The 71,821-nt window shown below is 46.1% G+C and overlaps 1 protein-coding gene and 4 pseudogenes across 1 annotated transcript; 2 read left to right on the forward strand and 3 right to left on the reverse strand.

Annotated features, from left to right (window-relative positions):
* Nucleotides 1-6,586: 6,586 nt before the first annotated feature.
* LOC136656146 (5S ribosomal RNA) lies at nucleotides 6,587-6,710 on the reverse strand (annotated as a pseudogene).
* A 12,496-nt stretch (nucleotides 6,711-19,206) lies between these two features.
* Nucleotides 19,207-19,325, forward strand: LOC136656701 (5S ribosomal RNA; annotated as a pseudogene).
* A 3,335-nt stretch (nucleotides 19,326-22,660) lies between these two features.
* On the reverse strand, nucleotides 22,661-22,780 carry LOC136656557 (5S ribosomal RNA; annotated as a pseudogene).
* A 10,416-nt stretch (nucleotides 22,781-33,196) lies between these two features.
* Nucleotides 33,197-36,938, forward strand: LOC136656007 (ferritin heavy chain A-like). The gene is made up of 4 exons (XM_066632816.1): nucleotides 33,197-33,298; nucleotides 34,655-34,801; nucleotides 35,817-35,942; nucleotides 36,783-36,938. The coding sequence occupies exons 1-4, from the start codon at nucleotides 33,197-33,199 to the stop codon at nucleotides 36,936-36,938; spliced, it is 531 nt and encodes a 176-aa protein (XP_066488913.1).
* A 17,352-nt stretch (nucleotides 36,939-54,290) lies between these two features.
* Nucleotides 54,291-54,410, reverse strand: LOC136656383 (5S ribosomal RNA; annotated as a pseudogene).
* Between the last annotated feature and the right edge of the window lie 17,411 nt (nucleotides 54,411-71,821).

The following is a 71,821-nucleotide window of genomic DNA, read 5'->3' on the forward strand; positions in this document are numbered from 1 at the left end:
GCTTCAGAGAAAGAGGATCAAGGTCTGCAAGGGAGGAAAGGGAAAGAATCAAAGCCGGTGCAAGCCAGGAACTGAAGGAAAGGACAAAACTGTCTTGTTAGATCAAAATCCTGATCCAGTTTGTTTTTCCACTTGTGTAGCAATATGGAAAAGAGCCCATAAAGGGAACTGGTTTATTCCAGATTCCCTGGAAGCTTCTAGGATCTAGGACCATAACCATTGGGACCATCATTCAGTTGTTGCAGAACTACATGGCTGAATGGAAGTGCTCTGAAAAGTTGATCTTGATTCCATTCAAGATTCCATTCCAAAGATTCCATTTGTTCTAAAACCTTTAGAGCTCGGTGACCAAAAGCATCATCATTGACAACCTTCAGTCTCGCAAGACTATGGTATTGCGCTCTGAAAGGTGGTTCTGGAACAGCGTCTAGTGTGGCTGAAAAGGCCAATCCGGGAGTGACAATCCCTTCCACACCGGGAGCAAGTGCAGTCTGTCCCTGGTCTGGCTATGGGCCTTCCTCTTTACCTCAGACTGTTGGCAAAGTGTCACTTCAAACTGGGAAAGGCCATGCTGCACAGCCTGCCTCCAAGCAGGCCGCTCAGAGGCCAGGGTTTCCCACTTGTTGATGTCCATTCCTAAGGCCTTCAGATCCCTCTTGCAGATGTCCTTGTATTGCAGCTGTGGTCTACCTGTAGGGCGCTCTCCTTGCACGAGTTCTCCATAGAGGAGATCCTTTGGGATCCGCCCATCATCCATTCTCACAACATGACCGAGCCAACGCAGACATCTCTGTTTCAGCAGTGCATACATGCTAGGGATTCCAGCACGTTCCAGGACTGTGTTGTTAGGAACTTTGTCCTGCCAGGTGATGCCGAGAATGCGTCGGAGGCAGCGCATGTGGAAAGCGTTCAGTTTCCTCTCCTGTTGTGAGCGAAGAGTCCATGACTCACTGCAGTACAGAAGTGTACTTAGGACGCAAGCTCTGTAGACCTGGATCTTGGTCAAAAGCAAGACCTGGATCTTGACCTTTTCAAGGACGCAAGCTCTGTAGACCTGGATCTTGGTCAAAAGCAAGACCTGGATCTTGACCAAAAGCAAGTATTGCTGAATGCAACTGAAATGCCCTTCATTTGTTTCGTGATTCATTCACTAATCACGTTTTGGGCAATTCTGTCATTCAGTTTTGTTCCCATCTCTGTTTGTTTCCCATTTTTTCAGTCCTGGGACCCAGGTGTCTTTCTGATGGCTGTACCTCCTGGGTTTACCATCTAATTAGTGTGAAATTTATTGGCACTTTATTACCCTTCAAAGGGAGTAGAGCTGGCACATTTCAGACAGACAAGAAAGCGCAGTTCCCATTTTATGGGCAATTTTAGAAGGCAATTTTTAAAAAACACAAATACTCTCTAACATACTTGTTTTTACTAGTAATAGTAGACTTCCATTTGGTTCAATCTTTCATTCATTATGCCTGGAAGGTCTCAAGCAGGGAATGACTTTCATTTACTTCCCTTGTGGTTTGTCTCCTATTGTTGATGCGGAGATAAAAGGGAGTAAAGCTTGGACTTTTCCTAAAGCAAGAATGGTGACCATCATCCAGAGCTCTCAGGTGCTGCCTTTCAAACTTCCTTCAAAAGGACTTTAGCCAAACTTTTTAGCTAACATATCAGGATCCATCTAGGTCTATGAGACTTTAAAAAAAAAAAAAAGGAGATCTAGCAAGAAATAATATTTTTTTATTATTTTTAAGTAATAATAACCAGAAAAAGACCCTCAGACATTTAGCTCCCTGTATTGACACATGCTTGTAAACCATAAAAACTGAGCTCTTTGCATTGTAGCTAGCAGCTACAGTATCTGATTTTTTAGTAGCTTCAGGGCTTGAGACAATTAGTTACCTGATCTTTCCTTCACCCTTTGGAGATCCACCAAAAAGCAGGTTGTGACCCACCAGAGGGTCCTGACAGTTTCGGAACCACTGACCTGGGGCATATATTAATATATGGGCATATATGCTCCCATTTTTCCCCAAAGGCTGGCTAAGAAACAATATGTAGCTCATGTGCATTAAGACTAAATTCTTACCCAAATTTACCTTGGAGTATTTGGTAAATTGAACACAGTGGGAGTTACTTCTGAGTAAACATGCGTCCATTAACACTATAATGCACCTTTTATCTTGGGTATTTTTAAATCCAGTTTTTATCCATGTGTTTTTAAAACTAACGCAACCCACTTCAAATGGTTGAGATAAAATGAACTAGATCTTTAGATGAAGTAGAAAATGTGTCAAAGCAGGAATGAGTAGCAGGCAGAAAAATGCTCTAATGGAGAAACTTAACGTTCATGGTGCCTGCTGAAGGTCAGAAGTGATGTCATGAAGCAGGTCATGACCAGAAATAAGCCCTTTTCCCCCTGCTTAGGAACTCATTCGCTGCTTAGGAACTCATTAGGAAGATTCGCTATAACTTCTAGATATAGGAGAGACCAAATATCATGGGGGCTGCCCTTTCAGCAGTGACACCTCAGCACAGCTCAACAGATGAGAGCAGCTGATGGTGGTGCGGGGAGAGCCTGAGAGCTGGATAAAGAGTTTTCACAAGTTGCATTGGGCCTTATCTTTGACACCCCTGGCCTAATGCTACTGGCCTCTGCGCTGGCAGAGCACATGCTCCGTCCACACAGACTGTCGCAATTGTGCCGAAGAGCACATTGTAACATCGTCCCACCCAAGCTTGCCTGTGGGAAGGCTGAAGCCTTCCTGCACATGCTGGGAGAAGGAGCAGCACCTGCCAGAGAAGGTAAGATTTGCACTGAGCAGTGTGGGGACAGGGGAAGGGATGGGTACAACTGGGTGGAGGAAGAGTGGCGATGGTGGGTAGATATGGCCCGGGAGGGGGGCTGGATTGTTCATGCCACAGTGTGCCGTATCCTGTCCCCCTCCCCGGGCCTGATCTGCTTTCCCTGGTGCAAGGACCCTTACCCTAAGGTGACTTTCTGCCTGCTAAAGTCGCCCATGAGATACAGCACAGGTTGTGACAGTACCATTGCGTCAGCATGGGGGAACAGGTAGGATCAGGCTGTGAGTGTAAGCAGGATTCCTACTTTCACCCCTGCCAGCCCCAGGGCTGCTTCAGTGTTCAGTGGGCAGAAGGTCTGGTCTAGAGGACTGAGCCTCCGCTTGCCTGAAGATAACATCCGAAGGTCGCCAGTTCGAGGCCACCGGCACCGTGAATGGCGAGACCTTGAAGCAGCTGACAAGCCGAGCTGAGTTGTTCCACCCGCTCTTGGAGAGATGAAGGAGCTGCTTGTCAGCCTGCGTGGGAGGAATCTGGAGGCCAGAAAGTGATAACAGACCATAAAAGATCCATCTGAAATGTTGTGGTTCTTGAAAGAAAGAACCTTCCTCAACTGTAAAAATCCCTACAGGGATTTAGAACAGCCTGCCTATGTAAACCGCCTTGAATTAAAGTCTGCGGAGAAATCTGAAGACCAAGAAAGGCGGTATATAAATGCCTGTATCATCATCATCATCATCATCATCATCATGCCGGTCAGCAGAAACCCAGAAAAGTATTTTGTGTCTCTTCTATGCCCCCCTTCTAGTGCTGATCTATATTCTTCCCCTTTGCAACATCTCTGTCTCTCTTTCTCAGTCATTGCTCATATTTTTCTGTCTTTCTGCATCTCCATGGCAAGACTCCCACCTCTCTATGATTCCTCCCTACTTGGACAGAGAAACTCCAAACCCTCTTCTACCAAAAGCCCCCCTGCCTCCTTGGTAAACAAGCTCACCTCGATAAAAAGATTAATTTTTTCTCCCTCTCCCAAATCTTCTCTGATGCCTTGGCAGCTTAATTCCTCTCTCCCCAGATGAAGAATCACCAGCCAATATCTGCACACAGTGATTCACCTCCCCTTCTTTCCTTCCCTCTCTCCCCACTGTCCCTGATCACAGCTTGCTGTCTTTCTAGCTTGCTTTTTTCTCTCAGTTACCAACCTCAGGATTCCAGCTTCTGGCCTTTCAGCTGCAAATACATTTAGTTCTATTGCCTCTGCTCATTTTTGTTCCTTGCATGGATTTTCCACCCCTCCTCTTATATTGTAACCGGTTCTCCGATAAACCAGGTGGGAGGCCAGAAGCAACATGACAAACACCAGTTAGAGACTCAGAGCAGATGGAAGGGCTTTTTTGAGCATGCGGAAAGTGCCCACTGGAGCTCTGCCTGCTGCTTGTCGCATTGCATTGCTGGTCTTGCTGCCACGTGGTATGGGTCTGGGGATCCCACAAGTATCACTGGACACCACCTCAAGTACCACCGGGGGTACAAATACCGCTGGTTGAACAACACTGGTTTACTGCTACTGTGCAAGGGGAGAAGGACCCCAGTCTTTTTCTCCTGCAGCAAACCCCCCCCCCATTCAAATCCTCCCCGAAGCTGTCATTAATCAGAGAGGGGAAAACATCCAAGCATGAAGCTTGCTTGCTTTTTCCATCCTCCCCTGCTAATTGCCACTGGGGGGAAATTTAAATAAAGTAGGGAACTGGCACAGAGATAAGAGGTTTGACGCCTTCCCTCTAGTCTTTGTCCAAGCTGGGAACCCCATTCTTGCTTTTCAAAGCGAACATCAATCACAGAGCTCCAATATCACATAGCTTGGTCCTTATGCCTCTTAATTTTACCAGTGCGCAAGGAGAGGAAGGGAGAACCTTACTTGGGGTGCAAGAACAAAAGGGGGCTATATAAGTTCAATCAAACCGAATAAAAGCAAGCTCGGCTTGGTACCTCTGTTCAGAATAAGCAGCCGCATCTTGAGCTGCAGGCCTAGAATAGAGAACTGGGTGCGCAAACAAGAGCTTTTGCCATTCTTCAACTTGGCAGCTCTAAGAGGGACAAAAGCTTTACAGTGCACAAGCTCTGCCAAGCACATCCCAAAACTTTTAATCATTGTATATGCAAGATTCAGAAACTCCTGACTTCAGCAGGAGTTTCACATGAATAGGGACAGAAAGTTGTTACTTGTGAGGTTCTTTGTGTTTCCCCAAAAAAGTAAGCAATTGCACCTACAGCTCAAGCATGATGAAACAAGCCTCTACAGCTGCAGCTCCAAACATACTTACAAGGAAGCAAGTGCCACTGAACTCAGTGGGACTGAGTTTTGAACAGTTCAGTCCTATGATTGATTACTTCAAAGTAAATCCCAGTGTTCAGTGGAAATTACTGCCAGGCGGACATTGAATTGCATCCCAAGTTTATCCACAGCACAACTGTATACCTGTCTAGGAGTAACTCCTATTGCATTCAGTGAGACCTCTTTCCAGCAATGCATGGATATAGAACTGGCAACAAATACTACTACACCCACATCCTCTCTGTATGTTGTGTTGTTTTTGCAGACTTCTTGCAGAAAGCAAAGTCTAGCAGGTAACAAAATGAAAGCATTTCAGTTATGTCAGGGAGCGGGCCATGATTTGAGGAGGCTGACGTAATATAGAACTATTTCAGGGCATACTGGAGGGCAAATGGAAGTTGCCGGCCAACAGGGACCAAGAGGGGTTAGCCTCCTGACTCAAAATGTGGCTTGTGTGTGTCTGTTTTGCCCTTGGACAGACCACTCCATTTCAGCAGCAGACCTGCCACTGAACAAAAGGGGCAAGTGTCCCGGGTGCGGAGCCCCACATGGTTCTAGGACCACGTGGGAAGCTTCTTGAGGCTCCCGACGTGGTCAGAAACTGTGCTTCCAGTCTTCCAGAAGCACAATTTAAGATCACGGGGAAGCCTCAGAACGCTTCCCCAGTTGGTACAGGAGTCGCACAAGGTTCCATCGCAGGTAAGGGGGGGTGCCATCATGGACCTTTACTTTGGGGCACTGCAGGGGCAGGTCCACCACTGCTCCATTTGGCTGAAAGTTCTCAGTAGGCATTTTTTCGCCCACTCCTAAAAATGCTGAATTAAAAACTCATCTAAACACCATTACTCCAATTACCCGTTGCAGGGAAATTGACTGCTAATAACATAAATGGACCTAAATTGCTGTACTAGTAATTGATTTGACCAACAGATACCTGTTGTGTGTTTTTTTTTTGTTTTTTTTTGGTCACCAGCTACTCCCCCCTGCAGCTAATATCAGTTGTTTGAGAACAAGTTGATATATTGAACAAAATACGTTAAAGGCTTTTATTTTCAGGACTGCATGGTTGGTTGGCAACCTTCAGTCTCAAAAGACTATTGTATAAGCCTACAGCAGCCGGTATTCCCAGGCAGTCTCCCATCCAAGTACTAACCAGGCCTGACCCTGCTTAGCTTCCAAGATCATGGTATAAGCCTACAGCACCTGGTATTCCCAGGCGGTCTCCCATCCAAGTACTAACCAGGCCTGACCCTGCTTAGCTTCTGAGATCATGGTATAAGCCTACAGCACCCGGTATTCCCAGGCAGTCTCCCATCCAAGTACTAACCAGGCCTGACCCTGCTTAGCTTCCAAGATCATGGTATAAGCCTACAGCACCCAGTATTCCCTGGTGGTCTCCCATCCAAGTACTAACCAGGCCTGACCCTGCTTAGCTTCTGAGATCATGGTATAAGCCTACAGCACCTGGTATTCCCAGGCGGTCTCCCATCCAAGTACTAACCAGGCCTGACCCTGCTTAGCTTCCAAGATCAGACAAGATTGGGCATGTGCAGGGTAACCAATCCAAGATGTAGGTATAGGGGCTCTGAACACTCCACCCACAATGAAAACCTATGTGCACGTAAAAAGAGCTGAGAAGCAGAGCTGCAGTCTTACTGGGACATGCTTATTATGTACATGCAGACTATTATTTTATTATTTATTTTTTTAAAGGGGACAACTTCCCAACATGCAATCCCTTATCTGCAGGAAAGATTTGAACATTTAAATTTTGTCAATGTATAAGAATGCTCAAAGGCAGCAAGGTTGACTGAATGAACATAAGAACATAAGAACAGCCCCACTGGATCAGGCCATAGGCCCATCTAGTCCAGCTTCCTGTATTTCACAGCGGCCCACCAAATGCCCCAAGGAGCACACCAGATAACAAGAGACCTGCATCCTGGTGCCCTCCCTTGCATCTGACAGAGCCCATTTCTAAAATCAGGAGGTTGCGCATACACATCATGGCTTGTACCCCTTAATGGATTTTTCCTCCAGAAACTTGTCCAATCCCCTTTTAAAGGCGTCCAGGCCAGATGCCGTTCACCACATCCTGTGGCAAGGAGTTCCACAGACCAACCACATGCTGAGTAAAGAAATATTTTCTCTTGTCTGTCCTAACTCTCCCAACACTCAATTTTAATGGCTGTTGCTATATTTTAAGCGTCATGACAAGTACTAACATTTTGATTTAGTATCTCACGTGCCAGAATACCTGGGACCATCCCTGTAAGACAGACAATAACATAACACTGTTATATTTGATATGGGAGGTAAGCCCCTTTTGGGAAGAGAAAGAGGAGTGCTTGCCCAGAAGGCCCATTGGAATGATATGACATCATTGTAGGGAGGGGCTCCAGCTGTTTCATTGCCACCTTCTTCAGATTTAAGGTGATAGTTTTCAGGTGAAAACTTCTGCCCTTGTTTTAATTGACTGATTAATTATTGCCCATGCACTGAGTACATCAAAATTAGACTCCTATAACACACTGGCTGTGAGGCTGCCCTTGAAGACCATTTGGAAATTCCAGTTGGGGCAGAGAGTTGTCACATCATTCTTGACTGGCCACAAGTGGTATGAACATGGCACTCTGCTACTACATCAATGGACTCACTGTCAGTTCTTTTCTACTAGCAATTCAGGGCGCTAACCCTACCCATTCAGGGCTTTAATGGAACCTAAAGGACTGCCTCCCCCTATATGAAGCAGACCATCCATTGAGGTCTACAGGATGGGTGGTTCTCCATGTTTCGCCTCCACCAGGGCGACCAAATACAATGGAGGGCAGAGTGCCTGTATCTTTAACCACTGGACAGAAGAGGGAATTTTAGCAGGTGCAGCTCAATATGGAAGGGTTTAAATAGCTGCACCTGCCTAAATCCCCCCTTCTATACAGTGCTTAAAGGTATATCCATTATATCTGGTCACCCTGACCACCACCAGCAGAAATCTGGTTGGCAATGAGAAGGAAAGCACCTTATCTTTTGTAGCTCTTAGCAGGTGGAACTCCCTACTAGTGGAGATCAGGAGAGCTTCCTCTCTTCCATTATTTCACCTCAAAACCTACCTTTTTAGGGGTGTATTTGAGGTTTTTTTTTGTTTTTTTTACTTTGCTTAATTTTAACCCACTTCTGCCCAGCCCACAGGTGTACACATTTGATCCCTGTTGCAAATATGCAACAAGGATGTTGTTTTTTTGTCATATTCATTATTCAGCCACTACATCTTTGTAAAACAGGAAGGGGCACTGTTCTGTATTCTTTCCTGGATGTTACACTATTATGTTGACTCTTGTTTATTTAAATTGACTGTAAACTGCCTTGGGTGCTCCTACTGGAAAGGAAGGACTGGCTAGAGAAGCTTCTGATAAGACAGCAACATCTTAACAGTAAAATATATAAATCTGTATACATTTGCATATTATAAACAACAAGCTTGAAGAAAAATCATGCAAATTCATCGTTAGGTAGTGCAAGTGTCCCCCAGAAGGTGCCATTTTGGAAAAGCAAAAGGGGGAGAATCTCTCTTCCCAGATGCCATGTGGCTAAGGTAGTTTTTATAAGTGCTTACATTTAAAATAATTAGAACATTATAATGACTGGTGTTGCCTGTTAATCAAGGATGTCCGATGGGTTGATTACAGACATTTTTGATTAATCAGTTCAAGACCTTTTTAATCAATTCTAAAAGCATCTCTGATTAATTGGGGCAACACTTTTCTATCTAAAATGTTAATTGTTCATTGCAGCCCTAATTGTGCCCTGTCATCTGTCTCATCGGAAACAGCACCTGTCCCAGCAGCAGAGAGCGCAATGTTCCTGCCTGCCTGAGATATTACAGCTCACCCTCCACCACAGCACAGCTCCTTAGTAATGCAGCCAATTGTTTAATCCTCCACTTTTCATTTTCCCAGAATCTGCTTAGATTGCCTTTGATCTCTTTGCTGCCTTCATTTTCATTTACAGCTCCATTGCAAAGATATTAAAGGCCCTTAACCCCATCAGGGAGAGAAAGAACCATTTAAGGAATGGAAAAAGATGACAACGTGCTATTGCACTACCTTTCTCTGTTGTTGTTGCTGCTGGCTTAATGAAAAGGAGAGTAAGTAGGATGTTCACTTAAAGCCTTCAAATTACTTTTGCTAGTTTGCACAAAAGGGAGGCATTGGTCAGCATCCTTCCGCAATCGTGACAGCTACCAGGCAATCTCCCTGGCCACATGACATGAATGATGTTGTCTCCTCCACTCCTAGATTGGCCCATAGGAGTCTGTTTATCTGACTGTGGCCCAAATCCTAACCAACTTTCCAGCACTGGCATAGTGGTGCCAATAGGACAAGTGCTACATCTTGCAGTTGGGTGGCACTCAACTTGCAGTTGGGTGCAGTTGGGAGGCTTCCTCAAAGTAAGGGAATGCTTGTTCCCTTAACTCGGATCTGCATTGCCCTTATGTCGGAGCTGTAAAGTGGGTAAGGATTGTGCCCTAAGAAGGGGATGTTCTTTACCCAACCACCAAGACAGGACACTCAGAACTGCCACTGACATTAGCAAGGGAGGAGGAGAAGATAGTTGAGCTGGTTGTCTGCAGCAAGGACTACTTACCTGACACTGACCCAAGCACTGCTGGCTACTCTGTACTAGATTGGTCAGTGGGTGGTTGCTTTCAGCCCATATGGTTTGGCTGGCTAGCCTGCATTGGCCCAGTGTCTTTCATTGTGTCTTGGCCCAGTGTCTTTCATTTCATTGGGAAGCAGGAGTACTGATCCTGAGTGCCAACCTGGCACAGAGGTCCTTGAATTGCAGTTTAGCGGGCACTGCTTCACACAGCACCAATGGGCAAAAAAAGCACAACAGATCACCAGCAAGGCAAGATGAAAGCAAGTGGGGGAAAAATACACAAGGGTTCAACAATCCAGGTTTTTCACCCATAAGATCCTATTGAATCTTTTGTGGGGTGAGCTAACCAAGGAGCCCTTGTTGATAGAGGACCTTGAGGGGTGTTGCCTTTGTCTTTGGTTGAGGGTGTGGTAATTAGCTCAAGAGGTCCATTGACCAATTAGCTTGCCTCCTTGATTGAGTTTAGCCATGGAGTTGGGGAGGTCAACCACAGTTGAAGAGCCTCCTTTAGTTAACAACTTGCTTTTTTCCAAGTCAGGGAGATTCTCAGAAGTGGTCTAGTCCCAAAGTCAAACTTACCTGGCCAGCAAAATATGGTTGCTTCATCAGAATTGTGGATCAAGCAAAGTTCCATGTCCGAGCCAGCCTGATAGAAGGGAGGTGTGCGATTTCAAAGGTGGGGCAAACCCCTTGGCCTGTGGATCCAAAGCCACTTGCCATCAGTCCTAGAACTGGCATCACTTAAGGGCCTGGGCTCTGCTCCTCTGGGAGGCACCCAGCAAGTTCTGCTTCCTGGAACAAGCGCTCAGACAACACTGCTTCTCCATGTCCATTTCAGAAGCTACTGACTTCCTATGCTATTCTCTTTTGAACTCCAGCAGCCATAGCTGTATATACCCAAAGGAAAGCAGAGAGCCTCAACACAACCCCAAACACAATGCAACTCTTTTCTCTAATATTTGCCTTAAATTACTGTGTGGTTGCTCAGAAATTGAAAGCAACACCATGGTTTTAAAAGCTGGGCACACTCCTCCAGTCATTTAGTGTGCTTTGAAGAGCTGACTTCATAATGGCTTCTGTGGTCACACAGTCCAAACTAATGTCTCCCAAGTATTGTCAGGGGCTTGCTGTGCTTTTCTCTTAGAAATCAGGCAGCTTGATCTGAACACCTTAAGAACATAAGAACAACCCCACTGGATCAGGCCATAGGCCCATCTAGTCCAGCTTCCTGTATCTCACAGCGGCCCACCAAATGCCCCAGGGAGCACATCTGATAACAAGACACCTGCATCCTGGTGCCCTCCCTTGCATTGGCATTCTGACATAGCCCATTTCTAAAATCAGGAGGTTGCACATACACATCATGGCTTGTAACTTGTAATGGATTTTTCCTCCAGAAACCTGTTCTTCCTTAGTAGATAACAGTTCTCACCTGCACCAGATTCTTCTGATTTCTTCAGCTCACAGCTGTTAAAGGCAGAAGGGGCGGTTTTCATGGTCCCATGATTCTGAAATAAGGGGACTGATAAAGAAGAGGACATTCCTGAGCAAGCAAATCTTCCTAATTCCAAGAGATACTATGAAACTGAAGCACCTGCCACTAAGGTTGATGTGCATTTAACAACTCCATGAGAAACAGAAGTTCAGCAGGGCAAGTTTTTTCTGTACTGGCTGCATATTCATACTGAGAAAAGGTTGACCTGCTGAAGTCTCTTGTACGTCCACCTTTGCTGGAGGGCCACTGCCAAGCAAAATGGAAAATGCTGGACTAGAAGGTGCAGTCATTGGCCTGGTATGACATGCTCAACTCTTGGCAAGCAAAATGGAATATGCTGGACTAGAAGGTGCAGTCATTGGACTAGTAAGACATGCTCAACTCTTAGCAGCAGAGATTTATAATCTAGATCATGCCCCGAAGCATTTCATTTTTCAAGTCTCTGTTCCTTGGAGACATCGGGCCTTGTGCTAACAACCTTGCTGTTAGCTTGGAGAAAAACACCTAGGCTTGCTCTGTCCCCCTTGGATGCAATATTTTTAGAATTCTGGAAGGCATGGTGGGACTGTCTTTCCCTCATCTCTGCCATGCTGCAACCTGACAGCCCCTCCTACGTGGCTATTACAGCTGCAAGCAGAACGGCTTTGCCTTGAGCTGATTACCTTGGCACCATTCACTCTTAAGAGCCACAGCTTGTCAGGTCTGCCACTGTTTCTCTTCTAAGTGGCCATAAAATTTGGTGTGCTTGGCTGTGCTCAGAAAGCATTCCATTAGTCCCCTCACCCCTGCTGTTGATGGATAGTTGTGCTTCCTCAGTAATGGCACCCAGGTTTGAACAGCCCTCCAAGAAAGTATGTCTAACCATTGTTATATAACGGGGGGAGGGGGGAGTGCAATCTTATTCTATTGGGCTTTTTCACTGTGCCTTAAACTGAATCAAACTGCTGCTGCTGTTTTCTGGGTTTGTCTTGTGCTATTATTCAGGCCGTGACCGTCTGATTATGTCCGAATTTGACGTGGTCCTTAATTCTGCTGTCGCAAGTTGAACTAATAAATTGCCATTAACACCCACTTCTTAAAATGACACTCAGTCAGGACTCACCTAGTTTGACGAGACTTAGAAAAAATGATTTAAAAAGAAATATTATTTTTATTTATTTTCAAGTAATATTTAATTTATTTGCAAAATAAAAAAAAGATCATTTCTCATAATGAGGCAGCCCTGATGAATAGCCTCAAGGCTTGAGGGGCTTAGTTATGTGACCCAACCTTTACCTGCCCCCACTACCTGTTATTTATGGATTGGGGAGGGGGACTACACCAGAAAAACATCTCAAACATCTCAAACGCTCAAACATCTCTGTTTACAGAAGCTTGCAAACTGCAGGAGCTCAGCTCTTTGCAGGGCAATTAACAGCTATCTGATTTTTGAATTGCTTGAGACAATTAGTTATCTGATCTTTCCATTGCCCATGTTTTCATTGGAGGCTCTGCAGGACCCACCAGAAATTGGGTCAGGGCCCAGCAACTGGGTCCCAATCTACAGTTTGAGAAATGCTGACCTATTTGTTGGAGTATGGCTTAAGTTTTGTTCTTGTCCCTAGTCCTTTGACTGTGATGGCGTTACCTTGAGCCACATGGCCAATTCCCTGAAGGAGCAGTCCCAGGAGAAGAGGAAGCAGGCAGAAAAGTTCCTGAAATACCAGAACAAGTGAGGGGATTGTGCTGAAGACCATCAAGTTGATGGATGTGGAAGGTCTCTTGGTTGGGCTTCATAAAATGTGAGTTGAGAGGAACTGACTTTGTTGAGGCAACATGCGCTTTGGGTCTAGCAACTTACATGCTCAAGGATCTTGTCTTTTAACCTGACACTCTGCACAGAAACCAGAGAAGGAGGAGTAGACCTGGATGCTCTGGAGCTGGAGAAGGTGAGTCAGGTCCTACTGGATCTGCACAAGCTGGCAAGTTAGAAGGGGATCCCCATGTGAGTCTTCAGGAAGGAGAGTTGCAATAAAGGCTGCTTTATATATACAAGGCCAGAAACTTGAATGCACTTTCAGTTGTACAAAATAAGATGTGAAGTCTCTCCCATCACTTTCGCAACTAAGGGCCCAACTAAACATTTCCCTTGTTCCATTCTGATCCCGAATGAACACACACACGGTTCTTTGGATTTTTGGAGCGGCAAGCAACAGATGCAGGAGAATTCAAAGGACTTCTAACGTTTACTCGTTTGCAAACGGGACCCCCCCCCCACACACACGTGGAGGACCCCGAGGGATTACAATGATGCAGATTTTATAGGGTCTTTTAGATAAGGGAGGGGGGACAAGAGCACACAAAGAGAGAAAAAAAATCCATGGGAAGGATAATAGACCAACAGGCACACAAACAACATTTGGCATTGTTATCAGATCAACATCTTGATCCTCAGGATGTTGATCAGGAGGGCAATTCGATACGCATCGGCAATTTGTTTTCAGAGATATCCATTACAGGGGGTCTGGTACTCTAACTCATCCCTTTTACCCTAACTCTTTCATCTTCATTTGTTGATTGCCCTTTATTTAAGACTTTCTGTTCACCCTTGTGAACCAATCCATGCCACAGCCAGCTTGTTATCTGAGAGGGATAGCTTTTGGTCACAGAGGAGCCTTGTGGGTGAACTGGGCATCTTGGGATATTTCCATATTGTGAGCTGGGCATATTGATATCAATTCTTTAAACTGGCCTCTCTAAACTTTGCAATGACCGTTGAATGTATCCTTGCCTCTCTCTCTCTCTCTCTCTCTCTCTCTCTCTCTCCACAGCTGTGTGACTTCCTGGAGTCTAAACACCTGGAGGAGCAAGTAAGGCCATCAAGCAGGTGGGAGACCACCTTGCCAACCTGAAGCATCTGGGGCTGCCTCAGAGTGATATGAGGGAATACTGATTGTCTGTACATTGCCAGAAAGCCATGTGGCAGGTCATCCAGGCAGATACGACTGCCCAGCGTGTCCTTTTCCACTGATCGAGGCGGACTTTGCACGGCACCCAAGCAGAACCAAAATCCGCTTGCTGGGCAGATTCAGGATTCAGTTCCTGGGCCGTGGTTTGAGTGGCTCTGTCTTAGTCCATAATGTGGATTATCCCCCATTAAAATAATGAAAGAAATCACAGAATCTATAAGGAAGTTTGTGGCTGGGTTTCTCTGGCAGGAAAAGCACAAAGAAACAAATATTTCTGCCCCTAGAAGCAACAGATAAGGAGGGAGGCTGTTGCCTTCAAGCTCTGTGAGGGCCAGGGCCAGTGGGTGACTCACAGCTAGTGGCAGTGGTTAGATGGTCCACTAAGATCCTCTACAGTAAAGAAACACATTCAGTGGATTAATGTGTGTGGGAAGAATAGGTCCCAGTTGTTGTAAGAATGCTTGGCTGCAGTGAGTTGTAAAACAATCAGGAATCTTGTCCAATATCAACCATATTTTTGCGCTCTCTAGTACCGACTGATACTTGGTTTGGAGACCTGCCAAAATAATTGAGCAATGGGATCTTAATATAAAATTCTCTGGGCTGTCACACGCCCTACTTGTATTTCAAGCGATGCAAAAATGAGTTTAAATCCTTATTCATGAGCATATGCACAATTCTTGAGATTGACAGTAGGAAGGGTTGCTGTTAAACACCGTCCTCCGTCTTGCACACAACTTCACAATGAACTTGTGCCCCTCAAAAGGAATCTGAACAAAAGCCCCTGAATGCCACTTGAATGTGTGCTTGTCTTAATCTTCAGTTGTTGACCTCTCTTCAGCACAGGGTCATGTTCGAGAGCACAAGGTCGCCACCTTCTTGAGAATCTAATCTGGAGCTCTGAAGGTCTGCTAAAATCATGTTGACCTCCATCTGTTACGCTGGAGCCCCAGCTACACTACAGCAGCTTACGCTAGCTAGCTACAGCTTTGCCTCTTTGTCTACTTGCTAAATCAGTGGTTCCCAAACTGGGTCAGAACCCACTGGTGAGTTGCCACCTGATTTTTGGTGGGTCCCCATAGCAGCTGAGCAGAACCTCCAATGAAAGCACAGGTGTTGGAAGGATCAGGTAACTAATTGCCTCAAGCCCTGAGGCTTTTCAAATAGCATAATTGCCCTGCAGAGAGCTCCTGCAGTTTGCAAGCATGTGTCAATATGGGGATATAAATGTTGGAGCATCTTTTTTTTCTGGTTATTATCACATGTAAATAAGTAAAAATATTTTTTTTCTAGATTTTTTTTTTTAGTCTCATAAACCTAGGTGAGTCCCGATAGAGCTGCTGTTCCCAAACTTTTTCAGTGGGTGGCTTCCTCCTCCTACTGGGTCATTGTCCGTGGATCTCCATTAGGGCTACAATCCTATACATTGTATAGGCTGGTGGACTTTTTTGCAAGGGTTCCATGGCTCCCCTGGCTGGTTTCCACAGCTCTCTGGGGAGTCACAGCTTCACATTTTGAGAACCACTGCAAAGAGCATTATTTTAAAAGTGCGTCCCAGTGCTTAAAAATTTGGGAACCACAGTGCTAAAGAATGGGTAGCGCACTCCTCTTCTCGATTTCAAAACAGGACTTGTCCCTCACCAGAGCATTATACATCTTATTCAGGGGAAAGGGTTTGTGAGTCTTGGAGTCACAAATGTAATGTTAGTTTACATCTCTACTTGCAAGGACTTGAGTGGTGTTAGGGAATCAGCTACTCCCCTGGGGTTCGGATCTGGAGCAGTTACACAGTCAGCTTCAAGTTCAGATATATTCTCTCTTTACTATTAAAAGCAATTGCCCAGTGCACAGATTAGATGTAAAGTTCTGCACTACCTTCACAACTGTAGTACATTCACAGCAACAAAGACTGTCCCATCATCTTCTGAATAGAATTCACCTGTGATTTAGTAATCAGCTCCATCTTGCCTGTGGTTTAGAGTGAAAAAGAAGTCTGTAACAGAAGCAACATGGTTGAACTTGTGGACTAACTACTGTGTGTGCCCTCAACATACAGTATGAATAACTGAATGGCCCTGTAACTCAGTCATGTCTACACAGACTATATGCACATGGACCATCATGGGTGAACTGTACTAGAACTACATTTATGGTTAAGGGCACAATCCTAACTAGGTCTACTCAGAAGTAAGTCCTATTTTGTTCAATGGGGCTTACTCTCAGGAAAGTGTGGTTACATGAGAAAGCTCCATACGGGAGCTCCATATGGGAGACCCACATGGGGATCTCCTTCTAACTTGCCAGCTTGTGCAGATCCAGTAGGACCTGACTCACCTTCTCCAGCTCCATCCATGAGAAAACAAAAGGTGCATGTAGTACTTTATCATGCATGACAAATGAGAAGAGGTTGCCATAACACATAAACAAAATAGTCACACCCAAAATGTTCTTCAGCACTGGATCTGTCCAAGCATATATAGCAGGCATTAAGACTACATCTACTGGGAGGAAGCAGTTGCTGGAAGTTACTCCTGGGATTACATTATTGGATAATGGAATGATAAGCAATACAGTGACGAACTTTGAGCATCTTTAACCCAGACCCCCAAATACCAATTAGGCCGCCAGCATTTCTAAATTGGCAATTAATTGCAGTGTTGGATGGAAATATGGAATCTCAAATATAGGTGAGCTAAAAATAAAGGCTGTGAAATATGAATATCAAATGTAGACTAATAACATGAACTACTGGAATTAAATTTGAAACAGGAACTTGTTTAAATAGTTTCATCTTTTCCCTGGAACATGTTCATTGAGGCCTTGGGCAGGATAGAGCTATATATATATCACCTCGGCATCACCTGGCAGGACAATGTTCCAAACAACACAGTCCTGGAACGAGCTGGAATCCCTAGCATGTAAGCACTGCTGAAACAGAGACGCCTGCATTGGCTTGGTCATGTTGTGAGAATAGATGATGGCCAGATTCCAAAGGATCTCCTCTATGGAGAACTCGTGCAAGGAAAGCGCCCTACAGGTAGACCACAGCTGCGATACAAGGACATCTGCAAGAGGGATCTGAAGGCCTTAGGAGTGGACCTCAACAGGTGGGAAACCCTGGCCTCTGAGCAGCCCGCTTGGAGGCAGGCTGTGCAGCATGGCCTTTCCCGGTTTGAAGAGACACTTGGCCAACAGTCTGAGGCAAAGAGGGAAAGAAGCAAAGAAGGAAGGCCCACAGCCAGGGAGACAGACCAGGGACAGACTGCACTTGCTCCCAGTGTGGAAGGGATTGTCACTCCCGAATCGGCCTTTTCAGCCACACTAGACGCTGTTCCAGAACCACCATTCAGAGTGTGATAGCATAGTCTTTCGAGACTGAAGGTTGCCAACAACAATGTATGTATGTATATATAGTGGTATTGTAGGGGGTGTGGGCCGCACAGGGTGACATGCTTGGGGGGGACAACACTACAGCCAAAAAATTTTTAAATCTTGATATTTTTGAATAGTATCAACATGTTATATATCATACAATGTGGAATTTCTTGACCACATTTCTTGACCACCAATGGGCCACATTGAAATATCTCTATTCTATCAAAAGTTATAGCCAAAAAACCAGTGGGGGGTGGGGCAATGGTGCATCACCATGCCCACCCCCTGGGGCATACACCTGCCCACTGCATGGGAGGTGTTGCGCAATGGGGGTGTCATGCTGGCTTCCCGCACTGGGTGGTGCAAACCCTAGCAACGGCACTAGGAGAAGGCTTGATTTTGGTGGCTGCTTGACAATCTTCAAGCTTTTCGATCAAATCCAAGAAATTTAGATGGTTTGTCCACATTGAAAAACAATGTCAGATTGAAAACACAAAGTAAAAAAAAGCCCAAAACAAATGTGCAATTCTGTCCAGGTGTGCCTGGAAATGACTGCTGCCTTTCTGAGAAGACGTCCTCAACATGAAGGTCGTCGCTCAAGGTTGACCCCTTGTTCCCATGAGAGCTATATTTTCTTCAGAAAATTCCATCCTGCCAAATCACCCTCTCAATCCAAATCTTGACTGGAGGATTAAGGAAATAAATTTACATCAGGTTACATTATCTGTGTTACCTGATATGCTCTAGATATGCACATTTACATGTGCAGTACCATGCGCATACAGGGGACCAAGCATGCATGCAAGGACCTTGTGCAGTTGAGTTGTGACACAGACCAATGGAGCCTTGGATTCAACACAGCCAAGGGAGTATAGAAATCCAGGGGATCCAGTGAGGAGACAGCTTTCTCCTCCAAGGGCTCATCCAAAGCTTTCAGCAAGGACACAACTTCAGTCTGTCCCCACAAACACTACAGGGAGGGGGGCATGGAATTATCTGAAAACATTTACAGCTGCAATTATGCACCCTGGATTCTGGAAGAATTACTTGGAGAAGCCCATCTGTCTTCATAAAAACAGCTGTTGTGGCAATCTTCAAAGTTAGCATGGACTTTGGATTGGTCATAGCAGCTGTGGCCAAGGAATAACCTTCCTCTGACTTCCCCCATGCCCTGCTTGTGATCTCCCAAAAGCATCTTGTTGGAGAAGGATGGTTTTCTACTGTGGTCCCACAAGGCAATTGTTGTAATTATGGAAATGCTAGCAGGTCCACAGAAATCTTGGAGCTCACAGTTAACAACCAATACTATGTTTACCCAAGGGTGATGTCGTGGAAGGAGTGCATTCAGAAGATATGGTTGAAGGAGCAGAAGTCTATGCATGCTGTTACTGCATTTTCAATATATTACACTCTCAGGAGACCTCACCCCAATTTGGGTGTCAACCTGGAGGGAGGCTCTTCAAAGCAAACTCCTTCTTCTCTCTGGGCTTCCAACCTTGCTAGTGACCATGGACAATCCTTCTTGAAAGTGGAATGATGGATACTTGCTATCAAAGACGTCAACACTAATCCCATTTTTTGACTCAGTTTATTGGTTTTGCTGTAATTCTACCCTGCACATGCCCAATCTTGTCTGATCTTGGAAGCTAAGCAGGGTCAGGCCTGGTTAGTATTTGGATAGGAGACTGCCTGGGAATACTGGATGCTGTAGGCTTATACCATAGTCTTTTGAGACTGAAGGTTGCCAATAAACCAGCAAAGGTGTTCATCATTTGATGACTGAGACAAAAGAAGAAAGGGTCTCTCTTATTTCCCATTTTCAGCCTGCATCTAATGTATCCTGCCTTGGCTCAATAAGAAATATTTTATTCCAACTCAGCTTTGTTTAAATAACCAGCAGTTAAATTAAATTTGGGACAGCTTTGAGATTCATGAAATCAAACACTGAGCAAGAAATTTGAGTGCTTTCTTTAGAGGATACAATGTAGGCACTGGGGTCAAATAAGTAAATCAAATCTGAATATTTTCTTCTTTTTAATCTAGAGTTTTCCCTAGCAATCACATCCAATTTGAAATATTTAATATAGACTATTAATTGCTAGATTGCACTTGGGCTTTCAAGATGGCTTTGATTCCTAAATGTGAATATCAGATGGAAACTGACAGCACCACAAACAAGAGATTAATTAGAACTGGGACCTTCTTTGAAATCCTCACCTTAGTGATGGAATTAAAGATGTAACTGATTGTGCTTTTATCATGCAATGTTGCTAGTTTTTCAAGGAGGTTGGAATTCTGGCAATTATTTTGCAAAAGCTTACTTTCCTTACTTTCATTATGCAAATTAACCTCTTCCAACTAGCCATTACATCAGGAATTAATAAGACCATGTTGGACCAATCCATGAATATGTGTTGTTGTTGTTTTTTCATTACAGCCATAATATTGCTCATTTACAAAAGATAACTTCTTACACAGAGTCAGCAGGCCTTTGGCTGCCGGAGACTGGCACCAAGCAACATGGGAAAGTCCAGTGGCATTTCTAAGGGGGTGTGAGCTGCACCAGATGATGCACACAGGGAGGTGACACCACTACTGGCCAAAGTTTTTAAAATCTTGGTATTTTCAAATAATACCATCATGTTATATATCATTCAATGTGTGTTTTCGTGCAGAATGCAATGCAACAAACCATGTTGAAATATCTCTCTTTTATCAAAAGTTATAGCCAAGAAAACCAACAGAGGTGTGTCAGTGGTCCATTACCACACATACGATCTGGGGTATTGTCCCACCCACTGCATGTGAGGAGGTCCATCATAGGGGTCACCCTCTGTCCTCCCACACCAAGTGATACAAACCCTAGTGATGCCACTGGGAAGGTCATCACCACCATTTGTTTCTTATAAGCTTGGAAGCAAAATGCTGGAGTTTCTGGATCTGGGCATGATTCAGCAAAGCTAGACCACTTTGGGGAGAAATGCACAAGGGGAAAAAAATATCTGAAACTTATAAGTACAGTCTTTTCCAGGGAACCAGAGGGGGCTGGGTGGGGTTAAGCCAGAAGCTATGGTTTCCTTAAAATGAGAGGGAAATGATTACCTGGAAGAGAAAGGCTATTGAGATCCTCTTGGCTACCCATTTCATAGAGTCTCCAGTCTTTTGACAGATGACTTCATTGTCCAGAAGGAACCCGATGTGCAAAGCACTATTTTTTTCCAAACAGCCGCAGTTGTTTCTGTGTGTCTTTCTCATCCACTTCTTCTTGAGGTTCAGTGTCAGATCTGAGAGAGCACAGGCTTGGACGAATGCATGCGGCATTCACATTCAGAATGTTAATCACACCTGGCCAAGTCTCAGATAGCGCAAGAAAGAAGCCAGCACATTTGACTTCCCTTGTCAGCTGCCACCTTTCTAATCAGTAAACCTTGAACTTTGAACCTGTCAGTGCCTCTTTCTAATCTGTAAACCTTGAACAATCTCCTTATTCCAGAGGAGGCAAAATAAAGGTTGTCCCTTATGGAGCTCTAATTCCTGTACGCAAGGTGTATGGAGATAAAAGCAGTGCTTCTTACTCAACCGTCTTTCCAAGCAAGTGTCTGAGTAACATTAAATCTGCAGGCACATAAGCTGTGCTAGCTTCTTAATAGGATCACAACTTTCACATATGAATGAAACGCTCTAGTGCAAGAGCGTCAAACTTGTTTCCTACAAAGGGCCAAATAGCCCATGGTGCCTGCCGAGGGCCAAAAGTGACATCATTAAGCAGAAAGAGACATCATTAAGACGATGATGACCAGAAACAAGCACTTTGGTTCTCACATAGAAACCCATTAGTGCAAATGACAGGAGAGAACCCTCTATCATCTGGGCTCCAGTTCATGCAGTACTCTAATGAGAGCCATGGACTTTCCCTGGCCTGTGTAGTGTAAACATGCCCATTGTAATCTAAGTATCAACACATCAGAGCTGCTGCAATCCTCTTCCAACCAGTTGGAAGAGGGCTGGAGCCACCAGGGGAGTGGCAGGCTGGAGAGAGTGGGGGACAGAGGGGCTGGGGGCTTGTCTATTCACTGCCCCTCCAACGGTGCTCCCCCACCTGACAGCTCTGAGGTTAGCTGAAGCATGTGAGGAATGGTAGAAAGTTCTGCTCCCAGCATGTTCTGCCCAGCCAGCATGTTCAAGCAGAGGAGATGGATGGAGGTAGTGATGCTCTGAGATCCTTGGGCCCTCCTCTTCTTGCCCTCTTAATTGTTTTTTAAAACAGCTGGATGGGCGGGGGGGGGGAAACATGAGCATGTGTGCATGCAAATGCATGTAAGTTCCAAAAGTGGGGGAATTTCCTATGGGGTGAGTGACCACCTGCAAGAGTGATGGATCTGTGTCACTTCCAGCAGCAGATCTGCTTGGACCGTCCCTGCCATAGTTGTTGGCAAGGAGGAGCCTGGATATCTTTACCTGCCCATGCCCCACTTGTCCACGCAGTGAAAGGTGTTCCCGGCCTGCAGCATTATCTGGGTTTTGATTCCCTTTGGAGGACAGAATACTGGGGCTTCCAATGTCTTGGTGATATTTGCTTTATTTACAATTCCATCGGTTTGAACATCTGGCTGGAGGTGGGTACCGCACTCTCCTGCATATGTCATCAAGTCATTTTCACAGTTAGCAACTTTGTGGCCCCCACCCAAAAGGCTGTTTGGCTGTTAGCTCGCTTTCTCACTCACTTTTCATTCCAGCCTTTCCCTGTCTCACAATACACACACCATTCCCCCAAACACTTCCTGTTTCCTCCTCAAACAAGTGAGGCTGCAATCCTAGTCACACTTCTGCGAGTAAGCCCCACTGACTATAATGGGACTTACTTCTGAGTAAACATGCATAGGATTGGGCTCTGAGTCACTTGACACTCTACAATTTGGGCCCTTCCCCTCTGGTCTGACTAGGGTTAGTTGTGCAAGCTGGAATAAAGATGTTCATCCAGGATGGACCATTAGGTAGCTGATAAAACCCACTGGTTGGCAACCTTCAGTCTTGAAAGACTCTGGTATAAGCCTACAGCACCCGGTATTCCCAGGCGGTCTCCCATCCAAGTACTAACCAGGCCTGACCCTGCTTAGCTTCCAAGATCAGACAAGATCAGGCAGGTCCAGGGTAACAGTTGCTGCCGACTAAAACCCACTAAAACCCACTAAAGCAGCCTCTTGGGTGATTAGCTTAACCAAAGGCATGTCTGGCCTGAATTCTAGTTGCTGAACTGTTACAATATAAAATTATGTTTTCTCTCCACAACAGACCTGATGTGGTATTTTGAACATCTCTGACTCCTTCCCCTCCCTCCCTGTTGCTTTAGGGCAGGGGTGCTCAATAGGTGGATCGCGATCTACCGGTAGATCGCGAGACAAAATGAGTAGATCGCGGAGTGCCGACCCCCCCTTCAGGTGCCTCTGGGAGGAAACGCCGGGAGTAAGGCCCATTGTACTCAATGGGGCTTACTCCCAGGTAAGTGTGGCTAGGATTGCAGCCTCACAGCCTAATCCTAGGCATGTCTAGTCAGGAGTAAGTCCTGTTATACTCAGTGGGGCTCAAGGTACACCAACATACATTGTACACATAAATGTTATATGTTATGATGGCCCCCTTTCCCCTGGGGGCTGGGGATAAGAATAGGCCCTCAGTTTGGCTGTACTTGTCGTAAGAGGCGACTAAACAGCCACCGGGTAGATGGGACTCGTCAGCCTGGGAAGGCAGCTCATCTGAGAGAAGGAAAACTCTGATCCCAAACCTCCACTGCCTTGTGGCTACATCCAGTTATGGAAAAGGCTTCAGGAGTCAACCTCGAGGCAAAATCCGGAGCCGGAGTCCCTGAGGCAGTTCATGGCTGAACACAGTCACGTTCTGGCAACTCCTGCGACGCCACTGGAACCAACCAGATTGGCCTCTGCCTTTCCATTGGACCATTTCAGCGACATGGAGAGGGGGGATTTGCTGCATGGGTAACAGCCTATCCTCCATACCTACTTTACCCAGGCTTCGCGCACTGGAGAGGACACTCTGTTCCAGAACCACCATTCAGAGAGTGACACCATAGTCTTCCGAGACTGAAGGATGCCAACAACAATGATGGCACGAACATTGTAAAAAAACTCTGGTAGATCTCCGGGCCTTGCTGGGTTTCAAAGTAGCTCTCGAGCCAAAAAAGTGTGAGCACCCCTGCTTTAGGGCAGTGTTTCTCAAACTGTGGGTTGGGACCCATTAGGTGGGTCATGAGCCAATTTCAGGTGAGTCCCCATTCATGTCAATATTTTATTTTTAATAGATGAGACTTGATGCTACCATGGTGCATGACTGCATTTGGGGAAATGTGACAGACCTGTACTTTTAACAAGCTAGTATGTATATTCTTTTAACCATGATAGCAAATGGGACTTACTCCTGGGTAGGATTGCAGCTTAGGACTTTAGGAAACGTTGTTTCCAAAGCCAAGCTACATCCTGGGATATATGGATCAATAGGTAAGTTCCCAACATACGGTCACACTCCAGGGTGACCGAGAAACTCACATGCATGCCCACCTCTCTTGGATAAGGAGAGGAGACAATCAATCAAATGTATTTTTGTGCACTCCCACTATGGATGGGGAGGGCAAAAGAAACAACCACCCCCTTTCCTTCATTTATCTGTGCAGTCTTCCTGCTCTACTCCTAAGCATGATTCACTCCTGTTTATTCAAAACAGCTGCACACCAAAGGTAAATGAGGGAATGGAGGGTGTGATAGAGAGATTTCTGGGACTTGGTCTCTGGGTCAAAATGCTAAGCAGACATAGACTCCTTTAAAAGCATATAGAAAAATTTATTTACATGCTATTTACAGATTAAGAATAGATTAGGATGGATACAGGTTCGAAGTTACCCCATGGTGGATATTTGATTTCTCCCCGAACCACACCCAAAACTCTTGTACTTGTACTCTATGAAAAACAAGTGACCCATAGGATATTCATGTCACTTCCCTCTCCTTATTTGGCATACTGGTGCATGATTCCAGCCCTAACTGGGAAGTCTGTTATCCATGTATGGAGAAGTTCTGGCTTGCAACTTTGATTTCACAAGACCCTGGAATGTTCCTTTTGGGAAAGCTATGACACACATGTTTTTCCCTCTCTGCAGGTCATCTTGACATAATGACTTTCCTATCCTGCTTTTAACAGAAAACCAGTCACAATTTTGGCTCCTAATTTTCGAGTGTTTTTCTTATCTGAAGAGAAGTTAGGTTAACCCTAAAAATCTATATCAGGTGGACTCCAGACTTCCTGACACTACTCACTTCATAAAAAGCCTTGGGGGGTGGGGGTGAGAAGAGGCCACCTGGAACGACAGCAGCTCCCTCCCCCCTTTGCACTCCCAGCAGCACTGGAAAGAAATGGGGGCTGCCCCAGCTGCTGTGATCCTCTTCCAATCCACCATCAGCAAGCTGGAAGAAGATCAGAGTGGCAGGATAGAGAGGGTGGCAGACACATGGGCTGGGGGCACTTTGGTTCACCATTTCCCAACTTGGCTGCTCCACAAAACAGTTTTGTGTGGGACAGGTTGGCTGTGCTGATAAAAAGTCTGCACTTTGGTGGCTGAGGCCAGGAGGAAAAAGGGTAATGTTGGCCTCTCCTAGTGGACCTGAACAGCAACCCAGATTGCCATGAACTGAAAGCATCCATAGCTTGTGTTGCTCACCAGCCTTTTTTCTGATGATGTTCCTGTTCCTTTAATTAGCTGTGTGTGAGACTGAAATTCAGCCATGAGCTTTTTCTCCTCCCCTATTCAGAGAAAATCTTCACAGCTGGACAATTGATAAAGCCTTTGGAGCTTAACCAAGGGGGGAGGGGAACCTTGCAACCAACAGCACAATTCTATACACCAGGGGTGGGCAAACTTTCAGCTGTAGGAATCCTGGACCTTTAACAATTGTACAGAAGAGGAAATTTCAGCAGATGCACCTTCTCATCTCTTCTCATCTCACAGATGACAAGCTGTACCTGCTGAAATTCTCTCACACAATTGTTAAACGTCCAGGATCCCTAAAGTTGAAAGTTTGCCCACCCCTGCACACGTTTACCCAGTCCATTATCATCCATGTGGCTTACTTCCAAGTAAGTGTGGTTAGGATTGCACTCTACTTACTTCCTAATAGAGACGTCACTAGGCTTTGGGTCACCCAGTGCCAGAGCTCACTGTGTCACCCCTATGATGGACCTCCTCCCATACCAGACCATACAGAATAAATTATACTATCATACGCACAACCAAAATGCAGGCTTCACTAGGGTTGGTGTAACCCAAATTAACTTTATCTATTTAAATATATAACAGTACAGGTCACCCAACAGATCAGTAACCAGCAAAAATCCAGTGACCAACTTGATGATACTCACACAATCAGTCTCATTTGTCAGTTTTGAGTTATGGGAATTCATTTTTTGTTACACGAGGCAGTTGTGTTTTCCTGTTCTGGTTATTTGGCTATAACTTTTGATAGAATACAGATATTTCCATGCAGTCTGTTTCATTGCATTCTGCATTAAATTACCCATCAAATGATATATAACATGATGGTATTATTCAAAAATACCAAGATTTTCACAGTTATGACCAGTCAACCCCCCCAATTGTGTCACCCGGTGTGGTCCACCCACCCTGCAACACCTAGCAATGCCACAGCTCCCTAGCCAGTGTGTTTAGCCAGCCAGTCTTTAGCCCTAGCCAGTCTTCATAAACTCCTGCCCACACTGCATGTAACATATCAGAAACATGCATACCCATCTCCTTTAGTTATTGTTGCTCTTCTCATCCATCCCACTTTCCACTCCATTCTTTTCTTTCTCTCCAGTCCTGAGGATTCTGTGTTTGTATTACTCCAGCCTTTCTTGTGTTTGAAGGTTTCTTTCTTGTGTTTGAAGGCGTTTGAAGGTGTTTGAAGATCTGACATAAGAGTGAATCAACAAGGATTTCATAATTACTGCCTGTTCAATTCAAAATAAGCTCAGGCTTTTTGCATGCTTTCAAGTTAATGCCTGCAAAAGCTCAAGACTTTGTGACTCATCAAACTGTTTACTCATGAAGACTTGAAGGAATAACCCCGCTACTGCCTCCCCAGTCCCCTTCCCCCAAACACAAAGTGCTTACTTTGGTTTGAAAGAAGGACCTATCAATAAACCATTAGCAAATTCTGATATCCTCCTAGTATGTACTATGATGTGCTACACTTTTGTATAGGGCCTTGTGTTCCAGAAGGAATAACACTTAATTTGCAGTGTATTGCAATCAATGCAATCATTACAATAAATAAATAAGCATGCTTCTTTATTGGAGGAAAGATCACAACTTCACAAGAAAGGCTGGAGTCTAGCTCCATCTCATAAGTACTAAGGTTTCTGTGGAACTCCTTGCCACAGGATGTGGTGACAGCATCTGGCCTGTTGGCTGTTGGCATCCTTCAGTCTCGGAAGACTATGGTATTGCGCTCTGAATTGTGATTCTGGAACAGAGTGTCCTCTCCAGTGCACGAAGCCTGGGTAGAGTAGATATGGAGGATAGACTGTTCCCCATGCAGCAAATCCCCCCTCTCCATGTCGCTGAAATGGTCCAATGGAAAGGCAGAAGCCAATACGGTTGGTTCCAGTGGCATCGCAGGAGTTGCCAGAACGTGACTGTGTTCAGCCATGAACTGCCTCAGGGACTCCGGCTCCGGATTTTGCCTCAAGGTTGACTCCTGAAGCCTTTTCCATAACTGGATGTAGCCACAAGGCAGTGGAGGTTTGGGATCAGTTTTCCTTCTCTTAGATGAGCTGCCTTCCCAGACTGAAGAGTCCCATTTACCTGGTGGCTGTTTAGTCGCCTACAGAAGAAGCTGCAGGAGCAATCAGCCCCAAGACCCAAGAGCAGTTCTCCGGCAACAACACGAGCTTTATCACATTATCACATGCAGGTAATGCCCAAGGACACCTCTGTCTCTGCAAAAGAATCTAGGATCAAACCTGTCTCTTTGCCTAATGCTGCTGTCTCTCACTCACGCTGTTTCCAAGCAAACCAAATTCTCTTGGAGGTTGGCAGAGTGCCAGTAAATTATGGAAAATAGAGGGGCAGTACTGTGTAAAAATATCCTTAAGTAAACTTTTATGTATGGCTCTAAATCAGATTGACATAAGTGCCCAATGGCTAAGTAGTCCTGCATCGAGAGTCAGACTTCTTCTGTCCTTTGACACCTCTACAATTCCCCTGACTCTGTTTCGGATGAGAAGGTTTCTCAGCACATTGAAAATAACAGCGAAGAGCGTCTTCTCTGATTTCCCTGATTCTAATCAAGAGCTGCTGCCCTCCTCCACACATAGCTCGAAGCCTCTGACCACTGCGTAATCCTCCATCCCTGTACAAAATGATTCTTGGCTGCCTGCCCAGACAGCTGATCAGACTGCAGCAACATCCCCCTCTAATGAGCAAACGAACTCTCCGAGTCCAAATATAATAAAGAACATGATTGAAAGGGACTCAGCTACCTTGCAAAGCCTAACCTTCTGCCTAGAAACTGCCTTAACTAAGCTGAATCGCTCTTCCCACCTGCGATATCCAGGGACTGACAAAGACATATGTGGAAAGCTTTCTCCGGCCGCTCTGTCAGAGTCCCATCTGATGTATACGTTTGCCACATGGCAGGAACAAATGAGGGAGACTGAACCTAAGTCGGTAAGCTATCCTTTGGGTGATGATGAAACAGCTGATGCCATTTTGGGCACAATGCCTGGAAATCCTAGGAAGGACCTTTCAATACAGCTCGATGCCACTGAGATTGATAGTATGGAAGTTGCTGAAGAATCCAATAACTCAAGGCATTTGGCAGATCGGTCTGTTCCTCCGGACTCTCTTTCATCCATAGAGCTGACCGCTAAAAGAGTTTCTACCGCCTCTGCAGGTTTGAACCAACGACCCCCTGCAACACTAAATGACCAACTGGTTAGGGCCTTCAATAAGGTGCCCTGAGAGGGTCATTAACTCAACCACAGAGCCACAGGATGAGATGCCCGGCATAGATATGGAATGTGCCAGGAAACATCCTTCAAAGAACTCTGTGCTCAGCTCTGAGGAGATTATGAGTACTGGTGATGTTCCCCAGCGTCCACCTAATGACCCTCCACAACCTATGATGTCACCTCAGAAAATTGGCTCTCCCAGCAGCAACACAAGCTTCCAGTCAATAGATCTATCGCTGCACCTGGACATTGATGAGGACACACTGACCAGGAAGGCCTTGGAGGCATTTAGATTTCTTCCCTGACAGGAACAACTAAGGATGGTCAAGAAACTGGAGATGGTATGACAAGAACTAACAGACGTTGTATTGACCCCCTGCTGCTCTGCATCATCTAAGAGCTTACCTCCTTCACGAGACCATACAAGTTCTCTTCCAGAAGCGGCCCCGCCTCAGAGGCGATCCCTCTAGGCAGAGATTCACCAGGAGCCCCCAGCTGGAGGAAGTTTGTCTTCCTCTCAAGGGTTATCATCTGTCAACGTGGCTCAGATCTCTGGGCCTATGGACCTGCCTTTGAATAATCTGGACTCACCATCTACAGAGTCCATTGCCAGTGGCCCTTGCCAATCAATCGTAGTGTTGGAGAAAGCAGCGGCAGAGACATGTAATTCACTTCCACCAAGTAAACAACAGACAGTATTTGCTAATCTAGAGGAAGCTACAGCACAATTGCCACAGCTCTCATCAGAGGATATTCAATCTAGCCAATTGGTGCAGATACCTTCTTCACCTGACTGCACTCATCTTCTCCCAGTAACCAAAATAGCCCCAGAAGGGGCAAATCTGCTGAACAACCTGGATGCCAAGTCAAGACTGTCTGAGGACACTACCCCTGAAATAGGGACACAATGTCCTCTTATAAGAAATCAGAGGGATCCAAATACTCAAATCCCCTCAACTTCAACTTCATCAGATTGACTTTCACCTACCCACTCGCAGAGCATTCCACGGGGCCAGCTGAAAATACTATCTTGGAATATCGCTGGTTGGTTTGCAAAGACTTGTGGAAAAGAGCTAGATACTGTTTTAAGAGACCGAGATATTATTTAACTGCAGGAAACTTGGGCAATTAGACCTATTGAGTCTGATGGGTTTCTATCTATATCTTTACCCGCACAGAAGAATGCAGTAAAAGGCCGCCCAGTTGGAGGCCTTGCCATATTAGTGAAACCTGCTTTCAGACATGAATGGCTATTTATGGCTGATAGTTTTTGCAAAATACAAGCGATCAAGGTGAAGCTAATGCCCCAAAGCATAATGATAATTAATATATATATGCCTCCTTTAAAAGATAAATCTGCAACTGAAAAGCAATGGGCATATCTTAGTGGTATAATCAATGACCTGACTGGTAAATTTCCCTCTTATAAGATTCTGATTGCAGGAGATTTCAGTTCCAGGGTGGGGCATAATTCTGACATCTTTCATCAACTTTGGGACTTACCTACTGACACGATATTGCCAGAGACCTGTCTATTCGAAAGGCAATTGAAAGATAGAATAATCAATGCCGCAGGGCTTCTTTTAGCCATATTTTGTATCACTTATGGCCTTACTTGGCTAAATGGCTTAGACGCATTGGGGGATAATGGAGAATTCACTTACATCTCAACTAGAGGTGCAAGTGTTATTGATTATATCTTGGTTCCTCCTCAACTCCTTCCCAAGATAGCAAACTTTTTGGTTGGATACCCTCAGTCTAGTGACCATCTTCAGACCAGATCAGATGGAAAGCTCTTCAACTTCTCCAGACTGAGAGCAAAGTCCAAAGTCCAGCTGAAATGTCTGCATGACTTCCTCTTTGCCAACGATGCAGCTGTCACTACCCACTCTGCCAAAGATCTCCAGCAGCTCATGGATTGCTTTAGCAAGGCCTGCCAAGATTTTGTACTGACGATCAGCCTGAAGAAGACACAGGTCACGGTTCAGGATGTGGACTCACCTCCCTGCATTACAATCTCTGCACATGAACTGGAGGTTGTCCATGACTTTGTGTACCTTGGCTCAATGAACTCCGACACTCTTTCTCTCAATACGGAGCTAAACAAACGCATCGGTAAAGCAGCTACCACGTTTTCCAGACTCACAAAGAGAGTCTGGTCCAACAAGAAGCTGACGGAACATACCAAGATCCAGGTCTACAGAGCTTGCATCCTGAGTACACTTCTGTACTGCAGCGAGTCATGGACTCTTTGCTCACAACAGGAGAGGAAACTGAATGCTTTCCACATGCGCTGCCTCCGACGTATTCTCGGCATCACCTGGCAGGACAAAGTTCCAAACAACACAGTCCTGGAACGTGCTGGAATCCCTAGCATGTATGCACTGCTGAAACAGAGACGCCTGCATTGGCTCGGTCATGTTGTGAGAATGGCTGATGGCCGGATCCCAAAGGATCTCCTCTATGGAGAACTCGTGCAAGGAAAGCATCCTACAGGTAGACCACAGCTGTGATACAAGGACATCTGCAAGAGGGATCTGAAGGCCTTAGGAGTGGACCTCAACAAGTGGGAAACCCTGGCCTCTGAGCGGCCCGCTTGGAGGCAGGCTGTGCAGCATGGCCTTTCCCAGTTTGAAGAGACACTTGGCCAACAGTCTGAGGCTAAGAGGCAAAGAAGGAAGGCCCATAGCCAGGGAGACAGACCAGGGACAGACTGCACTTGCTCCCAGTGTGGAAGGGATTGTCACTCCCAAATCAGCCTTTTCAGCCACACTAGACGCTGTTCCAGAACCACCTTTCAGAGCGTGATACCATAGTCTTTCAAGACTGAAGGTTGCCCACAAAGTGACCATCTTCCTCTGTTGTGCGATTTAGACTATCTCCCAAATCATTATCATAACACTAACACCCAGGAGGAAGGAGGTTACCCAAATATAACAAAAAGAATTAAATGGGACCCAGACTCTAAGGACTCATTTTGTGCATTGATACAAGCAAAGGAAATCCCTCAGTTGTCCACTCTGGATCAACCAGGGATTGTCCACTTTTTCGAGGACTTATCTACTCTTTTGAACGTATTAGGTAAGATCCCCTCATCCAGAAGCGTTGAGGGTGGGCAAGATGACTCTAAGATTGATCAGATCTGCTTATTTCTGAAAACTGCCATTTGCAGCACTTATAAAAAATTTAGAGACACTAAAAAACACTTTTACACCAATATTTCCAGCTGACTGCCCACCTGAAGGAAGCTGTCAGAGTTTCAATCTATTGTCTTGCAGAAGCAAGACTCTAATGACTTACATGGCAGATTCAGAAACGCCTCCTGGGAAGATCGTTTAGGTAGCTGCAATTTTGGCAAAGTAGAATCATCCATACACATTTTGTTGCACTGTCCCAGATATCAAGCGCTAAGACAGCAATTTCTTTCTCCCTTGCTCAATGCTAAAACAGGGCATTCTGAGAACACCATAATTCAGTTCCTTCTAGCAGAGAGACGTACAACCCTCTCAGTCGCACAGTTCCTAAATTTGAGTAATCTGAATCGAGCCAAGCTTTCTGTACCAAGCAATCACTAAGTAGATTACATCTTGGCAATATCTGTAGAGTAACTGATTGTTTTCTGTCTTTTAAATAATTCATGTGTGTATGTAAAATGTAATGTATGTTTGTATCTGTGTGTACACATAGGTGTATATTTGTGTACTGCTTAGGCTTCTATTCTCTATGGTTTCTGTATAGTCTTCACCCATCAAATGTTTATGCCTAATAAAGGTTTTTTTGACTGTTGTTGACTGTTTAGTCGCCTCTTACGACAAGTACAGCTAAACTGAGGGCCTATTCTTATCCCCCAGCCCCCAGGGGTTCTGATGGCACCTGGCCTAGATGCCTTTAAAAGGGGATTGGACGAGTTTCTGGAGGAAAAATCCATCACGGGTTACAAGCCATGATGTGTATGTGCAACCTCCTGATTTTAGAAATGGGCTATGTCAGATGCAAGGGAGGGCACCAGGATGCAGGTCTCTTGTTACCTGGTGTGCTTCCTGGGGCATTTGGTGGGCCGCTGTGAGATACAGAAAGCTGGACTCGATGGGCCTGTGGCCTGATCCAGTGGGGCTGTTCTTATGTTCTTAAGGTACTACTACTTAATGTAGTATTTAAGGTACTACTACTTAATGTTCTTAATGCTACTACAAGCACACTGCTTAACACATAAGGCTGGGGCCCTGGGCTTAGAAACTTCACAGCAAGTACCACTGCAATCAATGAGCCTGATTTCTGCTAAGTCATGCTTGGTGAGATGTTCTCAGCCAAGGCTAACCCATTTGTGTCCTATCAGAGCTACAATTGCCCCAAGAAATCCCAGACTGCTGACTCATCCTTTCAACCAGGCTCTGGATTGGTGAATTGGATAAGGAGTAAATTGCCATTGGGTTGCATCACCTGCTACTAATCACCTAGTTAAGGGACCCTCAACTGTATTTATACCATGTGAGCCAAGGGGCATTCTATAGCAGTGTTTGAGTTGAACTTGTCTTTGAGAAGGAGTACTTTAGTTGCTAGAAGGCAAGTATGACTTCTCAGGTGTCCCAGAATTTTCATACTGAGTGTGAGGCTGCTGTCAATCAGATAATCAACCTGGAGCTATATGCTAGCTATGTTTACTTGTCCATGGTAAGTAACTGACTTTACTTTTGTTAGTAGAAGGAATTCTAGCTATGGTGTGTATAGTCCTCCACCTCTTGTTGAGTACATAGGATTGGGTTTGAATCTGTCTGAATTCAATGGAACTTTCTTAAGGAGTTGTAATCCTGGATGTAATGAATGAGTTAAAAGCTCCTTGCTGCCTTCTAAATTGTACTGAGGAAGAGCCACAATAATGGAAACCAATTCATCTGCGATAGATCTGGCCTAGTTGGTTCTCTAGGACTCTTTTAAACAAACACCTTGTAAGGAGATCTTGTAGCACAATCCTATGCATGTCTGCTCAGAAACAAGCCCCATTCTGTTTGATGGTACTTACTCCCAAGGAAGTGTGCATAGGATTGCAGCTTTAGTCACAGTAGCCTGACTAGGCTTGAGTTTTGATCTTGCTCCATGAATAGCTGTGCTGGTTTTCAAACTGTATTGTAGGAAGCTCTGGTGTTTGAAAAAATATAAAGTGAAACTTGTATTTGTTGGTGTTCCTCCCAAAGGAAAAGCATGTGAGACCTCTTCTAGGAAAGCCAAGTGAGCTTCTATAAACTTTTCTCAGCAGGCTTCTGTAGAATCCTAGTTCTTGAATGTTTTTCACAGTACTGTAGACTTTTCAATGAGAATTAAAATCTGCTGTGGGCCCCCAAGCAAGTGTTGGCTGTGTCCTTATAGCCCAATCCTATGCATGTCTACTCAGAAGTAAGTCCCATTAGAGTCAATGGGGCTTACTCCCAGGGAAGTGTGAATAGGATTGGGCTGTTAGTGTGGTGAGTCTCCTGGTACAACAATGTTGAGACCACCACAACCCCATATGGCCTGAGGGTGTAACCTGGAACACTCTATGGTAACATGCAGGAGCTCCTCAGTGGCTAAACTGCATGGAAAAGTATACTGACCTCTTGAGTTACTTCTAGTTGTATGTAGGCATACTGGGTGTGAACTGTTCTACCTACTTGCTTTAAAGCCCCATCCTATGCTTGTCTACTCAGTGATAAAACCCATGGTCTTCAGTGGGGTTTACCCTCAGGAAAGTTTGCCTAGGATTGCTGTTGGTTAACTTTGCATTGATCATATAGCAAGAAGACTTGAAGATGCAGTCTCTCTTGAATGTAGATGCTGGGTGTTAAAGTTAAAGGTGCCCTATCACCAAATACATTTAGGGGACTTTAGGCTGACAACTAGATAACTTTGATTTATCCCCCCAGAGCCTAGAAGTACCAACTTACAAACTAGCAAGGCAGTGTCCTGTGTTGCCCAGTTTGTTCTGATCTTTTGGGGTGCAGGCTGGCTAAATAAGCCCTTCAAACTTCCATGTTCATGCCCCTTTTTTCTCAGTCTTGCCACTTTGACCGTGATGATGTAGCTTTGGGCCACATGGCCAAGTTTCTGAAGGAGCAATCCCAAGAGGGGAGAGAATGTGCTGAGAAGTTCCTGAAGTTCCAGAACAAGCGAGGGGGTCGTGTTGTGCTGAAGGACATTAAGGTGAGTGATGAATCTGAAACCTGGGGATACCAACTCAGTTCTGTACCTGTCCAGGATGTGGATCAGTATGGAAGAGCTTTAAATAAAGGTCTGCTTCTGCCAGCACTGCTAACCAACTGTGTGATGTCCACAATCTGGAAAGGACTTAAGATGTTGCCAAATCAAAAGCTTGCTTGCTGATCTGAATTTATGCTTTTTTCCTTTTATTTTGGGATGTTTAAGCTGGAATTGGAGAGCATGGGTGGGTTCAGGACAACACTTTCTAGAGCCTTGCAGAATTCTAGCAGGTTTAACTCATGACAAAACATGTCTAAGGCTGCAGCCTTAAAAGGGTTTGCATAGGGGAACTCCTTTAGGCTTGCATGAGACACTGTACTTGCCCCATAACTGCTGAGTCTTGGGTTAAGCACAGGAGTCTAGTAATTTAGTGGTCTGCACAAATTTTTTCTTTAGTGAGGAGTAGCCTTCCTAAAAGAGGATTTTATCTTGTGCCTGGTAAGGATGACATAAACTGACTTTTTCTTTCTACTATATCTCTAAGGGCAAGTGCCTGGAAAAAATTAACTAGGATCTGATTACAGCCAGAAGCGAGCATTAGAAAGCATGCTTAGAAGGCAATAGTTGCTGTATTCCATTGCTTCTCAACCAGTGGTACAGGTACCACCAGTCATAGCTTAGGTGTTTAGTGATGCTCATGGGACACCTGGTAGCAAGACCAGGAATGTGACACAAACAGCAGTAGGAAGCTTGGAGGGCAGAGCTCCAGTGCTTTTCTGCATTTGAAAAAGCCCTCCCATCCATCCTGGGCCTCTTACTAGCCATCTGGCTTCCCAACCTAGAAGTAATTGACAATTGTCATCACCAGTTAATTCCAGTGGTGCTTTGAATAGGTTGACCATGGTATGGTGAAGGACAAATGCTGAGAAACGCTGCTCCATTTAGAGGAGCTTCAGCAGGAAGGAATTGGTCTTGTCCATAGTTGGCAACCATTCATATTGCTCTGTTTAAACCACAGAAGCCAGAGAAGGATGAGTGGGGCACCAGCTTGGATGCTCTGCAGAGTGCCCTGCAGTTGGAGAAGAAGGTGAATCAGGCCCTACTGGATTTGCACAAGCTGGCCACAGTGAAAGGAGATCCTCATGTAAGTCTTCAAGAAGAAATGCTAGGCTGTTTAGAATCTGCCTTAATTGACCATATGAAGAGACTGAACATAGCTTTGTATGGTAAACAGCATACTATGGGAAGAGCTTTTTCCTACTAAAAGTGCTTGTCTAAAGATGAGGCTACCTAAGTTTCTAGACAACATTGTGGAACGAGTTTGTTTCCTAACTAGTTCTAAGAGTGGTGTTTCTGCATTGGAGTGACTGGATCCAGTCACATCCAAGTGCAGTAGTTCAATAGTCAGCTGTCCCTGGAGAATTCACTCAGTGAGTGAGCATCTCCTACCTCTGTCAAATGTATAAATTAGTCTATTAAATGTTCTGCCATTAATGATTTAGGCAACACTGGCCTAAGGATAGCCTAAGTTTGAGAGATGGTGAGGGGCATTCAGAGAGGATTCCAAGTATCCAAACTTTTTTCCTGTCTTCACCTGCGGTCTGAAAGGGCTTAATCATGCAAGGTTGCTAGCAAAAGTGCACAAGATTGAGATCATTATAAAGCCTGGATTTGTGACTTGGATTGGCTCTAACAGAAGCTCAAATCCTTGAGTTGAGAAGAAACCTCCAACATTGGGAGGAAGGTTGATGGCTGCCTTTTCTGTGTTCCCAAAAGGAGCTTAATTTCTTATCTGTTCTCGATGAGCATGTCCAAAGTAGGGAACAGATCGTCTTCAGGATGTCGCAACTTGGGGGGTAAACACATTGTTGAATTATACTGACAATTTCCTTTGGAAATATAAACTTGATCCCTTGTTCCATTCTTTAAACCAGCCTCTGAACTTCGCAGTGACCACTGAGTGTATCTTTGCCTCTCTCCACAGCTGTGTGACTTCCTAGAGTCTAAATACCTAGAGGTGCAAGTGCAGGCCATCAAGCGGCTGGGAGACCACCTCACCAATCTGAAATGCCTGGGAGTGCCTGAGACTGGCATGGGGGAGTATCTCTTTGACGAGCTCACCTTGGGCAAGAGCAGCTGAGCCCCCCCCCCACTGAAACCTTGTGTATGAGGATGACAATAAATCAAAATGTTGGCCTAAACTTATGTGGTTTGGTCTTTGACAGTGAGGGTCTAAATGGCATTTAGAACTCCTGTAGTGAGCTGAAGTGTCAAAGCTGTAATACAGCAGCTTTGTGTAGAGCGTGGCAGATTTGGTTCATACAGTGGGCCATTGCGGTGCCTGCTGAAGGCTGGCGGTGATAGCACTGAGCAGATGGCCAGGAGCAAGCACTTTGGTCTCACTAAGGAACTCGTAAGTTGCAGATGTCAGAACAAACATGCAATGCTTGATCGTACTTCCAAGACAGGAGAGAGCCCAATTATCACACGCCACTTTGCAGCTCAGCAGCAACTGTTACCCTGCACATGCTCGATCTTGTCTGATCTTGGAAGCTAAGCAGAGTCAGGCCTGGTTAGTACTTGGATGGGAGACCGCCTGGGAATACCGGGTGCTGTAGGCTTATACCATGATCTCGGAAGCTAAGCAGGGTCAGCCCTGGTTAGTACTTGGATGGGAGACCGCCTGGGAATACCGGGTGCTGTAGGCTTATACCATAGTCTTTCGAGACTGAAGGTTGCCAACCATTTGCAGCTCAAACACTCTTCGAAGTGGCACCTTGGCAGAAGCAGTGCTGACCCGGTAACTGGTCATATGATATGGTGGTCCATATGATAACTGGGCTTTCTCAGGGCCTTGGCAGCATCTCTCACCCATCTTGGTCTGCCCTGTCTTCCATAGCGTTCCTGCTTTCTGAGGCTTCTTCTGTCTCTCCCTCCCAAAGCTTCAGCAGAATTGGCACTTAGCCAGATAAAGAAAAGCTGTAGGCTGCATGTTGACAGATGCTCTTTATCTGGCTAAGTGCTGATTCACCCCCATGATGGACCTTCTCCCATGCAGTGGGCAGGGCAGTGACCCAGGTGGTAGGTGTGGCGATGTACCTTCGCCCCACCCCTGTTTTGTTGTTTTGTTATGTTTGATAGAATAGATATTTCAACATGGCTTGTTTCATTGCATTCTGCTGTAAATTACACATTGAATGGTATATAACATGAAGGTATTATGCCTACAAACTGTGGTTTTATCAATTTTGATCACTTGTGGTGTCACCCCACCCAGGGGTGTGACCTTACTAACACCTTATTGGTTCTATTCTGTGTTATAATAACATCTCATGGGCTCTTTGAAAAATCAGTCTCATTGATCGATTTTGAACTAGGGAAATGTACTTTATTTCGCTCTGGTTTTATTCATTGCATTTGGCTGTAAATTACGCAACGAATTATATATAACATTATAGTAGTATTCCTAAAAACCATGATTTTAGCGAGTTTGGTCACTAAACTTGTCGTCCACCACCACTACCCCCAGTACATCACCTTGTGCGATCCTCAACCCCAGCAACGCCACCAACGGTGGCTGTCAAGAACCATTACCAAGAAGAGCTCTCCACTGTCAAGGTAATGGGCAAAAAGACTGAAGAAACAACAGAATAGCTGCCACCAACTAGAGGCAAGGTGTCCAAAATTTTCAGGATATATCTCTCCCTACCAATTTCTGAAATGCCCCCCACTGACTGTGAATGGGGTAAAGAAAAGGGCAAACCAATATAGAACATCTTTAATTCAAAACTAGGCCAGCTGCTGTGTGGGGTTTTTTTTCTCAAAGATCTTATTTTTGTGTAAAGCAGCCAGATGACCTTGTAGCTAGGGTTGCCTGCCTGCAAATTAAACAGACATTGGCTGTGAGGAGCTACCACAAGTGGACACACAACATTTCTTGTGCTGGAGGCAGTCGGTTCGCAGCTTGCTAGGTGTCACCTATTGCATTCACACACATCCTTCTCTCAACCTTCTTCATGTGTCTTGCAAAAGTTTATAGACCTGCTTGATGAGACATGATGGGAGGAGAAAAAGTCTGGAAAGTAGACATCGATCATTCCACCGACAGATTTCTGAAAAGGATCATCTCCATTCAACCTTGGTATAGCAACAGCTTTCCTGCTCCAAATTGACACAATGGCTCTGTCTGGAATCAGCAAGAAATATTCCAGCCCAACTGAGTTTGTCTATTCTTAACCCACCAGTACTGCAATTTTGTTGTTGGCAACCTTCAGTCTTGAAAGACTCTGGTATTGCACTCTGAATGGTGGTTCTGGAACAGCGCCTAGTGTGGCTGAAAAGGCCGATTCGGGAGTGACAATCCCTTCCACACTGGGAGCAAGTGCAGTCTGTCCCTGGTCTGTCTCCCTGGCTATGGGCTTTCCTTCTTTGCTGTTTGGCTCAGACTGTTGGCCAAGTGTCTCTTCAAACTGGGAAAGGCCATGCTGCACAGCCTGCCTCCAAGTGGGCCGCTCAGAGGCCAGGGTTTCCCACTTGTTGAGGTCCATTCCTAAGGCCCTCAGATCCCTCTTGCAGATGTCCTTGTATCGCAGCTGTGGTCTACCTGTAGGGCGCGTTCCTTACACGAGTTCTCCATAGAGGAGATCCTTTGGAATCTGGCCATCATTCATTCTCACAACATGACTGAGCCAACGCAGACATCTCTGTTTCAGCAGTGCATACATGCTAGGGATTCCAGCTCGTTCCAGGACTATGTTGTTTGGAACCTTGTCCTGCCAGGTGATGCCGAGGATGCGCTCAGTTTCCTCTCCTGTTGTGAGCGAAGTGTCCATGACTCGCTGCAGTACAGAAGTGTACTCAGGATGCAAGCTCTGTAGACCTGGCTCTTGGTATGTTCCATCAGCTTCTTGTTGGACCAGACTCTCTTTGTGAGTCTGGAAAACGTGGTAGCTGCTTTACCGATGCACTTGTTTAGCTCAGTATCAAGAGAAAGAGTGTCGGAGATCGTTGAGCCAAGGTACACAAAGTCATGGACAATCTCCAGTTCATGCGCAGAGATTGTAATGCAGGGAGGTGAGTCCACATCCTAAACCATGACCTGTGTTTTCTTCAGGCTGATCGTCAGTCCAAAATCTTGGCAGGCCTTGCTAAAACGATCCATGAGCTGCTGGAGATCTTTGGCAGAGTGGGTAGTGACAACTGCATCGTCGGCAAAGAGGAAGTCACACAGACATTTCAGCTGGACTTTGGACTTTGCTCTCAGGCTGGAGAGGTTGAAGAGCTTTCTGTCTGATCTGGTCCGGAGATAGATGCCTTCTATTGCAGTTCCAAAGGCCTGCTTCAGCAGGACAGCGAAGAAAATCCCAAACAAGGTTGGTGCAAGAACACAGCCCTGCTTCACTCCGCTTCGGATGTCAAAGTGGTCTGATGTGGAGCCATCGAAGACAACAGTGCCCTTCATGTCCTTGTGGAAAGATCTGATGATGCTGAGGAGCCTGGGTGGACATCCAATCTTGGGGAGAATCTTGAAGAGGCCGTCTCTGCTGACCATGTCGAAAGCCTTTGTGAGATCTATGAAGGCTATAAAGAGTGGCTGTCGTTGTTCCCTGCATTTCTCCTGCAGTTGTCTAAGGGAGAATACCATATCAGTGGTGGACCTGTTGGCTCAGAATCCACACTGCGATTCTGGATAGATGCTCTCTGCAAGTACCTGGAGCCTCTTTAGTGCAGCTTGGGCAAACAGCTTTCCTACAAAGCTAAGGAGAGAGATGCCGCGATAGTTGTTGCAGTCACCCCTGTCACCTTTGTTTTTATACAGCATGATGATGTTTGCATCCCTCATGTCTTGATGTACTCCACCTTCTCTCCAGCAAAGACAGAGGATTTCATGCAGCTCAGTGACGATGATCGCTTTGCAGCACTTTAGGACTTCAGCAGGGATGCTGTCTTTTCCAGGTGCCTTGCCGAAGGCAAGGGAGTCCAGGGCCACGTGAAGTTCTTCTAGGGTTGGTTCACTGTCAAGCTCCTCCAGCACAGGCAGGCACTCAATGTTGTTCAGTGCTTCTTCAGTGACTACATTTTCTCTGGAATATAGCTCAGAGTAGTGCTGCACTCAGCGTTCCATCTGCTGCAATTAACTGTACTGCAATTAACACTGTACAAAAGCATTGAGATTCTTGAAGGCAGATGGTAAACCTTGAAGGTTAAGTGCCTTCTCTCAGAGGGTGGAATCCATCTAGAGAAATGAGCACCAATCATTGGAGCTGGATTTTTTGGCATTTTTTTTTAAATGGGTGGTTTCCTTAGCAATCAATTCTCGTTTTGGCTTGTCATTCTAAATGTAGAATATGAACTGCCAGGCGACAGTTTTCAAGCAAGTATGATTATAAGGATGAACAACAAATAGGCCCCATCAGTGCAATCCCATACGTGGACTGAAGGAAGTCCCAATGAAGCCTGTAGGTCTTACTTCCAGGTTAGAGACTACAGCAGTGATTGTCAATCTTTTTCAACTCAGGGCACACTGACAAGGCACTAAAATGGCCAAGGCACAACATCAGTATTTTGACAATTGTCAAGGCACACCATGGTATGGGCTCACTAGCCCTGCTAATAAATAACACCCCCCCCGCCCGAAACTCCCATGGCACACCTGCAGACCATTTGCGGCACACCAGTGTGCCAAGACACAGTGGCTGAAAATGGCTGGACTACAGGATTGCTATATATGGTTACGTATGTTCAGAGTAGGCCCCATTAAATTCTGTGGGACTTAACCTTCAAGTATTGGCTTGGTAGTTGGCAATCTTCAGTCTCAAAAGACTATGGTATCGCGCTCTGAAAGGTGGTTCTGGAACAGCGTCTAGTGTGGCTGAAAAGGCTGATTCGGGAGTGACAATCCCTTCCACACCGGTAGCAAGTGCAGTCTGTCCCTGGTCTGTCTCCCTGGCTATGGGCCTTCCTCCTTTGCCTCTTTGCCTCAGACTGTTGGCCAAGTGTCTCTTCAAACTGGGAAAGGCCATGCTGCACAGCCTGCCTCCAAGCGGGCGGCTCAGAGGCCAGGGTTTCCCACCTGTTGAGGTCCACTCCTAAGGCCTTCAGATCCCTCTTGCAGATGTCCTTGTATCACAGCTGTGGTCTACCTGTAGGGTGCTTTCCTTGCAGGAGTTCTCCATAGAGGAGATCCTTTGGGATCCGGCCATCATCCATTCTCACGACATGACCGAGCCAACGCAGGTGTCTCTGTTTCAGTAGTGCATACATGCTAGGGATTCCAGCACGTTCCAGGACTGTGTTGTTTGGAACTTTGTCCAAACATTTTGTCCAAACTTTGTCCAAACATAAGTATTGGCTTATGTTATCAAATAGCAACCAGAGGTTATCTTTATTTTTCGGTCCCATTTTAAAAGCCCCTGCTTAGCTATGGATGGAATGAGGGATCACAGCAAAGTTTTGACTCCTACAGCCTCCGAGTTCATCTTTTTTTCAATATAATAGAGCAATTTTATTTTGTTGTATTGAATAGGGGGAGATGAATCATTTTTTTCTGGGCCTCAGATTGGTTCAATAAAGCGATCTGGGATTTTCTGATTGTTTTTAATGGGGAAAAAAAAGTTCATGTCTAAGTTAGCCTGAGGCAAGCTTGGGAGTGCCTGCCCACATCTAGGTGGAATACAAGCCTAAGAAATGTCATTGAGCAAGTGCTGAACTATGCTGTGCTTTGAGTTTCGTAGGTAGGAACCCTAATACCTTGAAAATCTTGATTGTGTTCATTGATTTTACTTTTTTTCTGCCTTGAATGTATTTTATACAGAAATGGCAGGATATAAATCTCAAAATAAAAAAAAAATAAGCATGCCTAGGCTGAACTAAATGAATATAAGAAGAGCCCCACTGGATCAGGCCATAGGCCCATCTAGTCCAACTTCCTGTATCTTACAGTGGACCACTGAATGTCCTGAAACACTATGCTACGTTAACAGTACGTTTGATTTACTGTGCTTGATCTCTCATTAGCAAATTGCAGCTGCAGGAATGGGGCAATCTAGCCTGGGACCATGGTGGGCGCAAAGAGGTTAAAGCTCTCTCTCTCCCCCACTCCACAGTCCTGATCCCCTCCCAGTCTACTGTTTACCCATTTAAAAACAAACAAAGCTAATAAATCTGCAAGATAGGAGATTTCAATTAGACACCAGGAACAGGGCGGTTTGGCAGTGGAGCAGATTGCCGAGAGAGAGCTGGTGGACACTCCCTCACTGGAGTTATTCAAGCAGAGCCTCCAAAGATGTTCTAACAGGATTTCCGGCCTAAGACAGGGGGTTGGACTAGATGACCTTTTAGACCCCTTCCAACTCTATGCTTCTATGAATATAGTACAGTGTGTAGTTTTGCCTGTGCATGCTCAGCTGGGAGCAAGCTCCATGCGACACAGTGCTGTGTTCCTAATTGATTTTTTGAGGAATGATGGGTTTAAACCAGGGGTGCCCAAACCCCGGCCCTGGGGCCACATGCGGCCCTCAAGGCCTCTCAATGTGGCCCTCAGGGAGCCCCCAGTCTCCAATGAGCCTCTGGCCCTCCGGAGATTTGTTGGAGCCTGGACTGGCCCGACACAACTGCTCTCAGCATGAAGGCAACTGTTTGACCTCTCGCATGAGCTGTGGGATGAGGGCTTCCTCCACTGCTTGCTGTTTCACATCTGTGATGCAGTAGAGGCAGCAAAGGAAAGGCCAGCCTTGCTTTGTGCAAGACCTTTTATAGGTCTTGAGCTATTGCAAGACCTTCATTCATTCGTATAAGTTCACCTTTAATATATTCATTTATGTAAACTTATGTAAATTTATTCAAATTTTTGGCGTTTTCAGCCACACTAGACGCTGTTCCAGAACCACCATTCAGAGCACGATACCACTGAAGGTTGCCAACAATATTCAAATTTTAAATGTAAATTAATTCTTTTTTTCCCCGGCCCCCGACACAGTGTCAGAGAGATGATGTGGCCCTCCCGCCAAAAACTTTGGGCACCCCTGGTTTAAACGATAGGCTTCAATGTATAAATACTGTTAATCATCATCACCGATAAAATGCAAAGCTGGATGTGGGATTTAATCTTGCATACCTTCCTGCATTTCTCAGGCTGTGCTTACCCTCCCTTGGATTTAGCATTTACATCGGCTCTCTGCATGGCACACACAGAATTAAAATTTCTTTGAAGAATTTGGTCTTTGTTTTGTTCTCAGTTTTCCTCTACACTTCACACTCGTGGGTGTATATGGACTACTGGCTTACTGTTAGTTAAGCAGGCTTGACAGAGATGGGAGAAAGAACCCATCCCAAGTGGCTTTCTAACTGATAAAACTGCTTGTCTTGTAATATCATGTCTGGTAACATCAAGACCTCAATGCACCACATGTGCTAAGTGTTGGAGATGTTACTGCCCTGGATAAGATTTGGCCCTGGATGCACTGACATCAATCTTTTCTTCTCCTGCCCCCCCTGCACATCGGAGGGGGGGGTGTCTCTCTTTATCTCTTTCTGTTATCTCTTCTGAAATAAATAACCTTGGTAGCTTTTTTGGGATTGTGCATTTTGGCTTGTGGATTCAAGTGGCAAAATGGGGGAGGGGGAAGTAGAGTTCCAGTTTGAGGGGTGCTCATCCTGACTGAGTGGTGAGCTTAGCTCAGTGGTTTCTAACCTTTACCCAGTGGTAAGAGTTGGGAGGGACCAAAGAGATCAGTGGGTAGCCGCTGGCAACCCCAATAAGGCGGTGTTAGACCTGTCCCTCTATATGGGAAAGGGTTTGCTAGGAAGCTGCAAAATCAGCTCACCCCATCATCCTTAATTTTAGTCCAAGCATGGTCCCTCTGAGGCCCTCAGAAGGGGCCGCGAGCCCCTCCAATGGCTGATGCTACCCCACCCAGATACATTTACAAGCCCCTTGATTGTGGCAGCAGCACAATTGCTGTGCTGCTCTTGCAGCAGTAATTTCATGGCCACTTAAGGGAGAGTGGCCTTCTTCAGGTTCCCCTGATGAGTGCGACCCATCAGTTTGGGAACCACCGCAATAGTTGAAGGCAAGAAAGCATTTCACAGATCAAAACTATATGTCTAGAGTACTGCTGTGTTGCTGATAAATAGACAAATCAAAGCTGTTTGTTACAGGCTAATTCTGAACTTCATTACCCCCACAACCGCAATAAAGACACCAGACTTCGGCTTGGATGAAAATGGGCCATTTTATTAAACATTAACTGCAGCAGGGCAATAACACTGAACATCAATCGTGCGGGGCAATATGGGGGAACCGGTCCTAGCCGTCTGCCTCCCTCTACATTCTCATTGGGCGTACCACTTGTCAATCGCCAGCCCAAAGGGGGCAAGGCAGCCGGACTTCAGGCTAGCTGGCCGAGCCGCACCATCCTGTCTGTCCAGGCCAGGGGTTTGCCTGCCTGCCTCCTGGAGCCGGTCAGGCATCATGGGAGCGGACTTACCCCTCACCCTGCTGCCTTGGATAGACATCGAGCCAAGTCCCTACCTATCCAGCCCTGCACATACCCTGCCCATACTGGGAGTGACCAGCCCAGCCTAACCTAAACTGCACCGCCTGTTCACCAGTCTGAGGTAGGCGAAAAAACAGCCAACCAAGGCCAATCAGGTTGACCGCAAAAAATTCCTACCCGGCCCTAGAAAGTGACCAGCTAATCCCAGACTGGTTAATAGGGCGGATGGGTGGGCGGGGTTGCCAGCCGGGAGCTCTCTGAGCCTGGCTGGGGCGTGCGCTCCGCGCCAGGGCTCTAGTCCCGCCTCCCCAGCCACAGGGACCAATCGCGGCTCAAGCCTGAGCCTTGGAGCACGAGGCGGGGAGGGGGCAATCGGCTGCTAGCGCCTGATTGGTACTAACAGCTTTTACGAAAATGAACCACCCATAGAGACTACAGCCCTGATCCCTGTGGTTCACCTTATTTCTCTGTAGCACCCTGTAACGGCAAAGGGTCTCAATGGTATAAAGACCACGGAGTCAGGCTAATGACTAGGTTGTAAAAGGAGGCTTTTGAGCCCAGCGTTTAGTTGATGGTGTATTTGGCTTTGATTTGACTTGCATTTATTCCCAAGTGTGAAAAGGATTGTAGTCTCAGGTGTGGCGAATAAGTACCAATTGCATATTAGTCAGTATACACCAATGACTTTCAACCTTTTTCATCTCATGGCACACTGGCAAGGCACTAAAATGGTCAAGGCACACCGTCTGTTTTTTGACAAGGCACGCTGTGCTGCCAATGGAGGGGGGGGGCTCACCTCTCCAATGGCCCTACTAGTAAATGACCTTCTCCCAAATTCCCGCGGCACACCTGGGGACCATTCACAGCACACCAGTGTGCCGTGGCACAGTGGTTGAAAATGGCTGGTATACACATTGCCCTTGGCTAACAGTTCCTCCAGATCACAGATGCAAATAATGGAGAGCAGAGGATGTAGAAGCCTCAGGCAGAAGAGAAGACTGTGTTCTACAGCTGCCCAGTCAGGCTGATGAACATGTGCATTCATCTGCTGGAAATGGAAGAACTTTGAGTAAACATTGTTCCTGCTAGCAGCGCTAATGAACTGTATAGTTCTTTAATGCGGAAAGGGCTTTCTAATGGAGAAACATGCTGCTGTGCTTATCTGTTCTTCAACATGGAGTCAAGGACAACCTCTTTATTGTTGAGAGTTATATTAGCAGTTTTGAGTTGCCAGTTAAGATTCTGGGACTACGCAGTTCATCATTTGTGATTTTCTTCCAAAGAAAGGTATACTTCTGTGTATAGTACTTGCTCATAAGTACCCATACATAGGATAAATGCCTAGTCTTAATAAGCTTCTGGCTAGCACACTACATGTGTATGAAACAAGTACCTCCTTATCTAAGCCAACACACTTGAATAAGAATCAAATGCTTTAGACCTGTGTGGAACCTGGTGGCTTGTTCGCGTATTTTCAGATCCACGTTTGGAAGTATGTGGTAACAGTCATCCAACTGTAGCAAATGACTCGAGGGGATAAAACCACCCACAGAGGAATGAATTTAAATTTTAAAAAAAACAAACCGCACTGAAATGAGCTTCCTCAGAAAGAACAAATGTACGTAGCTTCACCACTGGGGAATTCGAGAACCTCTTTTTTGATCTAATAGAACAAAGCTAGACTTTTTGAACCAGTACAATTTGAGGTACTATGAAGGTTTAAGTTTAATATGTGAAATAGAACCTTTTTCTTCAAAATCGCCAATGATTACTTCTGGATAAGTCAGAGATGCTCCAGGCTTTTGTAAGTATTTGTTTTGTTCTTGCCTGTTTAAATTTAACAACTCTTGGCACAGAAACCAGAGCAAGATGAGTAGTGTAGCAGACTAGATGCTTGCTGGAGTGCCCTGCAGCTAGAGAAGAAAGTGAACCAAGGCCTGCTTGATTTGCACCAGCTACAGACAGAGGAGAGGGACTCTCATCTGAGTCGGTTAAGAGAGCTTGCAATATTCAGTAGTATAGGCAAGGCCATGATGCCAGATGTGGCCCAAAGCTATATGGCCCAAAGCTGTAATTTCATTCATTCATTCATTCAATGAGTGAATTTATACCCTGCCTTTTTCCCAGTAAGGGCACTCAAGGTGGCTAAGGGCCCAATCCTATCCAATTTTCCAGTGCTGGTGCAACTGTGCTAATGGGGTTTGCACTGTATCTTGTAATGGGGCAGCAGTCACAGAGGCCTCCTTAAGGTATGGGAACATTTGTTCCCTTACCGTGGGGCTGCATCGTAGTTGCACCGGGGCTGGAAAATTGGATAGGATTGGGCCCTAAGTCAATCACTGTATACATGAGGATTGGATTTAAGGCTCGGATGAGTCAGAGGTGGCTGGATGCAACTCGGGAGTCATAGCGCATGGCAGTTGCAACTCTAGGTGAGCAAAGTTTCGATTCTTTCAATTCTGGAGCAGAACCATTTCAAGAGCTGAGTCGAGTCGTGAGTCAATGGCTTCCTTGAGCAAAACTTCACAGTAAAAAGGGAGGTGGTGGTGGGGTGTGTGTGGTGGGTGGGAGATGTCATTTAATACCCCCCTACTGTTCCCATCCCATCTGCACTCCACTCAGCTATGTGCAAAGAACTGCCTCCCCCTTGTTTGCCTGTCTCCTTTCACCCCTCCCTTGGTTGTTCAAAAAAAAAAAAACTTCAGCCATTAGTTCCTATCACAGGAACACTCTGCCTCCATCCTTCTGAGATAGTTCAAACAAACTACAAGCACTCCAAACTTCCCACTTTGCACATGAAATGAAACCATTAATTCTAAACAGCCAATAAGTGCAAAATTGCATTTCAAAGCACAAGATCTAAATGCACCATAAAAACTGGTGATGAATGGCTTTTAGCAAGCCTTAGAGCTTTGCATTGACTCTGCTGCTGTGGTCTGCTCGACATCTGTTCAGAATATAAAGGAATAAACTCTGACAAAAGGAAATGTAAACAGACAATAAGGGATGTGGAGAAAGAATCAAAAGCAGAAGACCTGCCAGGGAGATAGTTGGCTCATGAAAAAACAAGGGAATAAAAGGGAAGTTTAGAGATGATATCAGGATCCAAGAGAAGCTGGTTGAATTCTTTGCATCTGGGATGAAAAAGGAGCCAGAGAGCCAAATGGATGCATTTCTTGGATATGTGAATTCTCTGCATCTGGTCAGACTGGGAGTTACTGGAAAAGTGAACTAGAAAAAAAAGACTGTGGGGTCAATGAAAACATTAACTCAGGGTACAGTATCGGTGTCGTATACTTCGTCACACACTCCCAGGGTTTTGGGTGCTGAGAGTTCTTGATTCCTGAACCCTAGAGCCTCAAGAACCCCTGTTCGGTAGAACTGCCACCACCCTGTATGTGCCAGTGCCTCAGTCCAGGGACACTGAGACTCTCTAGGCTTAACTATATCCCTTGTAGGCACTGAGCACTTTCTTTACTTAAAGTCTCAGTCCTCAAGTTACTAGTCCACAATGAGGATTTTTGGTAGCTTGCTGAACAGCTAGGCAGGATTCTGAAACTTTGTCCCCAACAGACAATGAACCAACATGGTAAAAGGATTTTTACTTTATTAAGTACATAGGGTTACATAAGGTTACAAAAGGCAGCAAATGCTAGAGGCCTAAAAACTTCTAGGAAACATATCAGCATAAAATAATAAAGCTAACTGGCTATCTCTATTATTTCCTAATGCTCACCTGGGTCAGCTTCTTTTGTAGATCCTCAGTTACCTATGAGGCCACATGGTCCTGGCGGGGCAGGATGTGCACCCACCACCTTTTCCACCAAGAGACAAAGACAAAAGGACAAAGGAAAAAGCCCAAGACACCCCCCTGGGCTCTGTTCTTATACTTCTCATGCCAACAGGATGGGGTGATCCTGTACTTATTTGACCAATCAGAGCTCTTGGGGACAGAATCTTCTCGAAGTGGGGCTAGATGCTAGCCCTCTTAGTTCTCCCCCTCCCACTGGGGATTCATGGACGCCTCTTGGTCTGCTGAGGTGCTGCATTATCACCTTTCATGAGTTGTAAATTCCTTGCAGCTAGGATGCGAGCCACTTCTATGTTACTGGGTTACTTTGGTTCAGGCTTTGCAATGCTATTAGGCCTGAACTGCACATATTCATGACAATCGGTGAAAAAGGTGTAATGGAAATGCACAAGATCCCTTTAGGAGATAGGGTGTGGTGTCAACAGTGTCAACAGTGGCCCCTTGCTCTGGCAGGCAAACATGGGGTTAACAGCAGGGCCATAGATTGCAGTGAGTGTGCTGCACAGCTGCAGCTACTCAAAGGCAATAAGGCCCTGGGGGATAAAAGCATCACCTGCAGGAAGGAAAAGAGGTGTGGGTAGTAGTAGGAGGAAAGCCTGAAGGAAGAAAGAAAGGATTAATGGACTGAGGAGCTAATGGCTGATGGACTACTGGAACTGCTGATGGGCTAACTGACTAAAGGACAGATGGGTGAATGACTTTGGAGGCTGCTGGAGACACTGGAGATTGATGTGCGGCTGCCATGCCTGAGACCTGCTGAGGACCAAGGTGTTGCTGTAGTGGCTGCAGAAGCTGCCCCAGGAGAAGGGAGGAAGCAGGACCTCTGCAGGTTGAACAGGCAGGCTACTCTAGTGGTGGGGTCCAGCAGTGCTGCAGGGCCGAACTAGGACCATTGTTGGGGGACAAAGGGGAGCTAATTAGCTTAAAGCAGGCATAGGTTTTCTAAGCAACGTTTGGGCTGGGGATCTGGCAAAACAGAAGGTAAATTCCATGCTCAGGTTCATTAGGCAAGGGATTGTGAATCAGACAGCTAATATTATATAGCCCTTGAAAAAATCGATGGTGTGGCCACATTTGGAAGTATGTGCACAGTTTTGGTCACCACACCCCAGGAAAAGGCTGTTGTAGAGCTGTAATTTTTTTTTTCTCTTTTATTCTCTCAAAAACTTGAAAGGGGCATGGTCGCTGTAATGTTCTATTTTTTTCCCACTGGGAATACCTCCATTTAGTTTTATAGTGGTTAAGAAAAAAAAACCCTTTAGTTCTGTAGCGGAGAGGACGGTGTCAGTAAACAAAGAATGGATGCCATCAGAAATAATCCCTTTGCCACACTCAATTGCTTACAGTCTTGCTCAGTGGATTAAGCTTCGTGGTCAGGGCTTCCTTGCACTATTGAGAACCAGGAAGAAGCATTTCGAGTTGAACCAGCTAAGAACTAGTACAAAAACTTCAGCTTTTCAGTGTGTTTCAGAATGGATGTTAACTTTGAAATGGGAACGCTTTTGTCTGGAACAGGGATTCCGTACCACCCCCCCCAAAAAACCAGGTATCTGCATAAGTTGGCAACATGTAAAGAACAGCCTCATGGGAGTTTGCATTAAGCCAGTGGTGTCAAACTCGTTTCATAGAGGGCTGAAGGGCTCCAGCTGAGGGCCGGAAGTGATGTCATTAAGCAGAAAGTGACATCATTAAGCAGCTAATGGCCAAGAATCAAACCCTGTTCTCATATAGAAACTCATTAACTACAAATGATATAAGGGAAATTATGCAAATCTTGATCATATTTCAAGATTTGGGGAAGCCCGATTTTCATGTGGGCCGCCATTTCAGCTGTAACACCTCAGCAGCTGAGAGCCAGTTAAAAAGCTTCTGGGGGCCGCATCCGGCCCCTGGGCCTTATGTTTGACACCCCTGCATTAGGCTGTGCTACAGCATTCAGAAATTGCGTCCTATCATCAGATCTCGGAAGCTGAATACATTGTGGATATTGCTTGTTGAGAATTTCTAGCTTGTGCCTTTGATGATTTGCCAGGAAAAGTTTTCCCTTTCAGAAAAGTAATTACTAGTTGCATAAATAGCCATTCGGGGGACTTCTGAGTACAGGGTTGTAAAACCAACTGAATTCTTAATATCTGTTATTGTCTGGAACTAACTGCTCAAGCTGTACATTTTTACCAACTGTGGCTTGTTCCTGACATTTTAACTTAGGAATTGGACTATGGTTCAAAGGGATTAATGGCAAAATTCTGATGAGTGTAAGCAATCGGATGAAAGTTTGCCCAAGCTCTGCAATATTGGTCTGTGCAATTAACAGGCCAATACTGACCTGCACTGGAACAGGCTGGCCGGTACTGTATCCAGCGCAGGGTTTGAGGTGGATCCTGCACAGCTCAGATTAAGGGGAATTTATTTCACCTTACCCCGTGCTGCATGGCAGCCACTTCAATGGGGCTACTTGGATCTGTGCAGGTGAAATTGCTGGTGCAAATCTGAGCAGCCTGATTTATCGCTAGAACGCTCGGGAGGAGAGTTAGTGCTGGAGGTTGGTCCCACCCCCTCTTGGCACAGTCGACTCACCAGTCTGCCCTCCCCATGCCCTTTGCCACACAAAACACCCCCATCCCATTCTCACCAAACCCCTGTGCTGGCCACCCTTGGCCGGCGAGAAATCACCTCTGCCGCGCCCAGATTCAATGCAGCTTAGCAGTTGTCTTATCTATTCCACTGGTTGTGATGTCACTTCCGGGGCGTCATTTTGTCTCTCGGCACCGGGCTACGCTTTCATTAGCCATGCACTGGGTGGATATGTTACCTTAGTTTAAAAATGCACAGAGTGCAGCGCAAGATTGAGCAAGCAGGTTCTGCTTCACGTTCAGGATTTACCCTGGTGTCTTATGTAGAATCGGGGTGGAGCATTCTGCCCTCGAGTGTGATTCTATTCTAACTAGTGTTAGAATTTGGAAAATTCTGAAATTTACCAAAAGACCGATGTGGAACCTTTAGGTTTGCTTCAAATGTTAATGTTTTCCTTTGAATTTATCCAAGGAGACAAGTATGTATTTCTCAGCCAAGGAGCTTTCCTCACTATGAACCTCAATTTTATCCCATGCTTTTTCCAATGAGTACGGAGGGCGTCCATCATTCTCTTCCTGTATTGTTCCTGTTTTACAATCCTATAAAGTAGTAGTTTGAAAGAGAGCAACTGAACCAGGGCCCTCAGGGAGTGGGGTTCTGAACCACCGTCTTTGCAGTTCTGTCAATCTTAAGGCTGTGCTGACAGTCCCAGTTCATTCAAGAGTGAATGGAAAAAAAGCAGAGATAATGAAATTGAACTGCCCAAAGACAGCTTGATCTTTAAGGGAGTTTGGTTTGCACTGACATCAACAACTGAAGATTGATTTCGACATGGGTTGCTAACCTTAACTCTAGAACAGAGGTCTCCAAACTTTTTGGCCAGAGGGCCGCATCAAATATGTGGCGTGGTGTGGAGGGCTGGAAAAAAATTTAAATATAAAATTTAAATAAATCAGAGATGGAACTTAGATGAGTGAATCAATGAATGAATGGGCTCATTCATTCAACCTCTCCAGCCCTCAGAACACCCTCCAGACACAATCGGAGCACAGTTCTGGTCATGTTCAGTTGAGTGGGCCAGAGGCTTTCAAGGGACAAGAAGTTGGCTGCGGGCCAGAAAGAGGCTTGCTGCGGGCTGCATCTGGTCCCTAGGCTGGGGTTTGGAGACCCCTGCTCTCGAACCTAGCCATGCCATATTTTCATCTCTGTAGTTCTGATGCAATTTTGCAGCCGGTTTTAAAAATGGGTCCCTTGAGAGTTAGTCTTTACAAGCAAGCAAGATCTTGGCTTACTGTTAGAGTAGGTCAAACATTAGTTTTTATATTTTGTTTTGTTTTTGGAAAGATGGGTATTTGGAGCACATCATGTTGGATGTTTGAAGAGGGAAAGGGGGCAAGAAACATCTATGGCACATATGATTTGGTAGTGCAGAAGCTTCTCTCACACTGTATCTCCTGCTTTTGGGGAAGCCTACAGCCAAATCATTTATCACCTTAGAACACAAGTCACTGCCAACAGGCCTGGCAAGGAACATGTCCTATGTTGCACTTTCTCATAAATATGTCTTGCACATTCCTGCTTCAACTCCCTTAAAGTAATTTGGGTTCATGCATATTTGACTTTGAATAATCAGTAGAGATACCAGTACAGTTTGCCAGTCTTGGCCCAGATGCATGCTTTGGTTGGCAACCTTCAGTCTCAAAAGACTATAGTATAAGCCTAGAGCACCTGGTGTTCCCAGGCGGTCTCCCATCCAAGTACTAACCAGGCCTGACCCTGCTTAGCTTCCGAGATCATGGTATAAGCCTACAGCACCTGGTATTCCCAGGCGGTCTCCCATCCAAGTACTAACCAGGCCTGACCCTGCTTAGCTTCCGAGATCATGGTATAAGCCTACAGCACCTGGTATTCCCAGGCGGTCTCCCATCCAAGTACTAACCAGGCCTGACCCTGCTTAGATTCTGAGATCAGATGAGATCAGGCATGGAAAGACTATGGTATAAACCTACATCACCCAATATTCCCAGGCGGTCTCCCATCCATGTACTAACCAGGCCTGACCCTGCTTAGCTTCCGAGATCATGGTATAAGCCTACAGCACCTGGTATTCCCAGGCGGTCTCCCATCCAAGTACGAACCAGGCCTGACCCTGCTTAGCTTCTGAGATCATGGTATAAGCCTACAGCACCCGGTATTCCCAGGTGGTCTCCCATTCAAGTACTAACCAGGCCTGACGCTGCTTAGCTTCTGAGATCATGGTATAAGCCCACAGCACCCGGTATTCCCAGGCGGTCTCCCATCCAAGTACTAACCAGGCCTGACGCTGCTTAGCTTCCAAGATCATGGTATAAGCCTACAGCACCCGGTATTCCCAGGCGGTCTCCCATCCAAGTATTAACCAGGCCTGACCCTGCTTAGCTTCCGAGATCATGGTATGAGCCTACAGCACCCGGTATTCCCAGGCGGTCTCCCATCCAAGTACTAACCAGGCCTGACCCTGTTTAGCTTCCGAGATCATGGTATGAGCCTACAGCACCTGGTATTCCCAGGCGGTCTCCCATCCAAGTACTAACCAGGCCTGACCCTGCTTAGCTTCCGAGATCATGGTATAAGCCTACAGCACCTGGTATTCCCAGGCGGTCTCCCATCCAAGTACTAACCAGGCCTGACCCTGCTTAGCTTCTGAGATCAGATGAGATCAGGCATGTGCAGGGTAACAGAGCTCATAATAATGTCATCAAAAGAAGAGATGAGACTAAATGCCTCTCCAGCCCAGTTGGCAAGCCAATCTAGTACAGGATTCCTGGCTTTCCGATCTCCCCTTGCTGCAACCAGCCAGGCTGTCCACTCAGTGATCGTACTTCCACGCTTACCAGCAAGGTCACAGAAGCAGCTGCAGTGAAAGGAGGGAGGACTGCCTTGTGCAACAGATGTAGGGCCAGTTCCTTCCTGCATAGCAATAGGCCTGTGTCCTGCAAGGCCCCATTTGTGATATCAGCCAGGTGTGTATTTGCAGTGATCACTTGTTACCTTGCATGTGTCACTTCCCCCCAGTAAAGAATGGGAGCAGGAGAATGTAAAGAAATGCTACAAGACTCAGAGATTGCCCTGCTAGGACACAGCAAGTGTGGGTATTGTTCTAACAACAAATCAGCAAACTATTCCGCACAAGTATGGGAAATATTTTACCCTTCCAAATTGGATTGCTGCAGAACTTGCTTTTCCAGGTTTTGTGTATGGAGGTGCGTACAAACAGGGTGAGATGAATGCTCAGTATCTTCCAGCTAGGCACCAAAATGTCAAGCTTCAGACTAGTATCAGTTTGAGCTTGATCTCGCCATTTACCCATGCACTGAGGTGAAACAACAGCTCCCGCCAACGCAAGCAAATTAATGACCGATTATTTGCCGAAAGGCAAATTAATGACTGATTATGTGTTCTTCTTTGAACACTCATCAGGGAAAGGTTTCCAGAGGTTTAGCCAAGTTATGCAATTAATACTCTGTGGCCTTGATCTCTGTCTGCTTTTGAATCCCAGTGATGTGACTTCCTGGAATCTGAATACCTGGAGGAGAAAGTGAAAACCAACAAGTGGAAGACCACCCCCACCAACCTGAATTGCCTGGGGCTGCCCCCAGAGGGGCCTGGGAGAGAGCCTCTTAGATGAGCTCAACCTTGGGGGGGGAGTAGCTGAACCCCCGTCCATGAAACCTGTGTACTGCATGCTAGGAAAAAAAGAAACTGCTCTCATAAAACAGTTCTAATGATGTGATCAGATAATAGCAATGCAGCAGAATTTCCGTAGGGTGAGAATAAAGTTTTTTGTTGTACAAGGAATCCTGACACCTCCATTATTGCTTTGAAGTGTGGAAATGTTCTGTGAGATCCTGTCTCAAGAAGGATGACAAAGTTGGGGGACAGACCCTTTTAATAGACATGACTTGTAGTAACTACAACATCCGTGTTCAGAATCATTGTACCTAGGGATGGAGTTCTACCCCAGTCAATGCCTTTTGTTGGTTCTGGCCTTCCTCTCCACTAAGCCTCAGTTCTAGTTAAACTTGGAAGATTGCTTCAGTTTCAGAAAAAAAGTATCCATGCTGTGGCTGCCTTCGCTTTCTTTCTGCAGTGTCTTTTCATAGGGGAGGGGCGCAGCAAAGGGAAGAGACGCACAAATTGACAACTGTAGCAAGCTATGTATGCACAGCACAATGCACACCTAGAAACCAAACAGAACAGTCGGCCACTTCTACTGCATGGCCCCCGCTGTGCAAATAAGACCTTGTCATTGAAAATATTGGTGTTCTATAGCTGAATATTAGAAGCATCCAGATACCCCTCTCTTTGCAACCTAAAGCTACCCCATGGAACGGAAGCTAGAAAGAGGAAATGAAGATGGGTTGATGATTTCACCTTGCCATGTCTATCTACAAGGGAAGCAGCCGTATGATCTCAGCCTGGCTCAGTTGTCCCCATGCTACTCTGTCTCCAGTCCTTTGAAAAGGTTTCCTGGAGTGCCATGGTCTAGTGCGGGCTTGTGCTGCTGGCTGAACCCCTTGCAGAGGAAGTAGGACCACTTTCAACGTCCTCTTTGATTCTCTGTTCCTGAGGGGAGGACTCTCCTCACCTGTAGGATATGGGAAAAGGGAGAACTTTTACCAAGAATGGTTTTTTTCCCCCCCTTGAGAATGCTGGGAGAAGTTACTGCTGGAAGAGGAAGGGTTGCATTCATAGAAAAAACGACATTATCTTGCTCTTGAAGCTGGCAGCCCTGTGCCTTCTTTCTCCATGCCCAATCTGCAGCCCAAAGGTTTGGCAGCGTCTCTGACGTTGTGTCTCTGCTGTTGGACAAAACGTTTTCATCAGCTTTTGGCTTAGCCCTGCTGCTTTCGTAAAACTTCTCATGGCACAGGGCACCCCTCTTACTTGTGTGCCGTTGAGACGTAGGAGGTGGGCCAGGAAAGTGACTGCTGTACACACTTACTCCGAAACGCTTCTGGGAAGACCCAACTCGGGTTGCCAGCTCTTTCTGGCAGGTCTCCTGTGGTTTTTCACAGCTGCAAGAGGTAAAAATGCAGCTGCTCTTTTTGCTAGCTCTCTGTGCTATGACAGATGGCAGCTCTTTCACTGGTGCTTCATCTGTGGAAAAAACACAAAAGCTGCACCAGATAAAGGTGCTAAACTTTACTATATGTAGTACTTCATTTAAGGCCCAATCTCATCCAACTTTCCAGCGCTGATGTAGCCCCAAAGTAAAGAGAGTAGATGTTCCTGCACCTTGAGAAGACCTCCATGACTGCCCCTCACCGCAGGATGAAGCCCACATTCCGTTGGCATGGTTGCATAAGCGCTAGAAAGTTGGATGGGGTTGGGCCCCAATTCCTCTCTCCTACTGCAAATTTATCGGCCTCTGTCTCTTCCAATCCAAGTTTGCCTGTCAGAGATTTATAGAACTACTTCCTTCAGCTAATCTAGAACCAGCATCAAACACCAGTCAGCAGCACAGTTACAGCCCAATCCTACGCATGGCTACTCAGAAGTAAGTCCTACTGAATGCAATGGGACTCACTCCCATGTCAATGTGCATGGGATTGCAGTCCTTCTTTCCCCTGCATTGATGCTTCCTGACCAGCACCCTGACTATGGCTCTTGTAAGACTTTTCTTTCCTATATGCCCCATCTATAGGTTCCCCCTGATGATGCTGAGGAGCCTGGGTGGACATCCAATCTTGGGGAGAATCTTGAAGAGGCCATCCCTGCTGACCAGGTCGAAGGCCTTCGTGAGATCTATGAAGGCTATAAAGAGTGGCTGTCGTCGTTCCCTGCATTTCTCCTGCAGTTGTCTAAGGGAGAATACCATATCAGTGGTGGACTTGTTGGCTCGGAATCCGCACTGTGATTCTGGATAAACCTCTCTGCAAGTACCTGGAGCCTCTTTAGTGCAACTCGGGCAAACAACTTTCCTACAACGCTAAGGAGAGAGATGCCACGGTAGTTGTTGCAGTCACCTGATACAAGGACATCTGCAAGAGGGATCTGAAGGCCTTAGGAGTGGACCTCAACAAGTGGGAAACCCTGGCCTCTGAGCGGCCCGCTTGGAGGCAGGCTGTGCAGCATGGCCTTTCCCAGTTTGAAGAGACACTTGGCCAACAGTCTGAGGCAAAGAGGCAAAGAAGGAAAGCCCATAGCCAGGGAGACACACCAGGGACAGACTGCACTTGCTCCCAGTGTGGAAGGGATTGTCACTCCCGAATTGGCCTTTTCAGCCACACTAGATGCTGTTCCAGAACCACCTTTCAGAGCGCGATACCATAGTCTTTCGAGACTGAAGGTTGCCAACAACAGGTTCCCCCTGTTTCTCACCTCACTGCCTTTTCATAGCTCTTGTTCTCCACCACCTGCTTTCCCCCTCTTATTCCTCTAACAGTGATTTTCAACAATTTTCAACTGATTTTCAACCAGTGTGCCACTAAAGGTCCACATGTTTGCCGTTGGAGTTGGGAGTACATGGGTTGAAAATCTCTGAAAACTCTTACAGGTTCTATGACTGTTTCTAAGGCAACTGTAGGCAGAGCCGGAGAAGGAAGAGGGATAGACACTTCATTACATCAGGCAGTTGACCTAGAAACAGAGATGCAGAACCCAGAAAAGTCCCCCAGAAGTGACAAGAGGAAAAGACCACAGAGAAGACCACAGAGGTCAGTGTGTCATGAGAAAAAAAATGTTAGAAATCACTGCTCTGTCTCTACTACAAGTGTGGGCACTAAACGTTGGAGTTGGACCACTATAGGACTTACTTCAGAGTAGACATGCATAGGATTGGGCTCATGGGCTGCAATCCTACCCACAATTTCCTGCGAGTAAGCCCCACAATAGGACTTACTTCAATAGGACCACAATAGGACTTACTTCAGAGTAGATTCACTTGATGGAACAGGACTGGTTCCTACTTATTTAATTATTTTCTTTTAATTTAATTATTTATAATTATTAATCAACCCCTGCTAATTGGGTAAGAGGCACTTTTTCAAGTGGGTGCTCCTTTTTTTTTAGCAGGGGGAGAGTAACTGGCCCACCTCACCCCAGCACTGTCTGTTCTAGTGGCTGTCTGCTGGTATTCATTTTAGATTGTGAGCCCTTTTGGGACAGGGAGCCATTTAGTTATTTGATTTTTCTCTGTAAACCGCTTTGTGAACTTTTAGTTGAAAAGCGGTATATAAATACTGTTGTTAATAATAATAATAATATTTATTTTAATTTGCTTGATGATGTCGCTTCTGGCCATGACATCACTTCCAATGGGTCCTGGACAGATTGTCATTCTAAAAAGTGGGTCCCAGTGCTAAAAGTTTGAGGACTGCTGCAATAAGGTGTTAGTAAGTTGACACGGGGTGTGTGTGTATGATACTCTACAAGTTTTCAAAATCACTAAAATCAGAGTTTGAAGGAATAATCCCATCATGTTATATATCAATCAATGCATAATTTCATGCAGAATGCAATGAAACAAACCACATTGAAACATCTGTGTTCTAACAAAAGGTACAGCCAAAAAACCAGTGGGGGCGGGGCAATGGTACATCACCACGCCCACCTGGGGTGTTGCCCCGCCCACTTCATGGGGTTAGTGCAGGCCTCCCACACCGGGTGACTCGAATCCTAGTGGAGGCAACTTAACAGAATCATGATGTGACCTCAAGAAAAACTTTGTAGCAAATTCACCCCTCTTTGAAATTTGTTTTATGACTGTGGGCCAGTCTTTCAGCCTAACCTACTCCACGGGGAGGATAAAGGGATGTAAGGGGGTGGAGATGTGCTGTGTTCTACTCCTTGAAGGAAGGGTGAATTCTAAATGTAGTAAACTTAAAATGCCACCATGTGGACGAAAGTCAGATTGCAAAGCAATCAGCGCCTTGAATTTTCAATTCAAAGAAAAGGGGGGCTGTTCGGGGGCATGAGAATCATTTGATAAACTGAAGCAATTTTGCCCTTTATCGACTACAGAGTGCTTATTTCAGCCACCTTGTCCTTCTTCCCTACCCTCCATCAGACTGTGGTCTCATTGGTGTCGCACTTCCTGCCTGGAACTGATGTGAAACTAAACTTCAACCAGAGGCAGCCCATCCATGAGGATAACTGAGGGCCCCAATCCTAGACATTTTGTGCCTGCTCAGTGCCAGTGCACAGTGTCACAAACGTGCCATAAGGCACACCTGCAAAACCTACTACCTGGCCAGCACATGGTGGCTCAGCGTGAGCTTACCCTGAGCCAGTACCAGGCAGAGGACGGATGACTGCCGCCTGGAGCTCTGGGCAAGCGCTGGGTGGCAGAGAGCTAAGTGGGGGTGTGGGTACATTTGAATTCCCACCTCCTCCCTCATGGAACTTTGATAGTCCCATGCTACCATTTCCCAGGTACTCTCAGAAATAAGTGTCTTTGTGTTCAAACATACTTATTCCCAGGACAGTGTGTGCACAGGCTTGCAGCCTAAAGCTTCTTTGTAGTTGCTACTGTTTCTGTTATATTCTAACAGCCTAATTCTATGATGCCTCAGTGCCAGCGCTACGGTCAGTGTGCCAGGGCTGGGTATCGCAAAACGTGCCATAAAGCACGTTTGTGCCACGCTAGAAGTAAGCAGCACCAGTGAGGAGGCATGCACCAGCCCATTGACGCCACACTTCAAGTCCAGCCACTGGTGGAGAGTAGGTAAGCGCCAAGTGACGTGGGAGTGTGGAGAGGGTAGTGGGAGGGCTTTGGGGACCCTGCACATGCCCAATCTTGTCTGGTCTTGGAAGCTAAGCAGGGTCAGGCCTGGTTAGTACTTGGATGGGAGACCGCCTGGGAATACTGGGTGCTGCAGGCTTGTACCATAGTCTTTCAAGACTGAAGGTTGCCAACCATTATGGGGCAGGGGGTGGAGCTGACCAGGAAGGGAGGTGGAACCTGCAGAAGCCTTCTCCACTGAATTCTCTTCCCTGTGTCGGGCTTGGAAGCGGTGGTTGTTTAGCGCCTCTGCTCCTGTGCTGGCTAGGATTGGGCCCTGAGAGTCACCGCCTTGCCACTTTCTCATGGAGCTGCTGTTCTTTGACTTTCTTTGATTGCATTTTTATTTTCCTCTTTCTATCAACTGCCCAGGTATCATTTGATGAATGGAAGTGTATAAATGTGTGTATTAAGAAAACGTAGAGCACAAGCTACCAATGCTAGCTTGCTTTTAAAACCATATTATTTTAAAATTTAAAAGATAGGTAAATTACAGCAAAAAAAATACTTTGATTAAAGGGTCGACAAGGATTCCACTCTAGAGCTTGGCCTGACGCCCTCTTCTTCCCCCTTGAATGCTGTATATGAATAATAAATAAATGGCATATGTGCAGGGGGCATGTCTGTCACTCTGGGCACCAAACAGTCCCAACAGGCTCGGCATTCTTCTTGTTAGAAATGAAGCTGCCTTTGAGAAGCAGAGAGTGGGCTGAGTTGGCTCATATTGATGTTTGGCTACAATGTTTGGAGCTTGGGGAAAAGACCATTAAGGGGGTCATGATTGAAGTATATAACATCATGAATTGTTTGTGTGGGAGGGAACATAAGAACATAAGAACAGCCCCACTGGATCAGGCCATAGGCCCATCTAGTCCAGCTTCCTGTATCTCACAGCGGCCCACCAAATGCCCCAGGGAGCACACCAGATAACAAGAGACCTCATCCTGGTGCTCTCCCCTACATCTGGCATTCTGACTTAACCCATTCCTAAAATCAGGAGGTTGTGCATACACATCATGGCTTGTACCCCATAATGGATTTTTCCTCCAGAAACTCGTCCAATCCCCTTTTAAAGGCGTCTAGGCTAGACGCCAGCACCACATCCTGTGGCAAGGAGTTCCACAGACCGACCACGCGCTGAGTAAAGAAATATTTTCTTTTGTCTGTCCTAACCCGCCCAACACTCAATTTTAGTGGATGTCCCCTGGTTCTGGTATTATGTGAGAGTGTAAAGAGCATCTCCCTATCCACTCTGTCCATCCCCTGCATAATTTTGTATGTCTCAATCATGTCCCCCCTCAAGCGTCTCTTTTCTAGGCTGAAGAGGCCCAAACGCCGTAGCCTTTCCTCATAAGGAAGGTGCCCCAGCCCCGTAATCATCTTAGTCGCTCTCTTTTGCACCTTTTCCATTTCCACGATGTCTTTTTTGAGATGCGGCGACCAGAACTGGACACAATACTCCAGGTGTGGCCTTACCATAGATTTGTACAACGGCATTATAATACTAACCGTTTTGTTCTCAATACCCTTCCTAATGATCCCAAGCATAGAATTGGCCTTCTTCACTGCTGCCGCACATTGGGTCGACACTTTCATCGACCTGTCCACCACCACCCCAAGATCTCTCTCCTGATCTGTCACAGACAGCTCAGAACCCATCAGCCTATATCTAAAGTTTTGATTTTTTGCCCCAATGTGCATGACTTTACACTTACTGACATTGAAGCGCATCTGCCATTTTGCTGCCCATTCTGCCAGTCTGGAGAGATCCTTCTGGAGCTCCTCACAATCACTTCTGGTCTTTACCACTCGGAAAAGTTTGGTGTCATCTGCAAACTTAGCCACTTCACTGCTCAACCCTGTCTCCAGGTCATTTATGAAGAGGTTGAAAAGCACCGGTCCCAGGACAGATCCTTGGGGCACACCGCTTTTCACCTCTCTCCATTGTGAAAATTGCCCATTGACACCCACTCTCTGCTTCCTGGCCTCCAACCAGTTCTCAATCCAGGAGAGGACCTGTCCTCTAATTCCCTGACTGTGGAGTTTTTTCAGTAGCCTTTGGTGAGGGACCGTGTCAAACGCCTTCTGAAAGTCCAGATATATAATGTACACGGGTTCTCCCGCATCCACATGCCTGTTGACCTTTTCAAAGAATTCTATAAGGTTTGTGAGGCAAGACTTACCCTTACAGAAGCCATGCTGACTCTCCCTCAGCAAGGTCTGTTCATCTATGTGTTTTGAGATCCTATCTTTGATGAGGCATTCCACCATCTTACCCGGTATAGATGTTAGGCTGACCGGCCTATAGTTTCCCGGGTCCCCCCTCTTTCCCTTTTTAAAAATAGGCGTGACATTTGCTATCCTCCAATCTTCTGGCACCGTGGCCGTTTTGAGGGACAAGTTGCATACCTTAGTCAAGAGATCTGCAACTTGACTTGAGAGAGAGGGAGAGAGAGAGGTCTGTCTTCTCACACAACATTGGAATTGGGGGACATCCAATGAAACTGATTCATGGTAGACAAAATTAGCACATAATTAATCTATGTAATTCGCTACCATAAGATGTGGTGAAAATGCACAAGTCTGGATGGCTTTGAAAGGGAGTTGGACACATTTCCGGAAGTCAGGAGTAGCCATGACCACTAGTCATCTAGTCATGATGGTTATGTGCTATCTCCAGGTTCAGAGGAAGTATACCTTGGAATACTCGTGGGAGCACCAGCAGGAGAAAGATATGGCTCAGCTCTTGCTTGTGGGCTTGCCAAAGTCATCTGTTTGGCCACTGGTTGGCTGAGAAACAGGATGTTGGATGAGATGGGACAATTCTGCAGGGCTCTTTTGAAGTCACAATTCACTAGCAGATTCTCCTTCCCTGCTGATGACTGATGACCACAGTAAAATTGTCACACACAACTTCATACTACAGGTGCCTTTCAACCAACTCTGTGCTTAAGGAATTAGAAGGCTGGGCTCCTTCTAACAAAAAAAATGCCCCTTTAAAACAAAAGGTAGAAAAGAATAGCCAAATAAAAAGCCCTTAGATGAGATTGAGGCTACAGTCCTATCCACACTTCCCTGGGAGTAAACCCCATTGAACTCAATGGGACTGATGTCTGAATAGGCGTCTATAGAATTGCACTGTGAGACTTGATTCTTATCCGTTGCTACCTTCATCCAGCAAATTCCATTCTGCTAAGGCCTCCTTCAACCCAGAAAGTTGATTTCTGGATTGGTAAGTGTCGTACACTCCCAGGGTTTTGGGGTGCTCAGAGTTCTTGGTTCTCGAACCGTAGAGCCCTCAAGGACCCTTGTTCTGTAGTACTGCCACCACTCTGTATGTGCCAGTGTCTCAGTCCGGGGACACTGAGACCCTCTAGGCTTAATCGTATCCTTTGCAGGCACTGAGCACTTTCTTCAATTAAAGCCTCAGTCCTCAAGTTACTAGTCCTCAATGAGGATTTGGTAGCTTGCTGAACGGCTAGGCAGGATTCTGAACCTTTGTCCCCAGCAGACAATGAAACAACTTAGTAAAAGGATTTTTACTTTATTAATACATAGGGTTACATAAATTACAAAAGGCAGCAAATGCTAGAGGCATAAAACTTCTAGGAAACATCTCAGCATAAAAATAACAAAGCTAACTGGCTAACTCTATTATTCCCTAACTCTCACCTGGGTCAGCTTTCCTTTGTAGATCTTTCCTCCAGGTTACCTATGAGGCCACATGGCCCTGATGGATCAGGCTCTCCCTACAGGATGTTGCACCCACAACCTTTCCACCAAAAGACCCAGGCACACCCCTTGGGCTTTGTTCTTATACTTCTCAGGCTACAGGATGGGGGTGACCCTGTACTTATTTAAACTGTCCAATCAGAAACTCTTGGGGACAGAATCTTCCCCAAGTGGGGCTGGATGCTAGCCCTCTCAGCTCTCCCCTCCCCACTGGAGGTTCACAGCTGCATTCCCTCCTTGAGGAGCGCCTTTCTGTCTGTAGGTGCTACATTATCACCTTCTATTGAGTTGTTAATTTCGTTGGCTGTTGTTACTCACATCCTTGCAGCTAGGAACTGCAAGCCACTTCTGTTACTGGTTTACTTTGGTTCAGGCCCTACATGCTACTAGGCCTAAAATGTACATATTCATGACAGTAAGTAAACTCATTTTCATTGGGTGCCATTGCTGCTAATCACTGCCTTCCCTGCCTTTAAGCAGGATATCACCTGGGCAATGTTGACCTCTATATCAGTAATGGAATAATCTTTGACTTAGGTGCACCTAGCAGTTCAGGGCCTTCTCAGTTGCATCAGAACCTCCATGATGACTGTCTGTGAGGCTACTGTAAACCAGCTGGTGAACCTGGATCCGTATGCTAGCTATGTCTACTTGTCCGTAGTGGGTGGTTATTTCTTTTGGCAGAAACAGCTTGGTTCCTGCTTCTGTGTGTATTCAGTCTTGGCTCCGTTCTGTGTTTTGAAACAAGCTCAGTGAATTCAGTGTGACTAAATCCCAATTTGAAGAACTCTAATTATGTCCCTGTCCCCCAGCAATACGTTTAGGGTCCAACACTCCTGATGTTCCATGCGCTTCTTCTGACTTAATGCTTCTCCTGATTCATGATGAGTCAAAATGCCTTACCTTAATGGCTGTAATCAAGGCATTCATAAAATTTAAATGTGCTCTTCTTGATGTGGTATTCAAGCACCTGCCCTAGTTTGTAGTGTTCCACTTTCTTCCATACTAAATATTCTCTTTGAAAGCTTTGATTTGGCTACCTGTCTTGTATTATAAGAACACAGGGAGAATGGAAGTGGTACAGGCTGTGGCGTAGCTGGAGAGGAGTTGAGCGCTCAGGCTGGCAGGAAGCCTCAGTGAGGCGGGCAAGCAGCCCCTCCCTTCGGAGCTCAGTTTTTGCTCTACCTGCCAGGAATGGCTCTGAAGGGAGGGGCCGCTTGCCCGTCTCGCTGAGGTTTCCTGCCAGCCTGAGCGCTCCACCCCCCCTCCAGCTACACCACCGGATACAGGTTAAGGAAACAAGCATGATTATATGAGCCTTTATGAAGTGAGTGATAAAAACCCAAGTGCTTGTATGGGAGAAGTGCCCAAATTCTGCTTCCAAAACCAACTCCTAAATCTAATCCTCAATTGCTATTCATTATAGAATTCATTATAGCTCCAATGATGCTAGCTGGACAGGAGCTGGGCAGGAGGTCTGGTCTAGAGGGTTGAGCCTCCATCTGCCTGAAGATAACATCTACAAGGTCGTCGGTTCGAGGCCACTGGCACTGTGCGACCTTGAAGCAGCTGACAAGCTGAAGCCGGGCTATTCCATCTGCTCTGAGCGTGGGAGGATGGAGGCCAGAATGTGAAGCCAGATCGGAATGAAACACCTGAATGTAGTGGTTCTTGAAAGAAAGAACCTTCTTTCAATTGTAATAATCCCTATTTAATAAGGGATTTAAATAAAGCCTGCCTATGTAAACTGCCTTGAATAAAGTCTTGAATAAAGACCAAGAAAGGCGGTATATAAATACCTGTATTATCATTATCATCATCATCATCATCATCACTGTAGGCTCAAGTGGCTGAAAAAGTGTAGTAATGAACAAGAGAAACACTAAGGTGGTGATGACCACTAAAAATGGCATCTCTATCCAGCCCAGCAGTTCTTGCATAGCCAGATAAGTTTTCGGATAAGTTTTCAGAAGTATACTTCAGTCAGGGTGGTGGAGTGTATACCAGGCAGTCTTTTGGTTATACCAATAAGCAGAACTTTTAACTTAACTGGGGATCCTTGCATTCCGTTGCCTCCTAGTCCTATCACGTTGCCTTGAGCATGGGGGCCTTGAGCAAAGTGGCCAAGTTCCTGAAGGAGTAGTCCCTTGAGAAGAGGGAGCAGGCAGAGAAGTACCTGAAATACCAGTACAAGGGAGGGGGGCGAGCTGTGATGAAGGACATTAAGCTGAGGAACCTAGAAGATCTTGGCATGGGTCTTCAATGGAGGACATGCCCGATCTCGTCTGATCTTGGAAGCTAAGCAGGGTCAGGCCTGGTTAGTACTTGGATGGGAGACTGCCTGGGAATACCGGGTGCTGTAGGCTTATACCATGATCTCGGAAGCTAAGCAGGGTCAGGCCTGGTTAGTACTTGGATGGGAGACTGCCTGGGAATACCGGGTGCTATAGGCTTATACCATGATCTCGGAAGCTAAGCAGGGTCAGGCCTGGTTAGTACTTGGATGGGAGACCGCCTGGGAATACCGGGTGCTGTAGGCTTATACCATGATCTCGGAAGCTAAGCAGGGTCAGGCCTGGTTAGTACCTGGATGGGAGACCGCCTGGGAATACCGGGTGCTGTAGGCTTATACCATGATCTCGGAAGCTAAGCAGGGTCAGGCCTGGTTAGTACTTGGATGGGAGACCGCCTGGGAATACCGGGTGCTGTAGGCTTATACCATGATCTCGGAAGCTAAGCAGGGTCGGGCCTGGTTAGTACCTGGATGGGAGACCGCCTGGGAATACCGGGTGCTGTAGGCTTATACCATGATCTCGGAAGCTAAGCAGGGTCAGGCCTGGTTAGTACTTGGATGGGAGACCGCCTGGGAATACCGGGTGCCATAGGCTTATACCTTGATCTCGGAAGCTAAGCAGGGTCAGGCCTGGTTAGTACTTGGATGGGAGACCGCCTGGGAATAACCGGTGCTGTAGGCTTATACCATGATCTCGGAAGCTAAGCAGGGTCAGGCCCGGTTAGTACTTGGATGGGAGACCGCCTGGGAATACCGGGTGCTGTAGGCTTATACTATAGTCTTTCCAGACTGCAGGTTGCCAACCACCATAACTGTTGTTTTGTCTGTCAAACATGTGGAGGATGGAAATGTTGATAAAAGAACACTGAGGATATGAGCTGACCTTCTTCTAGCCCTGCTAATTAAGCTCCTAATTGGGAGCCACTTTACAGAATTTGTGTGAAAAAAGATATCTGGATGGTCCCCAAACCACGCTGCTCTATTCTGGAAGTGTTTTGTTTTTTTTAAAAAAAGCAAGCAAAACCTCGTGACTTTGACTTCACGAAGACTTCACAAAGTGTGAAGCACTAATGAGTGGGTCGAAGACCTGCATGGGGAAATGAGCACCTCTTAATCAAGTTGCAATTGAGGAATCCTGGTTGTTCTTTAAATGTTAATGTAATACTTTCCACAGAAACCGGAGCAGGACAAATGGAGCAGCAGTGTGGAAGCCCTGCAGAATGAGGTGGTGGTGAACCAGGGCCCTGCCGGATCTTCACAAGCTGGGCGACAGAGAAGGGTACCCCACGAGAGTACTCAAAATCTACCTTGAGTGGTTATTCATCCTTACTAAAAAAAAATTGGTACATTGCTTTACGATAAATGTTCCCCAAGCAAAATACAAAAAATGATAGTGCAAAGTCTTTTGATGGCCATAACTTGCATCTCTTAACAACTGCCAAACCCCTGCTACTTAGACAAGAGGGACTTTTTTCATGTGGTGCTCCTCTTGTATTTACCAGAGGGAGAGTAACTGTCCCCTCTTCACCCCACCACAGTCTTTTCTGGTGGTTGCTTACTGATGTCACCTGCATCTTTTTTTTTTAGATTGCGAGTCCTAAATTAAATGACAGGGAGCCATTTAATTTGATTGTGTCTGTAAGCTGCTTTGGTGAACTTATTATTAATAACACTTTGCTCCTTTCTTGCACAGTGCCTTGAAACCAGTGGCCCTCTTAGCTGGACCCACGGCATGGGGGGGGGGCCCATTGGAATATCTTTCAGGGAAGTTGTGTGGATAAGCTGACCCTTCAGATAAACTTGAAGACTTAGAACATAAGAACAGCCCCACTGGATCAGGCCATAGGCCCATCTAGTCCAGCTTCCTGGATCTCACAGTGGCCCACCAAATGCCCCAGGGAGCACACCAGATAACAAGAGACCTGCAAGGCCTCCTGGGAATTGTAGTTAAGAACATAAGAACAGCCCCACTGGATCAGGCCATAGGCCCATCTAGTCCAGCTTCCTGGATCTCACAGTGGCCCACCAAATGCCCCAGGGAGCACACCAGATAACAAGAGACCTGCAAGGCCTCCTGGGAATTGTAGTTAAGAACATAAGAACAGCCCCACTGGCTCAGGCCATAGGCCTACCTAGTCCAGCTTCCTGTATCTGACAGCGACCCGCCAAATGCCCCAGGGAACACACCAGATAACAAGAGACCTCATCCTGGTGCCCTCCCTTGCATCTGGCCTTCTGACATAGCCCATTTCTAAAATCAGGAGGTTGTACATGCACATCATGGCTTGTAACCCGTAATGGATTTTTCCTCCAGAAACTTGTCCAATTCCCTTTTAAAGGCATCCAGGCCAGACGCCATCACCACATCCTGTGGCAAGGAGTTCCACAGACCGACTTACATTTCTCGACTTGTATTACTATATATAAGAAACCACTGGGGAAGGAAGCTTTTTCTGAATTTCGGCTAGAGCAATAAAAGATCTCTCTGCCCATTTAAGAATGGGTAGTGTCAACACTGACCTCTATGGTGTGCAGCTCATGTGGTGTCACTGCTGGTTTCTAGGAAACTCTGCTGGGTTCTGCGAGCCTGGAAGTGCTGCCCCCCTCCTAAAGCTTCCAGAAGGCCTTAAAATGTCACCTCCAGTTTTTCAAAGAAAACTGGAAATGACATTTTTCAGGTTCTTTAGAGGCCTTAGAAGGCCTTCTGAGATCCAGGGAGGATGTGCACAGCTTCTCCATCCCTAGAATGCCTCCAGATAGGGGAGCAGTGGGTATGGGTGGCCCTCGTGTTGGCACGGCTGTGGGGTGGCAGCAACCCCAAACTGTGCCACCCGAGAGCACTTGCACCCATGGACCCCCTCCCAGGTACGCCACAGCTTTGACGTTATCCAGCCAAGCTTTTCTCATGTTTTTATGTTCCTCCGCAGTCAACTTGCAGCCCTCCAGACACTATACCACACTGGCCTTCACCACTTAATATCAGCTGCTTTGGGGTTCCTTTATGGCAGGTACAAACCAGCAGCAGATTCTCATTTGTGTTCCTCAGTGAAGATATGAGACTGAGTAATCCTAAAATGTTCACACATCATTTGACGGCTGGCTTATTTTCTTTCGAACAAGTCTCTGCTCGATACATCAGGATAGACAGTTCCCAGTGGAAGAAAGTACTAGCTGAAAAAGCTTCACTAAACAAAAGACAGAAAATAGCCAGATAGAAAGTCCTTTGGAGGAAGCCGAATGCTGACTCCTATTCACTGCTAGTGTTGCCCCAGTAAAACCAACTATACTTAGTTATCTTCCCACCAAAAAACCCAACCCACTGATTGGTGGCTTGGCATGGCAGAGAATTTTCATTGGCTGTCACTGCTGCTAATCACTGCCTTCCCCGCAGGTGTGCGCCACTTAACAACCTTCCACTTAATGACAGACCACATATAGGATGTTGATCAAAGCACAACAAAGAGCGTCAGGACTCCCATGGCTTACAGCAGAGTGTCTGTTTACACAGCAAAGAGGCTCTTAATGCAAAGAGGCAATCATTCTCCAGTGGCCTGTGCAGCCAGCTAGTTTCTGGCAGGGAGTGTCTATTTTCACAACATAGGCCCTAGATTTAATTGAATGTTCGCTTAATAACCTAATCGCGGAACAACAGGGATTGGAGAACGTATCCCCGTCATTAAGGTCACTGTGATGGACTTTACCCTTGTCTAATAAGCAGCCTTTGTAGTGGAGCAAAGGTTGGGAGACAGCAGGAAGGACCCACTCATTAACCAAACAAGCTGACTTGGATAGAGTCAAATCTCTGATTTGTTTAGTGTTGCCCTCAATGACTGACAGTGACTCACTCTGGCCTTCAGCAGGGAGACTTCCTTCCCCTCCCCACCACCCTGAGAGCCTGTGAGTGTTATGGAGCAGTGCTCCTCAACCTGTGCAGGTATTGCTTTTGTGAGCTCCACCAGAGGTGGTAGCTGTGTACATGGGTAGGGTGGTTTGTCCCACCATCAAGAGAGAGGCTTCTTCAGTTGTTGTTGGTGCCTCCTGGCCTCTCCTTCACTTTTCATCCTCCACCCACCCACCCCCAACTGTTGCCCAGCCTTTTCACATTGTCCACTGTGGCATTGTTGCCCCAGCCAAGACCCCTTCCAGTAGGAGTCAGCCAGAGAGTACCACATGGAGACCACGGCTGTGTGGCCAAGTACCGCCCGCCATGCTGTGAAGCACACTAGCGATGGTATTGTCATTGGTTGAAAAGCAGTGCTGTGCAGTGTGCCTGAAATCTCGACTTGCATGGCATGTCCTGCCCACTGACTGATGGACCTGAACAGACCCCCCTGAGGTACATCTGTGTAGTGGAAACATGCAAAATCCCACAAGGAGATAGGATATGGTGTCAACAATGGCCCCTTGCCCAGACAGGTCTGGAAGCACAGGGTTAAATCTTAGGCTTTTAGCAGTGGGTGTGCTGTACAGTCGCAGCCACAGTGCAGCCATAAGAACATAAGAACAGCCCCACTGGATCAGGCCATAGGCCCATCTAGTCCAGCTTCTTGTATCTCACAGCGGCCCACCAAATGCCCCAGGGAGCACACCAGATAACAAGAGACCTGCAAGGCTTCCTGGGAATTGTAGTTAAGAACATAAGAACAGCCCCACTGGATCAGGCCATAGGCCCATCTAGTCCAGCTTCCTGTTTCTCACAGCGGCCCACCAAATGCCCCAGGGAGCACACCAGATAACAAGAGACCTCATCCTGGTGCCCTCCCTTGCATCTGGCATTCTGACATAACCCATTTCTAAAATCAGGAGGTTGCGCATACACATCATGGCTTGTACCCCGTAATGGATTTTTCCTCCAGAAACTTGTCCAATCCCCTTTTAAAGGCGTCCAGGCCAGATGCCATCACCACATCCTGTGGCAAGGAGTTCCACAGGCCAACCACACACTGAGTAAAGAAATATTTTCTTTTGTCTGTTCTAACTCTCCCAACACTCAATTTTAGTGGATGTCCCCTAAGCCACAAGAGGCAATAAGATCTTCAAGGAGAAAAGCAGCACCTGGAGGAAAGAGAGTTTGTGGGAAGTAGGAGGAGGAAAGGTTGGAGGGAGGAAGGAGGGAGGACTGACTGGTGGACTGACTAACAAACTGGCTGCCTGGCAAACTGAATGGAGACTGCTGCATGGTGGAGAGCTGAGGGGGTGCTGCTGTACCTAGAAAAGCTGCTGCCTGGGGAAGTGGGAGGAGAGACCCTACAGCCCCACAGGCTGTACGTACTGGTCACCTTCCCGTTGGCGCTGGGGTTCAGCCGTCGTTTTGTATGCCGCTACAGCTGGCTGCATTTGAGCCGGGGAGGGG

The sequence above is a fragment of the Tiliqua scincoides genome, chromosome 6 (assembly GCF_035046505.1).
Source record: "Tiliqua scincoides isolate rTilSci1 chromosome 6, rTilSci1.hap2, whole genome shotgun sequence".
Taxonomy (NCBI): Eukaryota; Metazoa; Chordata; class Lepidosauria; order Squamata; family Scincidae; genus Tiliqua; species Tiliqua scincoides.

Coding starts and splice junctions, on each gene's coding strand:
- LOC136656007 (XM_066632816.1), top strand. CDS start 33,197: ATGACTTCTCAGGTGTCCCAGAATTTTCATACTGAGTGTGAGGCTGCT. Junction 33,299..34,654: donor GCTATGTTTACTTGTCCATG/GTAAGTAACTGA, acceptor CTTTTTTCTCAG/TCTTGCCACTTTGACCGTGA. Junction 35,943..36,782: donor CAGTGAAAGGAGATCCTCAT/GTAAGTCTTCAA, acceptor CTCTCTCCACAG/CTGTGTGACTTCCTAGAGTC.